At 31.9% G+C, this 57,892-nt stretch overlaps 3 protein-coding genes and 1 pseudogene across 7 annotated transcripts; all 4 read left to right on the top strand.

Annotated features, from left to right (window-relative positions):
- Nucleotides 1-516: 516 nt before the first annotated feature.
- On the top strand, nucleotides 517-4,192 carry LOC105799703 (heat stress transcription factor A-3). Of its 2 annotated transcripts, XR_001135650.2 has the most exons (3): nucleotides 517-1,338; nucleotides 2,083-3,764; nucleotides 3,898-4,192. XR_001135650.2 is itself a non-coding variant. In XM_012630387.2 (2 exons), exons 1-2 carry the CDS (start codon nucleotides 1,012-1,014, stop codon nucleotides 3,202-3,204), a joined length of 1,449 nt encoding a protein of 482 aa, XP_012485841.1. In that variant the 5' UTR covers nucleotides 517-1,011; the 3' UTR covers nucleotides 3,205-4,192. The 2 variants fall into 2 exon arrangements, 1 of the variants encoding a protein (XP_012485841.1); XM_012630387.2 differs by having other exon boundaries at nucleotides 2,083-4,192.
- Nucleotides 4,193-6,581: 2,389 nt separating this feature from the next.
- Nucleotides 6,582-12,974, top strand: LOC105799702 (chromatin structure-remodeling complex protein BSH). 4 transcript variants are annotated; one of them, XR_008188865.1, is made up of 14 exons: nucleotides 6,582-6,718; nucleotides 7,035-7,114; nucleotides 7,213-7,301; nucleotides 7,593-7,687; nucleotides 7,816-7,887; nucleotides 7,990-8,037; nucleotides 8,186-8,269; nucleotides 8,429-8,467; nucleotides 8,557-8,639; nucleotides 8,836-8,898; nucleotides 10,812-10,907; nucleotides 12,135-12,214; nucleotides 12,343-12,401; nucleotides 12,622-12,974. XR_008188865.1 is itself a non-coding variant. In XM_052621119.1 (13 exons), the coding sequence occupies exons 2-12, from the start codon at nucleotides 7,065-7,067 to the stop codon at nucleotides 12,166-12,168; spliced, it is 753 nt and encodes a 250-aa protein (XP_052477079.1). In that variant the 5' UTR covers nucleotides 6,582-6,718; nucleotides 7,035-7,064; the 3' UTR covers nucleotides 12,169-12,214; nucleotides 12,622-12,974. The 4 variants fall into 4 exon arrangements, 2 of the variants coding, with proteins under 2 accessions (XP_052477079.1, XP_052477080.1); XR_008188864.1 differs by having other exon boundaries at nucleotides 12,313-12,401; XM_052621119.1 differs by lacking the exon at nucleotides 12,343-12,401.
- A 12,184-nt stretch (nucleotides 12,975-25,158) lies between these two features.
- On the top strand, nucleotides 25,159-27,058 carry LOC105799701 (PAN domain-containing protein At5g03700). Its single transcript, XM_012630378.2, has one exon. It carries the CDS (start codon nucleotides 25,240-25,242, stop codon nucleotides 26,818-26,820), a length of 1,581 nt encoding a protein of 526 aa, XP_012485832.1. The 5' UTR covers nucleotides 25,159-25,239; the 3' UTR covers nucleotides 26,821-27,058.
- A 2,637-nt stretch (nucleotides 27,059-29,695) lies between these two features.
- Nucleotides 29,696-31,251, top strand: LOC105797952 (uncharacterized; annotated as a pseudogene).
- Nucleotides 31,252-57,892: the final 26,641 nt, after the last annotated feature.

The following is a 57,892-nucleotide window of genomic DNA, read 5'->3' as shown; positions in this document are numbered from 1 at the left end:
GGTTTCGACCATTTGTTACACGGTACCTAAAATATAATTTTTTATACCTAATATAACATGTATTGTATAAAATACAAGTGAAAAAAACATACATAGGGTTGACCATTACATTGTTGGTACAAAAAATTATTTTTTAAATCTTTGTTCTAATTATCAAGTAATTATTGAAAATTTTTTAAATAGCCTGCAGATTGTTTTGATGAAATATGTTGTCTCCCTTTTAAAATTAAACAGTTGCTGACTGCTGGTTTCATAAAATACAACAAAGGGGATTTATTTCTCTCTTCTTAGATCTTTCTTTCAACCCATAGGGTTAGGAACAGAAATGAAGTCTATAAAATAGAAAATTCATAAAAACATTCAAGAAAAGAATCACGTGCACAATAAATACTGAAATACTAATAAAAAATATGATTGGTCCAAAATCTGAACGACAAGACATGTCCCCAGTTGTTGCAGTTCCAAACGAAAAATCCACTCGTTTCATTGGCCTGTTGGACTTAGCTTCGTCTCCAAGTATTTTGACCATCCAGAAAATCAACAATCTAGTTCAAATCATCAACGCCAGCCCAAACCCAGTTCAGAAACAAAATTATCTTCCCTAACAGTGGACCCCATTTGCTTCGTCCCGACCAGTTAACCAACCACACAGATTTTTTTTTTTTAATCCTTCAAACAAAACCCAGACGAAGTAATTCCCTGGAAACAACCCAAACTTTGGTCGGCACTTCTTTTCTTTCTGATTTTTTTTTTAATTTCTTTTTCTCCATAACAAATGGGTTATAAAACTTCCACGTACAAATCACCAACAGTTAACTTTACCCTGGCCGTTGAACCTCCAGTTTCACTCACCGCCTTCAAAGATTTTTTTTCCTTTGGAGCAACAGTTTGTCGGCTTAAACCCTTCAAAACCCCCCTTCCACCCCATTTTTTTTTTCATTTTTATCGAACCTTGGAATTGAAACCCAGGATCTCTTTCCAAAACCTTCTTCATTATCTTAAAAAAACGAAATGAATCCAGACGAAGAAAAACGCTCTCCGAATTCCCTTCCAAACCTACCCCAAACGTCGACCTTCCCTTCCTCATTAATGGAACTGGAAACGTTTTCAAGTGGCGTGCCTCAGCCTTTGGAAATTCTTCATGGGAACCCAGTGCCGCCATTTTTGTCGAAAACGTTCGATTTGGTGGAGGACACGTCGTTGGATCCGATCATCTCTTGGGGTCCGACGGGACAGAGCTTCGTGGTTTGGGACCCGGTCGAATTCTCTAAGTTCATACTTCCTCGGAATTTCAAGCACAACAATTTCTCCAGCTTTGTTCGTCAGCTCAATACTTATGTGGGTATTATTGCAATAGTACAGCCTACATAAAAAAAATATCGCTGATGGCATTTGGTTTTGTAACTTTTGTTTCTCTTTCTTTCTTTCTTTGATTGTTTGTTTGTTTGCTTGTTTTTGTTTTCTGTATTTATTTTTTCAAGGCTTAATCTGTAAACTGGAACCTGTAATTGTAGAAGCCCGATTTGTACACATTGGTTGTAATATTCTAATTATCGAACTTTTGTACAAAGATTTTGTAATCGGAGAAAAGGGTTAATTGTATTTCCTATGTTGAATTTGTATGTACAAATCTTATGGTTTTGTCGTATTTTGTTCCTTTGAGCTTGTGTAAAGCTAATGTATTTATTAGTGTTGTGATCAAATGTAAGACTTATCTGTAAACTTGGATGTATGTTGCATAAGTGAATTGTTATTTGTGCAAATTATTAAAAGGTTTGGTTAAGCTTCTTCGAGGTCAGCTTCATTTGCTGAATCACTGCTGGACTTGGGAGTTCCATCCTAAAGCAGGTAGAAATTTGGGTTCTAGTGGAATCTTTGTTATTTTGCTACTGTCTTTTTCTAACTCTTTCTTAATTTCTCTCTCTTTCTTTTAGAAAGTTGATGTTATGAAGATGATCTATATAGTGCAACTTGGCTCCTTCTGAAAAATCCTATGTGAATCATACCCTTTGATGTTTTTGTTTTCGTGAACAATCCCGTTTCCCCCATTTATTCTTGAATCATCTTGTGTACTGTTTTCAGGGATTTCGCAAAATCGATACTGATAAGTGGGAATTTGCAAACGAGGCTTTTCAGCGAGGGAAGAGGCATCTTTTGAAGAATATTCAGAGGCGTAAGTCGCCTCAATCGCAACAGGTTGGTAACTATTTTGGATCTTCTACTGAAGCAGGGAGGTCTGGAGTGGAAGGTGAAATAGAAAGGTTAAGGAAGGAGAAGAGCATGTTAATGCAGGAAGTAGTGGAACTGCAGCAGGAGCAGCAGGGTACGGCTCGGCATGTCGAAGTAGTGAATCAGAGGCTTCAATCAGCTGAACAAAGGCAGAAGCAAATGGTTTCTTTCTTAGCCAAGTTATTCCAGAATCCGGCTTTCTTGGCACGCCTTAGACAAAAAAAGGAACAGGGAGAAATCGGTTCTTCGAGGATGCGGAGGAAGTTTGTAAAGCACCAGCTGGTTGAATTGATAGATTCAGAAACACCTGCTGAAGGCCAGATTGTGAAGTACTCCAAACTTGATTGGAGAGACATTGCTATATCCCCTTCAGCCCCAGATATAATTCCGACTTCTGTTGAAAAATCTCCAGATTATCTACCCAAGGGTGTAGCAGAAATCGATTTAGGTTCTGAAGGCTTTCCATTTCCAGTTGATGATGAAGTAGTTGTATCTGATGAGTTGGCGACTGCACATGGATTTCTTGGAACCCCAGAGCTGGTAGGAGAAGGTACATCAGGCATGGGAATCCAAGATCTGAAAGGGAAGAATGTAATCGGTTCGGAACAAGTGGTTAATCCAGGGTATTTTATATCTTCCCCAGAGGATTTAGTGAAGCAGAAAAGCACCCCATATTTCTCATCTCCTATCAGTGAGAGCGTTTCTAAACAAGATGCATGGAGCATGGATTTTGATGCTACTGTTGGTATGCCTAGTTCTAGGAACGAGTTATGGGGTAATCTTGAAACCTATGACATTCCCGAGTTGGGGGTAACTGGTGAGTTATCTGATGTCTGGGATCTGGGATTTTTGCAAGCAGCAGAAGATTCAGGTGCTGATAAATGGCCGACTGAGGGATATCCTTTCGACAATCCCCATACTGAGAATCAAGGTGGCCAGTCAGAAGCTAATAGGTCTAAGAAAATGGATCCATAAGGGTTCATTTGCTTCGGCAGATGATGATACCCTTGTGGATCATAGTTAATCTTCATTTACTAGGATGAATGATTGATTGGACAATTGATTTATGAGCATACTAATAGAGTGCCGTTTTTCTTTATCTAATATTATGTCATTACAGGTTTCTGTTCCTTTCTATTGGTAATTTCAATTATAAGCAAACCCTTGTGAACTGAAAATTTCTGTTGCTGTCCTATATGATGGGTTTCACTTGAAATTGCAGGTTTTACACTCACCGGTGTGTGTTGAGTTATGAAATTGCAGGTTGAGTTGAAGTATTATACATCCATTCAACTTGTTGCCATATTCTTAGCAGTTGGCATGCGACATCCAGTCAGAGAACGACATTGATTGACAACATAATCAGTGCAGGGTTTACCGCATCTGTTGGCATATATGTTCTTGTAAACTCATTTTAAATAGCTTGTTATTTGATTGCAGACCAAAGTTAGATAGATGTCGAAATTCTAATCTGAAGATACTTGGACAATTCGGCACAGAACTCACCTTGTTATCCAGACTTCATTCTTCCTAAAGTAAAAAATTCAGCATACACGTCTCGAACACATCTATATGATATTCCCAAAAATAACACCGCGAATTCAGCAGCCTCAGGAAGTAGTGTAGTTCTTATAGAAATTTGATGAATGGCCGTTTTGCTGTATGCAGGTGCATTTGTGACTTGGTGTTAAAACCCTCGTAGCATATCTCCTATCGATGCAGGTTGGCGGAGCAGCAACAAACAACGTCAAGAGGGGTTAACCGATTACGAAGGATCTCCAACAAAATTGGTGATTTCAGCAATTTTTTCTGCCTCTATAGATATCTTGCACGTTATGTAGGAAGTAAAAGAGTGTTGGTCTGGTCTTAAGGCCAATCATACCTTTCATCAATCATTATAGCCATGTCTCTTCCGCTGTACCATGAATTTTGAGATAATTTCATTTGAATTTTTCATAACTAATATCCAGAGGCATATGTATATGTTCGACTATATTTCTTTCTGGTTCGATGTCAATATGTATTGCACCAGTTAAGTGATCTTTCCCTAACTTGGATAACAAATTTTACACTTGTTGACATGCTAAACTTCTTATACCAGCTTTTCCCTTCTTCCAATTTTTATGTTTTCAAGAGTGACATTATTCAAATATATATATATATATATATAAAATAAACTTTATTTTTTTTAACAAATCATGATAAAATTATTTTAGTTTTTTTTTTCTCATTAGGGAAATTAACATTTCATGAAGTAACTCTTAGTTTACTTGTTTAAACGTTTTTCCTAATGAAAATTGGTTTAATGACAAATTTAGCCACTAATGTTTGTATATTTTGTCAAAATGACCCTAATTGTATTTTTGAGCATTTTGACCATCAACCTTTGTTCCTGTTTTCAAACTGCTTTTTCTAACAGATTTAATGAAAATACCGTTAAAAAAATTAATGGGGATGATGTCATGTGTGGAATATTTTTAATAAGATATAATTTATTACTTAGATAACCCAATAAGATAATTTACATGTGAAAAATGATAAAATAAATAAATAATACATTAAATTTTAAAAAATAACTCTTAATTTAAATAAAATAAACGTAATTATCTTAAAAATTAACTTAGTAAAAAACTTCTATAAACAAATGTATGAAAGGTTGAAACCTTTTGAAAGAAAAGGAAATTTGAAACCTTGAATTTATTTATTAAATTTGTTAGAAAAAGCAGATTGAAAAAGAACAAAGGTTGATGGTAAATAAATTTGAAACCTTGAATTTATTAAATTTGTTATTATATTAACCAACCAAACAAAGTTGAAATGTAAATAAATTAACGACAAGACCTTTTTACAAAAAGGTAAACTAACTAGTTAGTCATCCAACTTTTAAGGCGTTTCTATTTTGGTTACTCAAAATGAAATCTTTATAATTTCGTCATCTAACTTTTAAAGTACTTTCATTTTAGTCACCCAAACGTTAAATTTTTAACGTTAGTGAACTAGACAAGCCACATTATATTTACATTTTTATTGTGGTCACCCAACTTAAGTTGCTTGAAAAAAACGACATAAACTAAAATAATGAATTAAAAAATTTCAAATTATACATGTTTACCCCTTCAAAAAAATTAATTTTATGTTTTTATTATTGAAATTTTAAATTTCAAAACATTAATATCAATTAAATAAATTATCAAAAAATTTATCTATCAATCAATTTGGTACTGTAATATTAAGACTAACTAAATTAATTAATTAATTAATTAATTCTCCTTTTAATTAATTAATTGCTTTCGTTAATGATTATTTGCAAACATCAAATAAAATTAAAAAAAAAAACCAAAAAAGTCTCCACTCGACTCAGGGCAATTTACCAATAAAAGCCATTTTTTTTCAAAAATTACCGAAATAGGCCCATTTTTTAATTATTTACTGGAATTATCATTTTTCCGGGAAATTGCGTTCACGTCAGCGCGATGTCAGGGTACGTGTCAGGAAAGTGATTTCGGCCCGCACGTGAACAATACCCAACGGTCAAAAAAATAAAACACCGAGCCCATTTCGATAAATTTTAAAAATATAGGGCTTTTTTGGTATTTTGAAAAAATAAATTTTGAATCTTTTTGTACTTGTATTTATTTTTTTAATCAATTAACTCTTCAATATTACATCAATAGCAACAAGTACAAAAAAGATTCAAAATTGTTACCAACAAGATTTGAACCAAGGTTCTAAGGGAAAAGAATAAATATCTTAACCAACTAAGCTAAACTAATTAATTAATATATTATAGAAATACTGTTATTATCTTAATTATATTACTTACGTTCTAACGATTTATCGGACCTATTCCATACACGTGTCAAATCAGAAAAAATAATACAACAATTCTGTAAAAAAAATCTGGTGTTTACTTCAAATAAATAAGGAAAATAATGATTTGAATGTTTCAAAATTTAAATTTAAACCGAAAAAATCGAAATTTAGGGGTAAAAAAGGATCTTTTTCGACGAAAACTGCGGCAAACCGCCTTCGGCATTTGTCAGCGCGTAGATCTCAAAAAGTTATTCTAAATAAAAAAAAATCGTCTCAATCGGACAACCGAGCGAAAAATTATGGCCTTTCAAAGTTTTCCAAGCTAAAAAACATAGACTATTCATCCATGTCAGCAAATTGCGTCCTCGTAGGCGCGATTTGTGTCTACGTAAGCAAAGCACACTGACGTGGACGCGATGTTCTGACACGTCCCCTGACATCGCGCTGACGTGGACGCGATTTCGGGGAAAATGGCCCATTCCGATAAATAATAAAATACTGGACCAATTTCGGTAAATTTTTAAAAAATAGGGTTTTTTGGTAATTTGCCCCTCCACTCACTCCAATAGAATACCACAAATTTCTCCACCGGCCACCACCATCATCGTTCCATAGGCACTCTATTTTTGCAGCTTCGAGTTCTTTTAGGTGATTTTCTGTTGGAGCTGTTTGGTAGGTGAGAAAATACGCTGAAACTGCTACATCCTCTGCCTTTGTTGTATTTTGTTTGTGTGTATGTAAATAGCATGAAGTCGGGGCTCTGTTGGTTTCTTAGTTCACTTTATCTGATCGTTCGAGGTTCCTTTCTCTCTATACGTCTCCAATTTTCGAGATCTGTGGATTTATTTTCTACATGGTTTCGCAGCATTTTTCTGTTGTTGCTGGTTTTTTTTATTCAACCATTAAGAGAAAGTTTGACAGATTTTGGGTGAATGCAATCGTTTAGAGTCTCAGAATCTTTAATATATCTGTTTATGGTGGTTGAAAATTAGGGAGGGAAAGTTTGTGTTACGTGAGTCAATATGAAATCGCCGGCGTCAGCTTCATGGAAAGCCCCTCTAAAGTTCAGGATGTAAGCTCCTCATTCTTAAATCTTCTTTTTATTTAGGATTTGTGTCATTTTTTTAGGATTAAAAGCTTGATTATCTAATTTTGATCCAAAAATTGAAGGCCGACAGCTGAAAATTTAATACCCATTAGGCTTGACATAGAAGTCGATGGACAGAGCTATAAAGATGCTTTCACTTGGAACCCTTATGGTATGCATTCACCTTATTAAATATGTTTCTCATGAAATCAAGAAATTTCGGGGATTTTTTTTTTTGACCAATATGAATTTGAAATTTTGGATTTTAGATCTCTTTTGTTATATGATCTTATATTAAATTTCAAATTTGTAAATATTTGATTACATTTTCTTGTGTTTGATTGCACGATTATACTATTTCTGGAATTCAGATTTATTATTTAAAAATTGGAGTTCTTTAACGCTACCTTAGTGTAATTTGCTAATCACACATATTCTTTTGTTTGTATATTTGTTCTAAAAGATCCGGATTCAGAGGTGGTGATGTTTGCAAAAAGGACTGTAAAAGACTTGAAGCTTTCCCCTGGTTTCCTTCCGCAAATTGTTCAATCCATTCAGGTCATCTTAACTGTTTTCTTTTCTCTCATTTCAATGTTCAACAAAAAGAAAAGAAATTGACACTTTTAAAGCTGATTTTTAGTTGTACTTATCATTCTCCTATTCTTCACTTTGCATGTTATCTTCAGTCACAGCTTGCCACCTTTCGATCATATGAAGGTCAAGACATGTATGTTGGTGACAAGATCATTCCAATTAAGGTGTCTTTCATAAATAAAGTACTAACAACATTTATATAAATATCACCATTTTCCTTTAATGATTTTCTAACACCTACTTATCCATCACATGGACTTCATCAGCTTGATCTTCAAGTCAATCATACAGTTATCAGGGATCGGTTTTTATGGGTAAGAAATGGAAAATGAATTTGTATAATATCATTATCATATGCATGTTCTTGTGTTTTCTCATGCTTGCTCATCATTTATCTTTTTATGAGCTATGCAATTATTTCTCAATGAGATGCTTGAATGCTGTTATCTTTATTTTTTATAGGACTTGAACAACTTTGATAGTGATCCTGAAGAATTTGCTAGAACTCTCTGCAAAGATTTAGGCATTGAAGACCCTGAAGTTGAGGTAAGCAATTCGTTTTAGAAGCATACTTGTAAAACATTCATTTTACCTGAACATGATGAGAAACTGATAACAGTACAGTATTTCTCTTTGAAGCCTGTTTCATTTTGTTTCTGTGCCTTTAAAACATATCTTCTTATATGATTTCTTTACTCTATGCAGCCTGCAATTGCCTTTGCAATCAGAGAGCAACTTTATGAGGTAGTTATCATGTGTTTCTACTTAATCTTAGCCATTGATGCATATATGGCATGGTTGTTATTATATCGCTGTAATGTTGTGTTTTTTAGATTGCAATTCAAAATGTAACTACAGCAAGGGAGAACAGAATAAGCAAAAAGGGTCGTCGGGCTGCTGAACATTTCACTCCCAGGTTTTTGTGTTGTTTCCTTCTAATATGGTCAGAAATAGGAGGGATTTTTTTTCTTATCCGAATGGTTTGGTACTTCAGCTTTTTTCACCTCCTGCCACCCCCCAATTCTTTTCTGGGTACATTGATTTTGTCCAAGCATGACAGACCTCAATGTTCTATGTATTGATGACATTGCTTTCTGTTTTCCCTCTCACAGTAAAGCTAGTGGTGCTGCACTGGACTTGATGAAGTTATTCAGTTTCGGATCAAGTGTTGTCCGGTACGCTCCATGTAAATCTCATGCTGAATAATTTTCCCTATTGAGCCTTGAAAAATTGTTATGGTCAATTTAGAAACTTGTATTTTATGGGTTGGGATTTGGATTTCAAAATCCAAATGCTTTGTTCGGAAATGGTTTTATTTAGGTTTGGGTCAAATTTAAAAGGTCCATCTAAGATTTCAAAATACTTAATTGTATCAAGTACATTTAAAAGACACAAGCAGGACTATTTACTTGTTTCCATAAATCCAAATGCTTTGTTCGGAAATGGTTTTATTTAGGTTTGGGTCAAATTTAAAAGGTCCATCTAAGATTTCAAAATACTTATTGTATCAAGTACATTTAAAAGACACAAGCAGGACTCTTTACTTGTTTCCATATTAGAATTTAGAAAACATCACAAATTTAAGATTAGTTGAAATATTGATTGAACTTAAGTATAGATTCATTAAAACTGAGAACTTCTAATTCATAAATTTTAAATCAAAAGAATCGAAGTTTATAAAGTTTAAATCCATATCCATATTCAATTTTAGGCTGCCAAACCCAAAGTTATGCTGTCATAATTTGTAAATTGCTCGACAGCTCCATGTCTAAGTGAAATTATGCTGTGACTCAGGCCGACCATTTAACGGATAGGAAAAGATTGGTTTGAAAATAAATGTAGAACTTTGATCCAAAATTATCTTGATTCAATGGAACATCACTTTTTCTCAACTTCATCTCTCTACTGAGTTGTACACTCATGCTTACGCATTGCATTTCCTTTAAGGTTCTTGAAATCATTAAAAGATTTAAAAGACATCCACCTTGTCAAAACTGTCAAACTAAGTCCTCCATTATATATCATATCTCCTAGGGATAAAGCATTTCAATTAAATCCTTGGCAGAAGACACTAGTTAATGGGTGTACAGTAGATATAGCTAGTTATCGCTGCAAATCTCGAGACATTATTTCAGTGAGGGATTAACAAAAATCTAGAACTCTGATTTTAAATTATCTTGGTTCATCCACCCATGAGGAATTACCAAAACATTTGACCCTTCACCCATTACAATAAAAAGGATTAGTCAATCAAATAATAGATAGGACATGGGTTGGTTTGAAAATACATGAATTGCTTTTCGTAAAATATTATTCTCGTCAGACTTGATTTGACTAAATTAGCAAAAAACAAGGGTTTTGCCCCCTTTTCACTTGAGTTAAGGTTAAGTAAATGAAGTAATGGATTTGATTTGGAGATTTTTTTTTCTTATTTATCTATGATAGAGCCATCGGGAGAATTTCATTCTTTGTGCACTATTTTTTGTATTCCATATTAAAAAGGAATTGGAATACATAACCTATACAAAAGAAAGGCTAACTAGAGGCTAAACTAAAAAATGGTATCTTAAGCAATTGCAATAATTGGCTTCATTGATATTCCTGGTCTAGTAGATGCTATCACGCATACAATTATCCTCAATTTGATGGAATTGTTTTATCTAAAAGAGGATCTTCTATAATTTTGCATGTGAAGTGTTATTTCTTGGTTTTGTCCAGTGGATAATAACTTGATTATTTTTAGAAACAACACTAGTAAGAAGCCTTATTGATAAGAGAGATAGAGCTAATTCTCAACCAAATCATTGAAATCTTTTGTCAGTTTGACAGCATTGATGTAGCTTCACTTTGTGTAAATGGTTTAGTGGTTTTGGTGTCCCTTTTCCTGCACTTGTTAAGTTTTCCCATTTAATATTACTGCATATTTCTAACTAGCAATTATTACATTTTCATGTTGCTTTTAATTTATGTGCTCTGTATGTTTACACCCATTTTGCTTGGTCACTAATTTGTTTGCTCTGTTACTTCGTTAGAAAACTTCAAAAGAAGAAAATACTTATGGTTTGCCTTTTGCTTTCTGTTGCATCAGGAAAAGAAAGGAGTGGGATTATTATAAACCCGTTCTTGACCTTTTATCTAATGAGGACGTACATGCTCTCGAAGCCAAAGAAGAAAGGAGTGGCTGGTAAATAGACATAATACGTAAAAATGCATTTCTATTTCTTTCTTTTCTTTTTCTGCTCAACAGTATGTTAGATGTTACGAGAATAAATTATATTAGGCAGTTTATGCTGTTTATAAACGATAACATTTTCAAGAACTATTAGCTGTTAGCATAAAATTTAATGGCGTCGGCCAAGTACTAGTTAATGGTTTCCAAGTTAATGTACTAGTTAGGTCCGAAAAAAGTTTACTCACGAGTTAGGTACAAGTTGCCAAGTTCAAACTTCAAAGGCTAAAGTATATGTTAACGTTTTTTTTTTTAGAATTTTTAGGACATGTGTCAATGTTCTTTTGTCTGCCAACATGAAATTTGACAGCGTTAGCTAGGTACCTAAAAGAATACCAACTTGGTTAACGGTTTCCACGTTTAGGTACTAGTTAGGTGCAAGGTACCAATTAGGTACAAATTGCCAAGTTCAGGGGCTAAAATATACATTAACCCTTTTATAAAAATATAAAAATACAAAGAGGCCCTTAAAATAATAGAACTTTGTAAGAATAATGGGTTTTTGGTGATTTCTTGATTCAGTTTGACTTCAATACCAACTCAGTTAAAGATTTTATTATAACTAGATTATGGTGCGCACGCGCGCGCACACACACACACACACGATGTGTGTGAAAAAAATCATTTCACAAAAGATCATTGTATCTTGAGTTCAAATCCTATTATATGTATATTTTTCTAGATTTTATATAAAAATATCTATAAAAAGACAGATTAAAAAGAACCCCTCATAGCATGTTTCTTATTTTGTAAAATGATCAAGTATTTGGTAAATTTCTTAATTGAGTTGAGATCAGATTGGTGGGTGATACTAATTCAGTCAGCCCCTATAAGCCTCTTTTTAATCGTTATTGTGGTTTGGGCCATAAAACGAGATCCATGCTAATATGGTTCAAAATTCAAATCCTGTGTGAATTGGATTTATGAGCTCAAAAGAGGCTAACAACGAAAATTAGGGTTCTTCTGGATATGGCCTAGCCTAGGTTTAGGGTGGGTTTGGATGGGCATTGAGTGCGGTGCGTTTAGCTTACTTTTTGTCTCACGTTACAGTATCACTACAGTATCTAATCTCACCGCCACCACTGTTTTTACACTAACCGCAAGTAAACGTACCGCCCATTCAAACTTACCTTTAGTGTCTCAAAATCTTTAATATATCTGTTTATGGTGGTTGAAAATTAGGGAGGGAAAGTTAGTGTTACGTGAATCAATATGAAACCGCCAGCGTCAGCTTCATGGAAAGCCCCTCTAAAGTTCAGGATGTAAGCTCCTCATTCTTAAATCTTCTTTTTATTTAGGATTTGTGTCATTTTGTTAGGATTAAAAGCTTGATTATCTAATTTTGATCCAAAAATTGAAGGCCGACTGCTGAAAATTTAATACCCATTAGGCTTGACATAGAAGTCGATGGACAGCGCTATAAAGATGCTTTCACTTGGAACCCTTATGGTATGCATCTCTCATGAAATCAAGAAATTTCGGGGACTTTTTTTGGCCAATATGAATTTGAAATTTTGGATTTTAGATCTCTTTTGTTATATGATTTTATATTAAATTTCAAATTCGTAAATATTTGATTACATTTTCATGTGTTTGATTAAAAATTTGAGTTCTTAAACGCTACCTTAGTGTAATGTGCTAATTGGACATATTCTTGTGTTTCTAAAAGATCCGGATTCAGAGGTGGTGATGTTTGCAAAAAAGGACTGTAAAAGACTCGAAGCTTGCCAAAGAACAACTATCCTATACATCAACCTCCTTTGGTATTCTCTGCCTTTGTTGGGCTCTGTTGGTTTCTTCGTTCACTTTATCTGATCGTTCGAGGTTCCTTTCTCTCTGTATGTCTCCAATTTTCGAGATCTGTGGATATATTTTCTATATGGTTTCCGCGGCATTTGTCTGTTGTTGCTGGTTTTTTTAATTCAACCATGAATAGAAACTTTGACAGATTTTGGGTGAATGTAATCGTTGAAAAGAAGAAAAAAGAACCAGCGCTGTTTAATAAAATATTAGCATTTGCAACTTCTCTTTTGTAAAAAAAAAAAATTAAAAATTTTGAAATTTGCTTTTTATTTTGTTTTTTAAATCTGAGTTTGTAAAATCATATGTATTTGCATATACTTTGAGGTATAATTTATAAAGTAAAACATTTGTAATAGTTTATATGATTTTTAAAATTTCCTTGGCAATTTGTTAAATCTAATTGATTTCCAAAATATAAATAAATACATTCATACGAATGAAAAAGTTTATATACTTAAGGGTTGTTAGTGGGATGCTTAAAAATTTTAATGTGGGTTAGGTCGGTCGTAGGTTTAGAATCTATAATACTGAAATCGAGCTTAGAAGACAAGTCTATTGGCTCAGCATATGACAGCTCTATAATTAGCTCTATAATAAATCTAAAAGATTTTAGTAAATTATAAAAACTTTATAAAACAATAAAGCATATTTAAATTTTATGAAAATATATAAAAATTCTAAAAAAATTATAAGAAAAGAATAAAAACTTATTAAAAATATTAAAATTGATATAAAATTATAAAAAATTATAAAAACATGAACTAGATCGAATCAATCGGTTGGACTAATTAGACAAAATCGACAAGGGTACTAATCCGAATGATAGAAGGTTGCGCGCGGACCAAGATCGAGTTGTCAAGTCACGGAAACTCCTATGAACACGCTAAACGCTTGGATCTGAAACGAAACAGAAAATTAAGCTTAGAATCAATTAGATCTGAAATGAAAATACCCAAAACAATAAAGGATCAGCCAAGAATAAAAAACACTTATGAATAACTATTCTTGGAAGCCAAGAACACGGAATTGAATTCAAGATAGGTTCCAAACAGCCAAATCTGAAAAGAAGAACACAAAACAGCAAGTTAATTTCAAAAAACTCAACAGATCACGAAATCGTTAGATCTAGGGTTTGGACGGCAATAAAGAGGGTTTTGTGAAATTAAAACGTTCTTGTTGTCCAAGGTTGGTGCGAATAGATTCTTGAAGGTTGAACGAAATGGAGACGCAACAAGAGAGTTTAAACAAGTTAGATAATGAAATCGACACAAGCGTAAAATTAAAAGATTGAACAAAGAAGGAAAATAAAGATAAAGTCCTAAGAAGCCTTGAAATCGAGAAAGATTTCACAACTCCTTCAAACGGCTCTAATCTCCCTCCAATGAAGAACAATGGCAAGAAGAAGGTCAAGATGGCTCCCACAATCAAAAGATTGTTAAAACTCCTTCTAAAGAAAACTCAAGAGAAAATTCTTGGAGAACTCAAAGAGAATTTTCACTCAACAAAATAAATCTGATTTCAATGCATTCTTCAAGTGTTTTCACAAGGTGGCCGGCCAAGCCTATTAATAGGCCTTCTAACTATTTTCCTAATCTTATTAGAAAACTAAAAAAAACCTAATTATTAAATTTAGAGGGAAAAATTCGGCCAAGGCATTTAATGGGTTGCTTGGGCTGAATTTTTTCACATAGGCATTAATCATAAAGTCTAAAAATTAAACTAGGTATTTAAAGAATTAAAATTTTACAAATTGGGCCACTTTGACAATTTGGCCTGATTTTCAACTAAGTCTCATTTAACTTTCTTGATTGGGCTTGGAACATCTTATTGGGCCTTACCTTTAAGAACTTGGGCTTGTAGTCCGTTTCCTTCCGAAATTGGTTCGTTGATGCTCGTAACGGAGATCCAATGCGCCTTAGCTGTAAGATTCGGTTTCTTGGACCAAGATTTCCAAGATTTGAAATCTTGATTTTCTTGATTCTTGAAATCGCTCCAAACAGCAAAATTGGACCAAGATTCGGTTTCTTGATTTTCTTGAAAACAAGAAAGTGAATCTTGATTTTCTTTTTCCTTCGTGTACGCATCTAAGGCCTTGCTAATAAATTCTTGAATGGTTCCATTTAGTTTTGAACGCATTTGTCTGGCCCTTGACCTCGTTATTGGGCATTGTGGTAATTTGAGCCCATCACGTTCTTGAGCTTGAGTTGGGCCTTTGTGACTCGTATCACCGAAGAAAGCATTAGATTGGTTAGCCTGGGAATCGAGCGGTTGAATCAATTTTTTAATATTTTATTTAGTTAAACTGGATAAACCGATTGAACTGACAAACAGATGGTCTGACTGGTTTGATCATCAATTCAGTTCTAAAAACATTGATTAGAAGATTTCATTTTGACATATGTTAATAGTTGGATAATGAAAATTTTATAAAATTAATAAAAATAATTCAAAATTAAGTATTTTTGGTATGGTTAGATCGGTGGTCAAGCTGGTTAGGCCACTGGTTTGTTCGTTAAACCGATCAATCCAATTTAATTAAATAAAATATTAAAAAATGTATACTAAAAAATTTAAAAAAATTGGTTCAATCACTAATTCCTAGGTCAACCAATCTAATGGTTGATAAGGACGCACACGAAATAAGATTATAAGTTTGTTCAAGTCGCGAATTTGTTCTAGGGCTCTAAACAAATCAAGGAAAATTTATAGTTAGGTGCAACCTAAAATGTAAACTAATCCAAGTCATATCTAAGAATTAAAAAAGACAACAATTAAAACGTATAATTAAAAAAAGAAACAAGGAATCCAAATTAAAGATAAGAAACAATTAAACAAGAACATAACAAAATAACAAAGAAACCAAACTAGATAAATGGAAAATATGGAAAGTAGCGTGTAGAAGTCCTAAGAAACTTTAGAAACTAGATAAATTCATAACCCCCTTCAAACGACTTTAATTTTCCTTCCAAGAAAGAAAACTCGATAAGAAAAAGCTTGAAGATAACCCCCACAATCTAAGAAGAAAACTCAAGAGAAATTTTTGAAAATAAAAACTCAAAGAGAATTTTATTAACTCAAAGAAAGAATTTGCTAAACGAATTTGATGAATTTTATACAATGAAGAGGCCTTTATATAAGCTAGTTAAGTACATAAAACTCTCAGGTCAACTGAAACTCTAATTAATCTAAACAAATAGTTTTAAACTAAACTTTCTTGTTGCCACAAAACTCGTAAACAATATATCTAAAATTCTGAATAAATAAATAATGAAATAATAAGACCTAATAAAAACAATCTTGGGCTTATATATAATAAAATTAAGCCTAAAAATCGGACCCAATATGATTTAAACTCGAATTAAAAGCTTGAAACTCATAATTTTAGTAATAATCCCGTCCAAAAATTTTACTTGCACGCCTTCACTAAAACGATCATATCTTGAGTTTCAAAACTCGAAATCGAGTGATTGAAAGTCCAGTGCGAAGCTAAGAGACAAATATCTGATCGATGTGAGACATATTGACCTGAAAATACCTAGATGCCTTCAAAAAATGCACCACAAGTCAACTAATTATAACATGGCTAGGATTGTAGGCTTGATTGGAGTCTTTGAATTGTAACGCCTAAACTTGTTAACATCTTCTACTTGCACTTGTCATCATAGATTGAGAATTTAAGTCCATAAACAAAATTGGTCCCTTCTAATTCATCCTCTCTCCGTATTGAACTTCGAAGTTCATCGTCTTGAATCTTCAACTTTTTTTCTCAAAATTTCTTCGTGATAAATCTTGAACAAATAAGTTAAATTTTGACTTTAACAGCTTGTATTTGGATCTCGTGATTGAGTCTTGAGGGAAATTAAATCAATCATGTCCATGGGTTTGAGATTGGGCCTTGACACTTGTAGCAATGGCATTCTCCGGATTGGCACCTTTCCATTTTGGTCTAACTGGTTCGACCGACCGATCCGGTCCAATTCAAGCTTTTATGATTTTTTATAATTTTTATAAGTTTATATAAATTTTAATATGTTTAATAATTGTTAATAATTTTTTTATTATTTTTGTAAAATTTTAAATAATTTTTTTTATAATTTATTAAAATTTATTACATTCATTAGATTTTGTAATATTTATAAGTTTTATTAATTTTATAAATTTTATAAGTTTTTAGCGATCAATATGATGAATGACAAAAACTATTAATGGAGGAGTTTAATTAATTTTTTTATTAAGGATAAGGACTTAATTCAACATAAATTTGACTTAATTTATTTTTAGCTGTTTTACATATAAACCGGAAAAATAAATTGAAGATCTCTTTCTTTATCTTTCAACGTTTATCAAGACCTAAATAAGTAGTTTTAAAGATTGGCATTTAAGTGTAACTTCGCAATAATTAAATAAAAGAAATTGGTGGTAAAATGATTTTAATAATTATTTGGTATTTGAGCTTAAACCCTAGTAGTCCAAGAATTAACTTCTTTTTAACCATTTATATCATATATGACTTTTACTTGGGAGGGTTGATTTTGATTTTGGGAATAACTTTTAAACCTTTTTCATTTTAAATGTTTATTATTATGCCCTTCCCTACATTAATGTTTATATCTTAATCCTTAATTTAGTTTTAATTTAATCCCTTTCTCTAATTTAAATTGTTTTATTGTTGAATTTCATTTGTAGTTACTTTTATTTATATTTTGCATGGTTCATAACGAATATATAATTACTTATTTATTGTTTTATTTAGAATATTGATATATCATTGAATTATATGATTATTCGACTAATTGGTTGAATTATATATTTAACCGCACAACCACAAATTTTGATTGAATTAAATTATGTATAAATATAAACCTAAAGTCATATTCAATTGTTCTTATTTAGTCACTTTCAAATTTAAATAGCACAAAGAGTATATTGCTCTTAACGCTACAATATAATACCTTTTGTGTATTTATACTTAATTATAAATACTGATATTTATATAAACTTTTGAAGTAAGTTGAACCCAAATAGATAAGCAAAAGGATTTTGGGACCTCTTCTTTGGAGGGGAAGACATCAATGTTTTCAATGGAGACAAAGGATATGAGAGGAAAAAAGTGGTTTCCACTTTCCTGTGCAAAATCTTGGAATAGAAGAGGAACATGGCTTAAACATGAAAGGTCAAAAGTCAAAGCCATTGGAAAATTTGTTTTGTGGGTTTAAACTAAAGAGTCATATGCAGTATGGGGGTAACTACAGCCATATTTAGTAATTTGGTCTTTCATTAATTCCAAATGTCAACCAACATGATGGTTTGGTTTCTATAAATGGCCAGGAAAATTGGTTATTTGCCCAACAACCTTCTCCTATTGTCAAACTTGTCGTCCTTCAAAGCCAAATGAGTTGAGGTTTCTTGATTTCCCCACTCAAAAGTCAGTCACCATTCAGGTTTTTGTATTTATTGCTAGGAAATGGGGATGCATGTGAATTACCCAAATTTTTATATATAAGCGAAAGCTTTGATAATTGATACAACAGTTGGGGATAGCAGAAAATGAAAAGCAATGGGTGGTTGAGAGGCAAAAAGAGCTTGATTCTTTTGACGTTGTGAATTTCAGTTTAAAATTTATTGAGGCGACAGCCTTATTCCAACCAACCATTTTCCTTATCTAATTATTTTATATGATATATATTTAATTGTTTGTTCAATTCGTTGTGAACTCCTGCGTTTATCAAACTTCAAATCTGTTTCATTCATCACTATGAGGCTATTTGAAGGGATTCTAGATTAAGGATGACAGTGAGCTTGAAAAAAAAAAAAGAGTAAACTATGGGGCCAGAACTTGTACTATGAGAAGTTCTTCGATGCTTAATTTGGTGAGGAGATGATGGTAAGATTTAGGAGAATATTTGATTAGGATAAAGATGATAGAAAGAGTTCATGCTTCAGATTGAGTTTCTCTTTCACCTTATGTATTGGGTGTTGGAAATGATTTATTGTAACAATGGGAGTTTAAAAATTTTCTAAATTGAGTCAATTTGTAATATTTATAGGATTAAACTTTTACCGAAATATACCTTTGCTTTGTGTGAGACGAATTTGAATCGTTCTCAGCTTTCAACCAAATGACCTTCTCCGCTATCCTAGTACCTCAAATTGCACACTAGATATTTTTATTAAACCAATTTGTTCGAAAAATACAAGTATATAAAATAAATATACTACACTCAGAGCACTAAATTCAACATTGGGCTGTTGGCTCCTCCTAATGTAATGCTTTAAGAGATTCGTGGGGGTCAATACTCAATTAGGATAAAGATAACAAAGTGAGTTCATACTTGAGTTTGAGTCTCTTTTACCTTGTATATTGGGTCGTTGGCTCCTCCTAAGGTTTGCACGGACTAGCACGTGGTGTAAATGTCTTTATCTTGCCATTGTTGTGTTTCCAACCTTCTTATTGGCCATGTCACCTGATCTCTGTTAAAGGTCATGTTTGGGCTTGATAACTTCATTCTATCTTATTGCCTTGTCCTACCTGTCGAGTTGTCAAAGCTTGAGTTGTAAGATATATACTTATCTTAAGCTTGAAGTATTAATTCCCAATTGTTTTAACAATATGCCTCTCTTTAAATTCGAGATAGATTATAAAGTGACTTGATGTGGACTTAATAATGCAAATAGAAAAGTTTCATAGACCAAAAAGATAGCTGAAAGATAAAAATGTATTATTTAATAGGACGATAGGATGTCTTCTAAAAAGGTAAAATATGTTTTTTGACAAGGATTAGACTCTACATATGAACCGAGTCTAATTTAAAGAAATTAGATTACTTAGACTTTATATCTTTTGAGGGATTGGTTATGTATCCCCTAAGGATTGATGGATTATCCCTGAGGAATTAAGATTTCTTGTTAAGGGATTAATATTTACTTTTTTAGAGATAAATTCTACCAATTAAGTGAGAGCAAGATATACGAAAGTCGTTGAGAATCTTGAGGAATTGATCTTGTATTCTTTGAAGGATTGAGTTTAAGACGATAGTATGGTTTGAGCAGGAACAATGTAAGGATATCAATTAGTAGGAGAATGGAAAGTGATGGGGCAGAAGTAGGAAAATCAAAAGTTTGAGATAATTACATTGAATTGAAGGAAAAAGGAGGAAGGATTATAAGTGGAAATTTACCAAAATAAAGCATGAATCATTCATGGTATTTTAGATAAAGTTGAAAGGTAGAATGGTAATTATTTAATTTAGATAATTATGAAAGATGTCATGATTAAGGACTAAATTGTGTAAATTTGTGATTGGTGGGTAATTTGGTAATTATCATATTTAATAATTAAATTAGATGGATATTTTGGTGGATGTGTAGAAAAGATGAAGAAACATCTTTCATCTTCCATAATTCCCACGCCACCTTCAACAAACCATAATCTCAACCTTTTCTTTTACTACAATTAGGTCCTTTCATCATTTCTAAGCCTTTCCAAGCTTAATTCTTTAAATTTCTTTGATGATTTCTTAGTAAAATCAACAAAGAAACCTATTAGTCACCTTAGTTTCATGAAAAGAGAATCAATAGTTATCTTGGAGGAGAGAGAAAATAAGAATTTGGTTTTGATATCAAGTGATTAAGGTAAGAATAATAAGTTCCTACATGAAATTCATGTAAATTTTATTGAAATATCATAGATATTTTACTTAATTGTGGTTTTACATATAAATGTTATATGTTTTGATATAAAATGAAGAAAACAAGAAGAAGGGTGAAGATCAAATTGGAGACAAAGGAATAGAAGTGGTCAAAGAGTGAAAAGAAAGGAAATCATATCATCCAAGCTTTGGTTATAAGTACTTCAAGAATTTTACCTTGTTGTGACTTATATTGATACACAAATTATGTTGAATAGTTAGTTTAATTATGTTTGTGTTAGTATTATGAGTAGGAATTGATATTGATTATAAATAAAATGGATTAGATTTCATCCACGTGAAATTGAAATGGTATGTTGTAGTGGTAAAAAGGATTAAATTGTAAAATAAACAAAATATAACATGAAGTCTTAAATGTTGAAAAAGATCATAAAAGAAGAGTGTTTAAGCATTAATAATATGAATATTGAATGATTAGTGAAACTACAAGTTATGTTGAATTTATGGATATATGGATCAAATTGTAGAAAGGTGAAAAGTTTGTCTTATTTCTCTCTAGTTGAATAAATGTTATGGACTAATTGTGTTAAGCCCATGCAGATGAGATGAGTTGAATAAAAGTTTGTCTTATTTCTCTCTGTTCTGATATGCACTATGGTGTTGTTTTGTTCTAATAAGCACTACGATTTTGTTCTGTTTTGGCTAAGCACATTTGTACTATTCTGTTTTGATAATGCACTTCAGTGCACCTCTATATATGTTTTGTATATCCTAAGTGTTCTGTTCAATCTACAATGGGCTACAAATTGCAATATGATAAAAAAAAACGGTTAACGTGATATGGTAAGTGGCGATAAGTTCCAAGAAATGAATACTTGTTCATTAGGGTCAAGAAGCGAAATGATATATATTTACATGTTTATATATATGTAACAACCCGTTTTCAGTGAAATCGGAGCAATGGTTTCGGAACCACAAATTTGAGTTTACAAGAAATTTATTTTAATATTATTTTATAGTCTATAGTATGATAGAAATATCGTATGAAAATTTTGTTTAGAAATTTCACTGTTTACATGTCTAGCTCGATAAAAGGACCAAATTGCACAAAATGCAAAAGTTGAATACTAGTAATTAAAGGTATCAAATAGCTATGGAATTCAAAATTTGAGGTCCTTATATGACAAATAGACCAATTAGTGGAATTAGTAGATAAGTATGATCATCAATGGAAAATTCAATAAAGAAAATGATGAAATTGGAAAGTAAAAGATAAAAGATGATAAATAATAAAATAAAACAAAATATCATCATTTTATCATCTTTCCTAAAATTAAAGATATGGAAACCCTAGCTATGGTGTTGAGTTCTAGCAAACTTATTTGGGTTAATTAGGTATGTATTCTTGTCTCGTTTTAATAATTTTCATGTTTCGATATCGTAATAGTTTAATCTAGCTATCTTGGGGATTTATTTACAAATTTATCAAAGTACTAGAGTTTTGCATGGATGAATATAGTTGAATTATGAAGCTTTATGGTAGAAAATGAAAGGTTGTTGATAGATAAACAAATTTTGTAAAGGGAATTTTGATAAAATTATGATTTAGATACTAAATTGAAAAGATGTAAAATTCAAGGAAAAATTTTGAATTTTATGAAATAGATGGGCTGCTAATGTTATATGTAAAAATCGGCTAGACTTGGAATAAAGATTAAATTGTATGGATTTTATTTTCCGAGCCTAGGGATAAAATCGTAATTAATTAAAAGTACAGGGGGAAAATGGTAATTTTTCAAATATGTGAATTGGATTGAATTGAATATAAATTGATGTTAAATTCATTCATATAGATCTAGATAGATCAAATATGAAGTTAGATCGTGGAAAAGAGAAAGTAACGGATTTGTAGCTTTTGTGTACACGAACAATCGTCGAGGTAAGTTCGTGTAACTAAACTGAGAATTTATATGTATTAATTGAATTGTATGTATGTGATTGTATTATTGCCATGTATATGAAATTTAACCACATATCCGACGATGACCGACAAGTATTAAGTCTCGTTTGAACAAATGAAATTGATGGATACAGGGTTCCTGAATTGGTTGTGGTCCTGTATGTGTTGCGGACTCACCACAGCTCGCAAGAGCGTCCCGGTATTAGCTCTCATGAGCATCCCAACATTGGCTCTCTTGAGCTTCCTAATATATGACTCTCACGAGCTTCCCGTTAATAGCTCTTATGAGCATCCCGATTGGTTGTGATCCTGCATGTGTTGCGAACACACCACAACTCTTATGAGCGTCCCGATATATGGCTCTCCGGAGCTTCCCAATTAAAGGCTCTTTCATGAGCTTCCCGATTACGGTTCTCATGAGCTTCCAAATTATATGGCTCGGAAGAGCTTCCCGTTTACATGTTTGTATAAACATACATGTACATGAATTGACGGTTTACAGTTTTGTACACTTAGAGTGTACTACCCGTGTATCCATTGATATTTCAAATGATTCAACTGGCAAAGTTTCGACATAAGATAATTTGAACTCGAGACGAATTATTATGAAAATGTACTTGAAATACATGGATATGATTTGTACATGTCATATGGATACATGGTGTGGAAAGCATATGTATATGGAAATTTGATTATTATTGAGCTCATACATGTTTCTTGATATTCATATGAAATACATGACTAACATGGTTAATGAGGATATGTGTTAGGGCTTTTGACCTATTGGATTTGAATATGCCTAGAATGCTTATCTTTAATGTGATTGAATGGTAAGTTAAATTCCATGTTATACGAACTTACTAAGCATTAAATGCTTACTCTATTTTATTTTCCTGTTTTATAGTAATCTCGAAAGCTCGTTAAGTTTGGAAGTTGGTCGGAGTCACATCACACTATCTATCGGACTTTTCGGTATATATAACAAATTAATATTAGTTATAATGGCATGTATAGGCTAAATTTGGCCAATGATGACATATAATTGTTTTGGTTATAATAAGCCATTGGAATGACTTGTGATGGATACATCTTGATGTGTATATATGTATGGCCTTATTATGCATGGTATGTGTTTAAAATGGTTGAATGATGAATATCTAATAAGTGTGTTGAAGATTGATTTGAGATAGCATATTTGGTAAAATATGTATATAGGTATATTTGGTCAATTTGGATACTTGAATATATGTGGTAATATGTCATGTTTAAGACATGATTATGGCTTGTTAATATTTTATAATGTTGGTTTAGGTGAATGACAAATTGAGTGAGAAATAAGGCTTGAAAATGACCTATTTTCGTCCACATGGGCAGAGACACGAGTGTGTGTCTCAGCCATGTGTGACACACAGCTAGGTGACATGGCCATGTGTCCCCTGCATCTTTAAAATAACAAAACATAATGCTCAAAATTATTCACACGGCCTAGCACACGGGCGTGTGACTTGGCCGTGTGACCCCTGCACCTTATTAATGCAAGTCAGTATGCTCACACGGCCTAGCACACGGGCGTGTGGCTTGACCGTGTGACCTAAGTCAACAAGCTCCCATATTTGGACGCGGGCTGAGACACGGCCGTGTGTCCCTAATTCGAATGTCCACACGGCCTGAGACACGGGCGTGTCTCTCGACCGTGTGAGACACACGACCTGGCCACACAGGCGTGTGCTCCCTGCTTCTTAGAAAAATTTTTATATTTTCTGAAAATTTTTTTGAGCACCGGTTTAGTCCCGACTCGTTTCTAATGTATATTTTGGGCCTTGAGGGCTCATATAAGGGACATTATGATTGATTTTTTATATGAATGTTAAATGATATAAAATGTTTGTTATCTGATCTATAAATTTCGGTAATGCTCTTTAACCCTGTTCTGGCAACGGATATGAGTTAGGGGTGTTACAATATATATGTGTATATATATTAAGAAATTGCAATTATTATTTAAAGGTTAAAATTCTTGTAGTACTTACCAAGTTGTCACCAGTTTAATGCATTTCTTTCTAATGAGTAGGTAGGAGCTAGAATTGACGAACTAGGACAGAGGTCGTGGTTGACTCATCTCATCATATCTCCACACTTGGAAGAGAGTATGCTATATGAATATCATCTAACCTGGAACTTAAGGATAAAATTAATAAAAATTAATTAAAAATTAAAAAAGCTTAAAACAACGTGAAATAAAAAATATAAATGTATTCGGAATAGGAATTGAACATAGAATTCAAGAATAAAATTATTAACACAAATGTGAACAGGAAGAATCGAACCCAATACTCAAAGATAAAAGCACTAACATTTAACCATCTAACAAAAAAACTAATATATTAAAAAAGTCAAAAAACACATCCTGTAGCACGCGTTTTCAGCAAAAAACGCTTCTTGCAAGATGCGTTTTTTTGTTTCTCTCTAAAAAATCAACCTATTTCTTTAAATATTAAAAAAAAATACATTTTCCTAAATATTTTTTAAAATCAAATTTTTTTTTTCAAATTTAGCCATAATAGCTTAATATAAAATAACTTATTTAAAATTTTAATATATTTAATAATTCATCGTATGAGAATAGGAGCATTAATGTGAAGATCAACTTGCAGCTTGCAAACAGCACATACTAGACTTCGACCAAACTAAGAGCCATTTTATTTTTACTTTCGGTGGATTTGATTTCTTTATTATTACTACTGTGTGCTCAGATCATTTATTTAAAGAATTTGAAGACATATGAATTAAGAAAAACATTTCCTCAAAAAGATAAAAAAATTTGCTCATAATGCTTGTTGACTCTACTCTATAGTAACTATAAAAATGCCCTTTCATGACCGCTTTCCTCCCAAATTTCCAGTCACTCTCTCTTTCTCTTCCTTTTTCGTTCAAAATGGAAAGATCATTCAACTTGGTGACTCGTCCAATTTCGGCTCAGCTGCTTTTTCTACTCATCACTTCATTTCTGATATGGCCATGCACCGAAGCCGCCGCCGCCTCCGCCGCCGAAGAGCTTCTCAAAGGCTTTGAAGCCACCCCAAATCCCTCAATCCCCTTTTTCCAACCTCTTCTTAACGATTCCTCGAGCAAGTTCTCTTTCGGTTTCCTCCGAGTCAACTCAACCCAACTCGCTCTGGCTGTCCTCCACGTACCTTCAAGTGAACCCCTATGGCTCGCCAACCCCACTACCTTATCTCGCTGGTCAGACCGCACGAAAGTATTCTTCAATGGCAGTCTGGTGATTTCAGATCCTCGGACAAGGATGTTTTGGTCAACTGAAACACAAGGTGACAAACTTGTCCTCCTCAATAACTCCAATCTTCAGATACAAAAAGGCCTCGACAACAGTAACAACGTCAACGTCCCAACTGTTTTATGGCAAAGTTTTGATTTTCCCACTAATACCCTTGTCGAAACTCAAAATTTTACTTCTACCATGACCCTTCTTTCTTCAAATGGCCTGTATTCGATGCGTTTAGGTAACGATTTCATCGGATTATATGCTAAATTTGATTCCGGTTCCGACCAAATTTATTGGAAGCACAAAGCTTTACAAGCCAAAGCTCAGATTATTGAAGGTAATGGACCGATTCACGTCCAAGTTGACCCGGACGGGTGGTTGGGAATGTACCAAAATGGAACAACCCCAGTCGATATTGAATCTTTTAACAGCTTCCAACGATCCCTTGATGGACTCCTTATGGTCCGGTTAGAACCGGACGGGAACCTCAAAGCCTATTATTGGTCCGGGTCAAGTTGGGTTTTGGATTATGTAGCTATTCGTGAAACTTGCGATTTACCTAGTCCATGCGGTTCGTTCGGTTTGTGTACTCCCGGGTCGGGTTGTTCTTGTTTGGACAACAGCACGGAGTTGTCATCCGGTGAGTGTTCCAGTTCAGGCCCGTATTCGAATGACATGTGTTCCGACCCGAAAACTCAGAAGAACGACATTAAAGTTTTGAGAAGAGGAGGGGTGGAGGTGCCGTTTAAGGAGTGGATGAGGTATGAAACGACACCGTCTTTGGAAGAATGTGAAAACGCATGTGGAAACAACTGTAGTTGTTACGGGGCGGTTTATAATAATGCATCCGGGTTTTGCTACATCTTGGATTACCCGATCCAAACCCTGTTGGGAACGAGAGATGATAGCAAAGTGGGGTACTTTAAAATCAAGGAAGGAGCAAATAAGAAAAAAATAAATTCGGGTTTAGGGGTGGGAGTTGGTCTGTTAGGTGGAGCTGTGTTATGTTTGATAGGGGCAGTCGGGTTTGGCAGCTACAAGATTTGGAGGAATAAGAAAAGAGTGAGCCGGATGTTGGAAGAGGAAACGGGTGGGGTAATGTCCGGCCCGTATAAGGATCTCGGATCGGCTAGCTTTAGGTCCATCGAGATGTGTAGTAGTGGTCACCGATAACACCGGAGATTTTATTTTATTTTATTTTTATTTTTAGCATGTAATTTTATATTCCAATTTTTTCTAAAATAATGTGAGAATGAGGTAAGCAATGACATAGGAGTAGTTTTGACTAAAAACTTTAAGGCTCGTCATTAACTTTGGTTAGCCTAGTTGTAGGGGATGTGGGGACCACCTGTTCTTTTGTATAATAATTATATATATTCCAATGGAAGATCAACTAACCACCTTTTGTCTACTTCTACTGTGCTTTTTTTCCCTCCAACTTTACCCCCCCCCCAAATCTCATTTTACTTTTAAATTTAATTTTTCATCTCTTCTAATTTTTAAATTTATGTTTTTTAACTAAATCACTCCAAAGTAAATAGAAAAATTAATGTTTTTAATTTTGTTGACATGTCATAAACATGTCAACATTTAATTATTTTTAAATTTTATAATTTATTTATGAATTTTTAAATTTTAAAAGTTTAATTAAATGTTTACTGTCATTCATGTGTATTCACATCAGAAAAGTTAAAAACGATAATCTTTTCATTTATTTTGAGAGTTTAAGGGTTAAAAATAAAAAAATAAATGAAAAATTAAAACGACATATTTTTATAAAGTTAAAGGACCAAATGAGTTATTATGCCTATTTTTTATCTAGTGGAGAGGATAATGGATCCTTCACGTGTGATCATGTGGGCCATACTTGAATTTGGATGTATTTGTCGACCTTTATTTATGCATACAATGATAGAAATATATAAATTATTTTATATAATTATTTAAAAACTTTACAAAAAATCAAGAATTGTGAAGTTTCTTTATACTATTATAAAAAATAAAAAAATAGAAAAACATACACGGCAGCTTTCTAATCGAATTTCTTAATTCTATTATCAATGTACGTGATAATTATTATATAGTTTTACATATCCATCCAATCCATGGATTATTTAAAATTTATTAGGATTATATAAATATTTATATTATTTTTACATTAAAAATAGTTTAAATAAAATTAAGATTTTTATTTTAATAATATGGGGAATGAAATGAAACAAAAAAATTGATAATCTTTTATTTTTAAAATTTAAACTTTGATACTAATTAAAGAAATTATAGAAAGTGTGTCTTCATAAAATTATTTTTAGGATATAATAATGGAGATAATTAATACATATTATTTTGAGTATATTTAAATTTAATAAATTTAAATTTTATTGATTAAAATAAAATATTTTATGATACATAAAACACATAAAAATTTAAAAACAAAAATCAATTAATAAAATATAATTCAAAATGAAAATGGTTAAAAATAATAAATAAATGATATTTTTATATTTTAAAATTAGGTAGTGTATTTATTAGATAAATAAAAATATTTTAAAATTAAAAATAAATTTGGTTACATAGATTTGATAATTTTTAGAAATATACATTTGATAAAGTTAACAAATTATTGTTAAAATAATTTTTTTTTTTGAAAATTTTGGCTTTTTTTATTTTGGGTTTTGAAAATACAAATGAAAAAATGTAATATTTTATATGTATATATCTCTACCTCGATTTGGGCATGTAGCATGACGAGAATCACCCTCGGATGATCCTCCAACTTGCACCTGCGTGCTTCATCCTTCATCAGACTACACAATAAATAGCAGACCCTCCATTAGGCTATCAACTTTTTAGCGGTATGCACTTATTACCCTCTAAGTTACTCTTTATTTTGATTAGATAAAAAGAGTGAGTTACTGTTTTGCTTAATTTAATGTGGTTTAATTCTACAAATTTTTTTCATTAACCTTTCCATCATTTCAAGACGGTTGGCAAGTTAAAAATGGGAAACTTTCCTACTTTGTTCTTCATTCTTCCTATTCATAAAAACTATATTTCCTCCTCTATTATCATTCATATTTTTATCTGAACTTATGTTGACGGGGAGGGGATTAGGCAGTCCGGATTTTAATTCAAGGCTTAATTTCAATCAAAGCTTCAAATTAACAAAAGTATATTACCACTGAACCAGTTGCTCGATCGACAAACTTTTTATTTTGAATGTAAAAGTTGCATGCCGACCAATATTAGGATTATTTCTGTTCTTGTAACTTGGTAAAGGAGGAAGGCAAGAAACCATGGGTCCGATGGTTTAATGTTGTAGGCCGGTTACCTATGGACTTGAAGCTTCTTCTTTGGGTTTGAGAAACTTGTTATTTGAGACCCACTAATGGCTCAGAAGGATACCTCTACTCCATGTCCAGTATTTCATAAATCAGAGAATCTCTCTCCCCACATTCTGCCCTTGTTTTCATCTTTTGTTGAATAATTATAAATTCCAACCTTTTACTTAACAAAAAATTGAAAATTTAGTTCTTTTACTTTAATTTATTAGAAAATCCTCAAACTTCATGAAAGCTTAAGAAACTAGTCTCATTGCATAATATTGTCAAATCTTACTGTTAAATTTATGTCTTGAAATAAACAATTAAGTAATTTATATGCAAGGAATTAATAAAATTCAGTTGTACTCAATAAATTTATATGCAATAAGTTGGAAAAATTAGTGGCTCAAGATCATGTGTTTACAGATAATTGGATGGAATTCTCAATTTTTATAAAGTACAAGGACTAAAATTTGACAAATTAAAGTACAAGAACATACATTTTCATCTTTTGTAAAAATATAGTATAAAATCTAAAATTAAACCTAATTTAGAGTCACTTCCATAATTTTGTGATTGTAACAACCGAAGATATATAATTAAGAATCCAAATAAGTATTTGCGTTAATTATTAATCACTAATAATACTATAAACAATTGGTGTTGGAGTCCTCAAATAAGTAGATTGTGAAAGTTCTGTTTGGTAATTGCATTGTAATATTAATATGGAGGCTTTTGTTAATCCAAGTTTCAACTTCCAAAATATGAATTCTATCATTAGTTCGATGATCTTCTTCAACTTCCTTCCTTGCTAAGGAAATTGGTCCAATTTATCATCACTTCTTCCACTTATCCACACCATCTCTCTGGTATCCCATTTCCTCCTTCCCCTTGTTTTCCATTTTCATATTTTTAGATATTTTCAATGATGATCGTAACCGAGTCATCTAGCATTGATCTTGGGTTTTAGAAGAGAAAAGAATTGAAATTGATGAGAACGAGAGGCTGAGCTCGTATCAGTATGTTGGCAGAACAGGGTCGGTGATTCCAACGGCTTCGTTGCCGGGTACGGATGTTAGCATCGAAGAGATTCGATCAGCCACTTCTTTTTCTACTCCTTACCCGCCATCCATTCATGCTCCTTTGATCAGCTCCCCTGAGCCCCTTCCTAATGGTATCTCCAATATAAGCCACTTCTTTTAGTACATGGTTATTTAGTGTTTCAGTCTCTTTCGTTCAATGGTTTTATAACTTTTTTGGTTCATAGTTGGGAATTTTTTGAGTGGCTTTAAATTTTTAATTTTGGTCTTTTTAGTGGATGAAAGAAAATTAATTCCATAATTAAGCATTGAAATTGAGTTGTCAATGTAGATTTTAAGTTATGCACTCTTACCGTTGACTGGTTTTATTGTATGTCTTAGAGCAGGCTATTCCTCACCAAAGTCCTTATGCAACAGATTATGGCACATACTCCAATGATTTTCAGAGGTATGGCTCGATGAAAGTCGGGACTCCCTTTCGTTAATTTGCGGTGTTTTCATATGTTCTTGAATTAGGAGCTAAGACAAATATAGTAGCAACATTTTATACTAGTAATATAAAGTGTCTCTAAATCTCGGTCTCACCTATTTTCGAACAGATTAGAATGTCTCCTCTAAGTGTGAATTATCAATGTGAATTCTTAAGCATAAGGTATTAGCATGTATTGATTAAAATGTGTCATCTAAGTGTAGGCAACTATTGGATGAGGTAGAGATAAGAGAGTTGCTCATCGATCATATCGGTTATCAATGTTGTTGGGGGAGTTGCCCTGCTCGTACCTGGAAGATTCATGCTGTTGAGGATTGCAATGTTTAAGTGGGAACTCTTGGAACTTTCTTAAAAGAAAGGGAAGTGATAAGAGAAACAAAGCCTATATTTATTATCCAAGATAGTTGGTTACTGGTTCCAACATATGACTAATATGGTTGAGCTAATAGTTCACAACTATGCATTCTTTCAAGGAACCATATTTACGTGTAATTATCCTTCCTAATTTTCTATTTGGGTGTTCTAAGTTTGAAACTTTTGCCTAATGATCCCCATATTGAACTTTGTAAACATTAGTTTAATATTTGGTTCTTGTTAATTTCTTTTCTTCCAAACATATATTGTTGAGGTATGAGTTCTTTACATGATCCATTTTTTTCGTTGATGATTGATTATATCTCTGTAAATGCACAAAATGTGATGGAAGGGAAAGATACCTTGTGCAACTTGTGGATCTCGTGGCTTACTCAAATGCGAGACATGCAATGGAAGCAGTTCTCTATTGACTCACTAAATTGCCATTGTTAAATAGTAAGCATGCTTATCTATGTTGGAAGTATAGTTATATGCCTGCACTACCTCTAAGATACTATTGTTGGAAATATTTTCCAAGTCTAATTTAGATGATCAAGGAAGCTCAATTTGGAGGGATATTTTAATGTTATGGTCTGTGAAATCAAGATGTATGTATATGTTACATTTATGTCTGATGAATTGCATTTGCTTTCTATAAATAGGATCTTGAATTATTTGATATGAAGACACTATTAACTCGAAAAGTGAGTGTGACAGTGGAGCAACATCGGTTCCAGATGAGATTTTCATTAGATCCTAGTTATGCAACACTCAGGCATACCAATGCACCCCGGCCTATTTTGTCGACTCTTCATTAATTAATGTTTTGAATACGTTGTACGTAGTGATTTCAAGGATATTTTTTTACTGGAGGCACTTTATTAATGTACTAAAAGATGATATTGATATTGCTGAGTATCTTCCCATTAAGTACTCAAAACTAAAGCCCCTGGGACTGTTTCCTAATCTAAGGTATTAAATGGATTGAAATTTGGTGTTAAATGTATGGTGATATTCCATTTAGTTTATTGTTTTTGGAAAGGTGTCTTAGATGGCTTCATTTACTACAGGAGGGAAGTGTTGTTACTAAAGTGACACAAGGTGATCAAGATAACGCATACAGATTCAAGGCTTACTAATAATGACCTTTCAAACTTCATTCAAAGGCTAAGGTGCCGAGCCAATTACGAGGCTCTCCAGTATGCAAAAGAGATTGATAGACTAAAGAGCAATAATGATCAATATATTGCTTAATAATTGATTACTATTATATATTTAATTTGATGTATTTACTTATAAATAAATCATTGCAAAATATGCAAAAATAGTATAAAATATAAATTTAATAGATATAAAATGAATTCAATTAAATAATGAAAAGACAATAAATTCTCAAATGTATGTTTATTTCATTTAAAACAATTTTATGAAATATTTTAAAAAATTGACAAACAACAGAATTTTTTATACAAATTTATTTAAACACCAGAAAATATTAGATTTTTCAGAAAAATAAATTATTTTCCAAAATTATTTTTCAAAAACCATTTTCAATCAAACAAACCCGCTTCAGGTAACCACCAATTTAATTCCTGCTAATACTTAAATTTTAATATTCATTGCTCTATGTCTAACATGAAAATGTTACTAAAAGATGACAAAACTCTTTTATAAAACCAAAAATAAATTAATAAACATTGAAACCATTAAATGTTGCAAAAGTTATACTAATATCATTCAATTGCAAAAAATTTAAAAATAAAACAAATATTTTAAGAATTAATAAGAAATTACCAACATCATTCTTTTAGAGTTAATCCTATTATGTAAGCTATTATTCATAAAATTTATTTTTATATGAATTTCTTTTAACCTAGGACAAATGAAGAAAAAAAAATCATAAAATTGCAATAAGAAAACAACTTTTACTTAAAAAAAAGAACGGCCCAAGATAAGGCCCAAACAAGGTGTCCAAATTTGAGCACTCGTGGCATTCTTTTTATTGATGGTCTCCCTAAAATAATTTCTACTTCGCTGTAAAGAGGTAATATGCATGTGTATAGATATATTTCATATAAGTTGAATGTGCATATGTATAGATAAATAGTACGTATGCATGTACATAATGATATTCATATAACATGTATATATGTATGTTGAGGTACTGTCATGTATACGTAGTAACTCAAAATTGCCACCCAATGCATAAACCCAAACAAAAACAAAATAATAATAAAAAAACCTAAATTACAGACCCAAACTAATATAAAACTCTAAAAGCCCAAAGCCCAAAACCTTAAAAATTCAAAAAACCCTAGCCACCCTAAAGCTTCCAGCCGCCGCTCCTTGCCACGTCAGCAGGCACTTCTCCCGAATACACCCACTCCCCCAGGTTTGCCGCTCTGCCATCATTTCACCGAAATGGCGGCACACCTTCCCATCGTCATTGATCGCCATGGGTACCTCTGCAAAGGAGAAAGAAAAACACAGAAACAAAAAGAAAAGAAAAACGAAATACTGTAATGGCTATAAAAGCCAAACTATTGTAAGATTCAAAACTCATCGAATAAGATACAGAAAAAACAAGTTTTAAAAAAAAAGTAGCATTTTTATTTCTTTTATTTTCGAAGCAAAAAAAAAAAAGAAAAGAGGAAAGAAATCTTACTTGCAAAACGCAGTCGTCGTTGTCGTCGTGAGTCCCTTTCCTCCGACTGGAGAAGCCTTGGAACCCCTTAGGGTTCTGTCGAAGGCCTCGTCGGAAAAGGGAGAAACCTTTCGGTTTTTTTTCCTTCGGCCGAGCATCGTTTAAGTTTCTAGGGATTTAAACCCTAAATCTATTTTCTATTCGAAAAGAGGGTCTAAATAGGTTTATTGGGGGGTTTTCCGGCCATCGGAGACGGCAATCGCCGATGACCGGTGGTCGCGGCGGAGCTACAGCGGCTCCCTGGCCGACCTAAGGAAAACTTCAGAGAGAAAAAAAAAAAGAGAATGGGATTTAAAAAAAAAAATGAGGCAAATGGATTTTTTAAACATTTTTTTACTTAAATAGCCCTATAAAATGGCATCGTTTTGGGCTTAACTTTCAGATGCCAAAATGGCGTCGTTTCAAGCCGACCCGATGATCCGACCCGAATTCCTTTAGGACCCTTGTGTTTTTAAAGGGAGGGTCTAATTTCTGCTTTGGCCCTTCCGATTTTTTACAATTTTTCAATTTCGTCCTACAACTTAGTATTTTTGCTTTTATTTTTGCCCTTTTGTTTTGTTTTTTGTGCAATTTAGTCCCTCGACCACTGTGGACCCATTAAGGGAAGGGCACGTGTAAATGTGGGTGGGATAATTTCCTTTTGAGTTCCTGTATATTTTATCATATTTTAATTTAATCCTTTTATGTCCTTTTCTTTATGATTTAAACTTTTAATTTTTTTATACTTTCAATTTAGCCTTTTATTTCTTTTTTTTTCTTTATTCACCCACTTATTTTTTTTTTGCAATACATACCTTAAATGTTGTTCAAATTTCAATTTAACCCTCATTCATTTAATTTTGCCTCTTTATTTATTATATCCTTTATTTTAAGATTTAAAATTTATGTTATTTATATCTCTTTCTTATGCCTTTTTATTTTATCGTCATCATTATTATTATTTATATCCATGATTATCACTATTATTACTATAAATTGATGTTTTTTTACTATCATTATAGTTGTATTATTATTACTCACTAGCATGGTATTTTATTTTATCTTTTATTTATTTATTTATTTACCTATCATTTTAATATCATCATTTCATTTTAATATCATCATTTCATTTTTACCCGCTACTATGTTACCTTATTTTGCTAATCACCATGCCATCATGTTAAAATTTATTTATCCGATTCTACACTATGCCTAAATAAATTAAATATATATCGTTTAAAAATTTACCTTCGTTTTATCTAACGTATAGAAGATACTAAAAATCTAGGCAATGTTCATTATTTTTGGAATTCGAGGAGTTATGCTCCTAACTTACAGAGTGTGACATCTTCCTAAAACCGAAGTAACCGGATATCCTATTTAAAATAACGAAAAGCAAGATTTAGGTAACGATCAAATAACGATTATCCTGGTTTTCGAGAATTAGAGGCATAGTGTCCTAACTCATGGTGCATGATCCTTTTTCTCGATTAACTCAAAATAAGGCCTTTTCCATTAAATTTAATTTAGTTAAGTAATATCTTAATCAAATAACATTATACAAAGAGGGATCGCGTTTTAAATTCTCTTCAAATTTTTAGTTCTCGACACTAAGACATAAAGTAATCAACTAGGCACTAATTTTGGGTGTCACGAGGGTGCTAATCTTTCCTCATATGTAACCGACTCCCGAAACCATTTCTTAGATTTTGTAGACCGAAAATCATCGTTTTAGTAAATCTAACATTTTATTAAAATGATCAAATTACGAATTGGTCCGATCACACTTTATAAAAAGAGATTGGTGGCGACTCCAGTTTTTTGTTTTAAATAAAAGTCGATCTCAAAAAAAAAGGTTTCGACAAGATATATGTATATGCGTTAGCATGTACGTATTTGAGGATTGTACTATATGTAAGTGTATTCTATTATGTGATAATGCAAATATGTATAGTTGTATGTATGCATGCAATAAAATTTTCATGGATTTACATTTTTATGATGCTAAATTAATTGTATAATGATATTATGCATTTACGAAATTTTTGTAGTAATTTTAATTGATTTTGAAAATATAAAATAACATTTTCTAAATTAATGTAATTCATAATTCATTTACAAAGAGATTTTATTGATCACAATTAAAAACAGAATGTGTTCAAAATTGAGTGTAAAAGCTCCTATTTTTCGTCCATTTGAGAGATATAGGAAAATACTAAATGACTATATTATATATATATATATATATATATATATATATATATATATATATATATATATATAGTTCAAAGAAAAGAGATAGCTTTTCTTAATTATTTTAAGAGACTGTGATTAAATATTTGAGACTTGTGACAGCACTACCAATTTTAAGCGTAATGAAGAGGGTTAAAACTTCTTTGTAAGCGACTCCCAAATCTAAATTTAGCTTACTCTAATTATCAAAGTCACACCCCAAAAAATGATCACTCTAAATAAATAAATATATATATATATATATATATATATATATAAATCACTCAAATTAAGTTTTTAGCTTTTAAATTAATGGAAAATTTTCATTTCTGTTCCTTTTAAAAATACAAGTAATGTAATTTAAGCATTTTAATGGAAAATTTTTAACTTTAGTCTTTCCAAAATTTTATAATTTTATCTCGACCCCCTTAAATAAAATTTCTGGCTTTACCCCTAGGGGCAACTAGCTAGGTGAGATGGTACAAATTTGTGTGCTTCAAATTCAACATCCCTCCTCTTTCATATATCTTTGGGTTGGCAATGTTTGGTAGCTTGCTAACAAAGGATAGATTAATTTCATGGGAAATGGATGTACGTAGATGAAGGATGTTTAGTTTGTAGGAGGGGAGGAGAATCTCACGACTACATGAGATTAATTTATGTTGGATTCGAAGGCTGCAAACTGGGAACAAAAGGTACAATGGGCTCTTAGGTGCTTTGGTACGGTGAACAATGATCTCAGCAATACATAAAAACTTAACTTTAAGGGGGTGTTTGGTTCAACGGATGTAACTTTATGACTTGTAATGTTACATCCTGGAATGAGATTACAGTATTTTAATTTCAACATTCCAACCATCCCGTAATCTTACATTACATCCATTCTATAATATAGAGTGTAATCTCATTATGGCCCATTCCTTAGGTAATCTTGGATTATGGGCGTATTATTAAATTTTGGACTAATTTGTCATTTGTTTTTATATATTATTATTCTAATCAATTTAGTCTTTTTTCTTAAATAAATTTTAAGACTAATTAAAAAGAAAAATATGTTTTTTTCTTAATAATGAACTAGTAGATTTCATACATTACAATTATAATTATTATATTGTATTTAATAATTTATTGATTAATATATTAATATGGGTATAACTATAATTATGATTGGTATTGCAATCACTTTTCTTTAAATTATTATAATAATAATTTATAAATTTATTTCAACACAATATATTTACTTATTAATATATAAAATGTAATAATTTATCATAATTTTATGGAATATTTGAGACAAAAAATATTAAAGGAACTAAACTTGTTAAAATAAATAAATTATATAATAATGACAATTGAGTAACATGTGCTTCTAGGTAATCTTACATTTTGTCAATCAAACAATTGAACCTTGCATTTTAGCCAAATGAACCAAATAAAATAATCTAACATTCTACCTATAATCTTAGGTTCTTGTAATCCTATTCCTGTTCGCATTCTAAAATTTTGCAAACTAGACAACCCTAATACCCTAATGTTTATTTGATTGTATGATGTTTGCATGTAACACTGAATATATGTAGCAGCATGTTGCTTTTCTTTGAATGAATTATAAACATACACAAATTAGCACAGCTAAAACATCATCTTTTAAACTTGTGCTCTCTTAGCTGTTTGATTACCATGCGGTATCACAAACTAATCCCCATTTGATGCCAACGTCTTGTGGTCTTTAATTTTTGAAGAAATCAATTACATATATTTAAAAAAAAGGTAAAAAGAAGCAGAAATGCGAATCAACAGGTGTTGTGTCGTTTTAGGATTTACTTGTTTCCTCATCCTTCACAACAACCTGACCTGTTTCGACAGTTCTGATCTTAAACCGCTGGAGCTTGGGCGTTGATCCCTCCACTTCTCCCTGAATTCCCAACCTCAATATAATTGGATCTGACCCTCCCTTGGAACCTTTTTGCCCTATGCTAATTCCGCCTTTATTTGTTCTTATCAAACCAACTTGGCTGCAGTTATTGGTGGCCGACACCAAAACTGATGAGCTTTGATGATTTCTCATGGAAATGTTTTCGCTCACTTCTTTAATAATAAGAACAAGTTTTGAATGCTGCTTTTTTTTGTGTGTGTGTGGGTGGGTGGGTGGGTTGTGGTCTTCTTCTGCTATTTTTGTGGTTTGTGATCTGTTGAAGGAAGCTGAGGAATGAGGATGCTGCCGGGCTTTCATATTTATAGCGGTAGCTGACACAGATTTGAATAAATCAAAATTCAAACTTTTATCAAAATTTACCATTTTTAAGGTTAGCAATGGTTGCGATATTGATAACACATACATTAAGTTTGAAAAGTAAGAGGCTTACTCGTTTTCTAAAAAACCTGAAACGGTCCTAGTTTGCTAGCTGTTGCGGTAGTGCAGCCACTTGTTAATCATATGACTGCATCATGTCTGCGTTGACCCCTTGGATTACATGGTAGATGTAAGACCATACACTCCATCGTCTCATTGAATTTATTAAGAATTATTCCACGAATGGTATATTGATTTATTTTGGAAAAGAAATGGTCAGCCAATAATTATTTGGCACGATGTTTTTGTAGCCTATTGGCGACTCCGAAAAGAAGAGCATTTCGGCTCCTTTGTTGTTGAAGTAAAACGTGTTTATATTAATATAATATAATTGGATATATATTAGTTTGGATTTGTTGATACCATCCGTACATACGGACTACTAAAATTGGTACTAACAAATTAACAACTACATTCATTTGAATTTGGTGAATGTTTTGTTCCGTATCCATTTTGAAGTCGCCCCGTCGGCTATAGATATGGGTGTGATTAGGAGATGCGCATAATCTTTCTCACTTTAATTTAAAAAATTCAATTCAATTTTAAAATTTTAAATTAAACCATTTAAGTTAAATTGTTTAATTAATATTTGAATTGTATAAATGATGTTATTCAAATACTTTAAATAATTCAAATAATTACGGTTAAAAATGTTACAAGTCTCTTCATTCTTCCTATATTTGGAATTTAATTCTTCACTTATTTTCATAAATTTAGTTCATCTCCTTTTATTTTCATTTGCCTCGATTTAATAAAATTTTGTTGATAAAACAAAACTCATCATCTCAATAATAATTAACTACAAGTTGGATTCTAATAAGAATTTTCTAGGAAACCCACCAAGTAATGTCTATGCTATATTCTCGTATAAGCTTATTATCTACTTTCTTTTTTTTTTTTTTGGTTGCTCAAGATATCTATTGGAGTGAGCCAAATAACTAACCCTTTGCGTTCGTTAAGCCCATTAAGAGGGTAGGCACTAGCCACAAGTTTTAAAGTTACTCTATACCCAGAACAAGGATCGAACTCCAACCACTGATTAAGGTAAACTTATTATCTTCTTATTGAAAGTGTGCCACAGAAGCATTCTGGTCAAAGAGTTGGCAAGTAGATTCTGAGAAGTAACAACCAGATCTCGCCTTTGTGATGGATAAATTGAGTCCTGGAGCATTTATTTATAAACTATGATTTTGCCCATCACCTTGTTTAGAGGATCATTATCATTGAGAACAAGTTTTTAGCTTAGATTCAATCTCAAATCAGAACTTTTAGTAGTGGCAAAGAAGCGATTTGAAAATGAAGAGATAGGGAGCTTCTACACTTTGTTACTTGTACTTTTTGGAGAATTTGTAACAGCCAGTTTTTAGTGAAATTGGAACAGTGGTTTCGGAACCACAAATCTGAGTCTGAAAGAAAATTTATTTTAATATTATTTTATGGTCTACCGTATGATAGGAATATTGTATAAAAATTTCGTTAAAAAAATTTTACTGATTACATGATTAATTGATAAAATGACCAAATTGCATAAAATGAAAAAGTTGAATTCTTGTAGCTAAAAGGATCAAATAGCTATGGAATTCAAAATTGGAGGTCCTTATATGGCAAATAGACCATTAAGAGGAGTTAGTAGATAAGCATGATGATTCATCCATGGAAAATTAAATAAAGAAAATGACTAAATTGGAAAGTGAAAATAATAAAAGATGATAAATGATTAAATAAAAAAATGTCATATTTTTCATCATCTTTCCCAAATTATTTTACTTGGAAACCCTAGTTAGAAGATCTTGAAGGTAGCAAGCTTATTTGGCTCAATTAGGTGAGTATTCAAGTTCCGTTTTTAGTAATTTTTATATTTTCGAGATCGTAATAGCTTATCTAGCTATCTCGAGGATTAATTTGCAAAGTTATCAAAGTATTAAAGTTTTTCCATGGATGAGTATGAATGAATTATGAAGTTTTATGGTAGAAAATGAAAGGTTGTTGATAGATAAACAACTTTTGTAAAGAGAATTTTGATGAAATTATGATTTATGAACTAAATTGAAAAGATGTAAAATTCATGGAAAAATTCTAAATTTTATGAAATACATGGACTGTAACGGCCTATTTTTAGTGAAATCAGAACAGTGGTTTCGGGACCACAAATATAAAGTTGAAAATTTTATTTTAATATTATTTTGTGGTCTATATCATGATAATATGGTGGTATAAAAATTTCGTTAAGAAATTTTACCGTTTGAATGCTCAATTTGTGAAAAAGGACTAAATCGCGTAAAGTGTTAAAGCTGTGTTCTATTTGCCGAAGGTGTTAAATAGCTATAGAAATTTAAAGTGGAGGTCCTTATGTGGTAATTAGACCATTAAAGGTGATAGTAGATGTGCATGGCTAGGTAATTGAGTAATTTTTAAAGTTAGGTAAGGGTAAAAAGGTAATTAGGTAAATAAAGGCTAAATTAATAAAAGAAAAGATGTCATCTTCCTCCCTTATTCATGCTTATACCGAAATTCACCATTAAAAGAGAAGATAAATTTTGTTCAAGCCTTTTTCCTTGAATGTAAGTGATTTCTTGTCCCGTTTTTGTTGATTTTTATGTTTTCGGGACCATTGTAGCTTAATCTAGCTAAATTGAGGACTAATTTGCAAAAATATTGAATATTTTGATATTTTCCATTGATGAATATAATAGGGTTTTGATATTTAATGGAAGAAAATGAATCTTTGTTGTTAGTTAAACAACTTTTGTTAAGAGATTTGTAATGAAATTGTCAAATAGTGGCTAAATTGATAAATGTGAAAATTGTGTGTTAAATGTGTGAAATTATGGAATATATGAGCTACTTTAAGCACCTATAAAATTCGGCTAGGCTTGGGTGTAGAGAAATTTGCATGAATTTCATTTTACGAGCCTAGGGACTAAATTGTAAAGAAGTCAAATGTATAGGGGAAAAATGGTAATTTTTCCATAATATTAATTTTGGATTAAATTGAATGGTTGAGAATTAAATTAGTTAAATTTGATTATTTAGATCAAGAAAAACCACGTTCGGAATTAGATTGAGGCAAAGATAAAGTGGTAGATTGATCGGTCAATTTAATCCGTACAAATTCGACGTAAGTTTGCATGTTAATAAGCACTAAATTATATGTGTTTTAAAATTTTTATTATTATAATTGTGAAGATACAACTCCACGAAAATGTTCGATGAAGTATCGACGACGTAGATATCCCGGTTGAACCTTAGGAATAGATAGGATACAAATGATATGTCATTAGGGGTTACGTATTTTGGGTGCTGGTATCGTACGTCCTACCGGTGGCTGAGTTTCTGGCATGTGTTGTGGTTACTTTACAGCTGGTGTAAGCAGCACCGTGTAGCTACGTCTTGACTGACAACTTGTGTGAGCAGACCCAGTGATAGCTCGAGAGTGAGCATCTATATAAGATATGAGACAAAGGTGGTTTTGACCACGTATTGGCACTTAGTGTGTGAGATATCCGAGTATCCGATAGTATTCCAAATGGTTCAACGGGCACAGATGATGATACGAGGTTATAAGAGTTGATACTAACCAGTACAGGTATTCATGTGAAATACGAAAAGTAATTCATAGTTGATGTGTTCATACATGACTAACATAATTGTGATTATGTGTTAGGCTTTGGGCCAATTGGAATTTACCTATGTTTTAATTATGCTTATCTAAATTGTGGATGAATGGTAAGTTGTATTTATTAGTTATATGAACTTTCTAAGCTTAATTGCTTACTCTATTTTAATTTCTGTGTTTTATACTGATTCGAAAGCTCGCTCGGTTTGAAAGTTGTCAGAGATCGTGTCGCACTATCAAACTCTAATTTTGGTATTTTGGACTTTGTATGACTTGGTTAAATGGCACGTATAGGTGTTTTGGCTAATGTAGCCTATATGTTTTGTAGTGTTTTGGCCATTTATTTTGGCTTCAATATGGTATGTGTTTGGTTATGTAAACATGTATAAATGACCTTATGGTATGTGATGTATAGTTTCTTGGTTAATGCCCTGTTTGTGTATTGGTATTATGGGTATCAAATGGTTGAATTTGAGGTGTGGCAAGCATGATAAGTTAGGCACAATGTTTCACATATGAGTTTGACCATTTAGGTATATTTTGGAAGTGTGATTGGTGTAATGCCCAATTTTGACCCGTGCCCACACAATAAAATAAATCAAATTTTAAAAAAAAAGTCCAATGAAATAGCAGTCCATTTACAAATTTCAGCTAGCCCAAAGTTACCACCCAACCCGTTTTAACAAAAACACCCACCAAACCTAATTAACCCATTAGCCTAAAAAAAACCTTTAGCCCACTGAGCCCAAAACGCAAAACAGGAGCAAGGAACCCTAGCAACTTTCGGCTCCCAGCGCCGCAGCAACCATACCACGCCTCCACACGCTGCGCCATGTCCACCCTCCGTACGGCCGTACCTGCAACAAACAAAAATGGACAACACAGCAGCAAAGCAACAACAATAGGCCAACAAAAGCAGAAAAGGAAAAACGGAAAAAGAAATAACAGATCGATTTTTATTATTTATTTATTTTTGTAATTTTGGCTATAAAGGGCCAGTGCAAACACTGTAAACGGATCTTCTTCCTTTTTTACAGAGATCGAATACAAAAAGAAAAAAAATATTCAAAGAAATAAAAAAGGTGAATAGATTTTGTTTTTCCTTTCTTCTTTTTCTGTTTCTCACTCATTTATGTTCCTTATTCAATACAATAATAAGAGAGTAGAAAGCAAAGAAATTACCGGTAACTGGATCCTCGGTCACTCCGTCGTAATCGAAATTGGGCGAAGGTTCGGAGATCGGCCGAATAGTCATCGTACGGAGTAGTGATAGAGGATGGGAAACGGGAAACGACGCTCTCCCTTCCCTTTGCAATTTTAGATGAAAACCTTTAGATTTAGGTTCTTTTTTGTTTTAAACGTTTTCAAAAATGGCACCGTTTAAAGCCTAGACCCGATGACCCGACCCGATTCAAGAAGGAGGATCCGCGTGTTTTATACTGATGGTTTATTTGCGCACTGAGTCCTCCTGTTTTCTCAATTTGTTTTGATCTAATCCCTTTCAGTTCTTTTAATTTTGGCCATATATACGTCCAAAACGACGTTGTTTTCAATGATCTGACCTGGCTTCCTAGATTGGTGCGCTTAATTGTTGCATTAGTCCCTTTAATTTCAAACAAATTTAAAATCGGTGCTCTTTTATTTTATTTATTTTTTCAAAATTCGCTCCACATTTTCAATGTTATTTCGTTTTGGCCCATACTGTTGCAATGCGTTTTGAGGAATAGGGAATATTGCCTATTTGGTCCCTATGAAATACGCACATTCCATTTCAGTTCTTTAATTTTATTTTATTTTCTGATTTCCCTTATGATTTTGGTTTGGAATCTGATTTAATCCATAATTTAAGTTATTCATTTTCTAAAATTTTATTTTGATTTTGTTGTCTTTAGTATATATTTAGTTATAAACCTAGCATTATTTGAATATTCAAGTTTTAATATTGTTTTAAAATTTATCATTAGAACTATTTAAAATATAATATACTATTATTTTAAACTAATATTATCTAAACGCATTACATACATAGTTATTTTAATTATAACTTTAAATGTATTTATGAATTTCTACTTAGGTTTTATAATTAATATTTCTTTTTATATTTATTTAATATAGTTTGTACATTCTATAACTTTATAATATTTTTCAAACTTTCTTTTCTTATCCATCCAAATATAAAAGTTATGTGTTGATACTTTCATGTATGTAATTTTAGTAACTTATTTTGAAATATACATTTGTATATATGTTTTAAATCTTATATATAAATTATTTCTTTTAAAATACTCCCTTATATACTTTACTTACTTCAATTTTTGTACATATATTACCACACATATACTATTATAATTTTTTTTATTTTGTATGTTTCGTTTATTCAAATTAGCATATATATTATTTTAAGTTTCTTTTCGTACAATACTTATTTTGAAATTCATTTTATATTATTATATCATATAGTATTCATTTTAACCTCTTTTTGGTATATTTCAAGATTCATTTTTCTTTAGTTGGAAGCTTGTTATATTTTATTTATGTTATTTCGCTTACGCTTCTTTTAAAATTGACTATTAATTCATTTAGTTGTTGAATATTGATATTTGTGCTTGCATGATGTGTGCTTGATATTATTGCCCGCATATGTATTATATAATTTATTCGTATTTATTGGTTATTGATGATTATTAGTATACTTTAGCCTATTAATTATTGTTTCGTGTTGTACATTAACATCCCATCGCATTTTTTTAAATATTCAGTTTCATTAAAGCACTAAAATCATTTTTACAATTTTCAAAATGGCCTAGCGTTTATAATTCTCGAGAGAGTTGTGCCCTAACTTACTGGGTTCTGATTTTTCTCGACGAATTTAGATAGCTATGTGTTTATTTAAGTAAAACCATACAATTTTAAAACTAAGTATTTAGGATTTCAAAATGTCGGATCCTAACTTACTGGATGTGACATTCTGTTATCCTAATTTTAAAATAAAGACAATGTTTGATGTTTAAGAACTTCGAGGAATCGAAACCTAACTTACTAGTTTTTGATTTCTCGTTTGACTTAGATGACCAAACAACCTTCTCAAAATGCATGAATTTTAAAATTTAACAATTAAAAAGACATACTTAATTTCGAGGATTGAATTGTTGCACTCTAACTCACTGAGTGTGGCAATTTATTTCTTCGAAATGAATGTATCTTATTATCCAACTTGGTTTATTCAAATTTAAACTTTAAAAGGATCGTATTTTTAAAATATTTTTAAATTTTTGACATTAAGACATTAAACAATCAATTCAGTACCAATTTTGGGCGTCACGAGGGTGCTACCCTTTCCTCGTGCGTAACCGACTCCCGAACCTGTTTTCTCAAAATTCGTAGACCTAAAATTATTTTCAAGGTAATCTGATCACACCTCAATAAAAGATCGGTGGTGACTCTAATTTTCGTTTTCAAGTCGACAACTAAACTAATATTTTTGTCTTTTCAAAAAAAATGGTTGCGACAATTGGTATGTTTTAAAGTCGTCAATGAATGTGTTGATGGATATCATGTTGTATGTGTGAATATTACATGTTATAAACTTGATATTAGTTGGTTTTGAATGCTTATTTATGCCATGGTTGTATGTGCATTGTTGAGCTTAGGTTGGTACCACATTGGGTGGGATATATGGCTTGGAAAATAGCCTATTTTTTGTCTACACGGGCTGAGACACGGACGTGTGTCTCAGCCGTATGTGACACACAGTCAGGTGACACGACCGTGTGTCCCCTGATACTTCTATAGAAATCAAGTCAGTAGCTTCACATGGCCTAGCACACGGGCATGTGAGGCCATTTCGAAGGGTACACGGCCTGGTACATAGGCGTGTGGTCTGGCCGTGTGACCCGAGTTAGTGAGTTACACGGGGTAGGACACGGGTTGGGACACAGTTGTGTATCCCCATTTCGAATGCCTACAAGGCCTGAGACACGAGCGTGTCACTTGGCCGTGTGAGGCACACGGCTTGGCCACACGTGCGTGTGTCCCCTGCACTTTGAAAATTTTCCATGTTTTTTTAAAAATTTCTTAAGTACTCGGTTTAGTCCCGAACCACTTTTAATGACTATTTAGGGCCTTAAGGGCTCGTATTAGGGACTATATGAATGAATTTGAATGGCTTTTGTTTGGAATGAGAAGTGAATATGAAATGTATAATTGTTTGAGTTATAAGTCCGGTAATGCTTTGTAACACTGTTCAGGCGTCGGATACCGGTTAGGGGTATTACATGGACTGCTAATGTTACATGTAAAAATCAGCTAGGCTTGGAATTAGGATTAAATTGCATGAATTTCATTTTTTGAGCCTAAGGATAAAATTAGAATTAATTAAAAGCATAGGGGCAAAATGGTAATTTTGCCTAAGATATGAATTGGATTAAATTGAATGTAAATAGTATTAAATTGATGTTAAAATTCATTCGTATAGATCCGGATAGATCAAATATAAAGCTAGATCGAGGAAAAAAAAGGTTAGATTAGTAGATTTTGCATACACGAGCATTGTCAAGGTAAGTTCGTGTAACTAAATTTTGTATATTTATATGTTTGAATTGAAAGTTGTATATGTGCATTGTGAAATTGCTATTTATATGAAATTGATTACATATCTGATAAAGCCCTATAAATGTTCTGTTTGAATAGATGAAATTTCGATGGATACAGGGTTCCCGAATTAGTTGTGGTCATGCATATTTTACAGACACACCACAGCTTAAAAGAGCGTCCCGTTAATAGCCCTCTCGAGCTTCCTGTTATATGGTTCCTGTGAGCTTCCCATTAATAGCTCTTCGAAGCATCCCGATCGATTGTGATCCGGCGTGTGTTGTGGATACACCACAGCTCTTATGAGTGTCCCATTATATGGCTCTTCTCGAGCTTCTCGATTAAAGGCTCTTTGTGAGCTTCTTGATTAATGGCTCTCCGGAGCTTCTCGATATGGCTCGCTTGAACTTCTAGATATATGGCTATCCGAAGCTTCCTGATTAATAGCTCTTCGGAGTTACCCGTTAGTGGCTCGAATGAGCTTCCTGGATATGGCTCTTTTGAGCTTCTCGTTATACAGCTCGGATAAGCTTTCCGTTATACAACTTACATTAGCTTCCTATTATATGGCTCGAGGGAGAGCAACTCGTTTATGTACTCGTATGAGCATTCCCAAATATGAATTGACAGTTTACAATTTTGCACACTTCATATGTACTACCCTTGTATCCATTGATATTTTAAATGACTCAATGGGTAAATTTCCTATATGAGATGATACGAATTTAAGATGAATTACTATGAGAAATACTTGAAATACAAAGATATGATATGTACATGTTCATGAACACTTGAAGTGATAAATACATGTATGTGGAAATTGAATATTGATGAGTTTATTCATGTTTCTTGGTATTTATGTTAATTACATAACTAACATGCTTGATGAGGATATGTGTTTAGGCAATTAGCCAAATTGGTTTGAGCTTGTTTATTTGCTTTCCTTAAATATAAATGAATGGTAAGTTAGTTTCCCATTATACGAACTTACTAAGCTTTAAAGCTTACTCTGTTTATTTCTTCTGTTTTATAGTATTCAAAAACTCGTAAAGGTTGGAAGCTGGTCGGAGCTACATTAAACTATCCTTCAGCTTGTTTCGGTATAAATAGCAAAATTTATTTTGGGTATAATGGCATGTATAGGCTAAGTTTGGCCAAATGATGGTATGTACGTGTTTGGTTGTGATTTGCCATTGGTATGGCTTATGTTTGGTACATTTTGATATATATATATATATATATAAGTATATGGCCTTATCATGGTTGATATGTGATTTGATATAATTGATTGATGGTTAACTAATAGGCAAATTGTAACATGGCTTGAGTTGGTACAAATATGAATATATATATGTAAGTAATCAAATTATTAAGCATGAATACTTGATTATATAAGATGAAATGTTATGCATAATACTTGGTTTTGGTTTGATTCAAATGTTTTATATTGGTTTGGGAATGTGTTTAAGTGTTATTGCAGGTGGATGACAAGTTTGAGTGAGAAATATGGCTAGGAAATGGTCTTATTTTGTCCACATAGGCAGAGACATGGGCGTGTGTCTTAGCCGTGTGTCACATGGGCGTGTGATATGGCCATGTGTCCTTTGCATCTTAAAAATTTCAAAACAGAATGCTCAAAATTGATCACACGGCCTAGCACACGGGCGTGTGGCTTGGCCGTGTGACCTAAGTCAGAGAGTTACATAGGTACTAACACGGGCTAAGACACGATCGTGTGCCCTATTTCGAATGCCCACACGGCCTAATACACGGGCGTGTCTCTTGACCGTGTGAACCACACGGCCTGACTACACGGGCGTGTGTCCCCTGTACTTTGGGAAATTTTTAAAATTTTACGAAAAATTCTCTAAGTACCCGATTTAGTCTTGACTTGTTTTTAATACATATTTTGGGCCTCGATGGCTCATATAAGGGACAATATGATTGATATTGAAATGTTTCTTATATGAATGCTAAGAGATATAAAATGTCTGATACTTGTCCTATAAATTTCGGTAATGCTTCGTAACCTTATTCTGGCGACGGATATGGGTTAGGGGTGTTACAGAATTTGAAAAAGTAAGCAATGAAATAATTTTTAAAGGCTTAATGTAACATTTGGTACTCAAGTTTGATACTTTTTTTTTCTAATGTCGTACTTGTGTTATTCTGATCTAGTTAGGTACCTGTATTTGACAAAATTGTATATTTTGGTACCCAAAAATAATGGTTTTAACTTTTTATGCTTAATTTGGGGTTTAAGGTTGGATTGATGAAAGTTAATTGCTACTATTATTAAGTTTGATTTTTTTATGATTTTGTTAATAGAATAAATTTAGTGTTAAATTGTGAATTTATTTACTTTGTCAAATACAGTTTGATGGATGTGAGTTAATCCAGATTTTAGGATTGATTTGATGAAAGCCAATTGCTAATATTATTAGCTTATTGTGAATCTTCATCAAACAAGTTACATGGAACCAAAGAAGAAAAAGGTTTGAACGTCATTAGGACTGTGTCTCGTGCGATCATAAACGGATGAGGTGTAGGCTGCTTTGGAGGGTCGAGCATTGTAAGGGATAACTATAATAATATGATCATGATATGTAGCAGACTTCAAGCCAAGTCACAATTTCTTCTTGTTCATCTAATCTCGATTTATATGTGTGAGCAAGGAATTCAAGGAGAAGAAATGGAGCAATATTGTTGAAGGAAAAGGAAGGGCGAAGTGAAAAATTATCCCAATATTCTATGATAGCGAGACAAGACAAGAAACAAAGGAGTGGAGGGGAAAAGGTGCTGATATGGATTTCTTCTTTAATTGGCCGTAATCATATTTGATGTTTGTCTGGTTATGGAATTGATTTATGTAATAAAATAAAAAGTCAATTCAATAATAATTTATGGTTAATTTTACTATTTAGGAGGAAAGCTAGTTAAAAAGGGATTTCTTGTGTCACCGTTTTTCTTTTCTTAATTAAAACGTTTTATATGTATTGACTTTGTTGAGAGTCTAATTAAATTTAGTTTATTTTTGAAGGAAGGATAAAGTTAGCAAACTAAAATTTCTTGCTTATCTTAATACATTATTAACTAAGATACATTTAAAATTCAAGTTCAAGTCTATGTTTCTTTCCCTCAAAAAAGTCTAATGTTTTTTAAAGCCTCTCTAGGCCCTTGAGGATGAGGGTCAATTCACCCTGCATCATCTGTAATGGAAAACTCTAATAAGACAATTTATTTTTATATTTTCATTAAATTAATCTGTATATTTAGATTGACTGAATAAAAAAATCCAAATTTTTTATGATATTCAAAAACATTGGATGATACTTGTAATGTGGGTAGAGAGTCAACATGTGTCAATGATGAGATGATCACAGAGTTGCATGATTTAAATCTTCAGTTCATACTTGATTTTGGGTTTTAATATTGAATCATTCTTTTCCATCCTCGATCAAAACTATACAATCATAAATAAATATAAAAGGAAGAAGACACATGTCATGTCCATGAGTTTTTCCTCATAATAACATTGGTAAAATTTTAATTTTGATTTCTATTATGTTGACATTTAAAATTTAATCTTTTTAGTCATTATAAGATAATGATTAAATTGTAATTATGCTTATATTTGAGATTTAATCTTTTTAGCCATTATAAAATAATGATCAAATCCAATTTTAATCCTCTACTATGTTGTTATTAAAATTTTAATCTTTATATATAAGTTTACTATAATTTAGCCCTCCACTTTTATAGTTAGAAATGATAATTAATGATAACATGTTATTACCATATAATTAAATATTTTCTCCCATAATATAATATAAAAAGCAGCATGAAGAGCTAGCAAATTAATAAAGTTTACTTTGTTAGCAATTTTACAAATAAACCAAAATAGATAAGTGAAATAGTACTCACTTAAACTATATTATTACATCTATGTAAACATACTTAACCTAAAATATTATTTCAAAATTTAGGAGTTCATCCTATTACTTTTTCCATTTAATAAAAAATTATATTCTTTTAATTTAATCTTTGGTAACTTAACTTTTGCTTTCTTAAATTTATACTGGAAATAATTTATCAAAAGTGTTAGGTATAATGGTAAGATACATTACGCTCCTAAGGAGAGAACGTAAGTTTGAACATTGTTGATATTGTTACGAGAGACGCTTCTTAATCTCAAACGTTGATTGTAAAATGAAAATAATATACCAAAAGAATAGAAATAATTATTATTTTTGTTTTAACTCTTTAAATAATTAATCCAATGCAAAGTGTAAGTTGACTACTATATTAATATATATAGTTGTATTTAATTTTTATACAAACAATTATAATTATGCTTAATCAGGAAGAGTTTCTATCAACTAATAAGAAGTTGCTTGTGGTCTAATTGAATATATTAGTATTTGTTGAGTTAAATGGTTTTATGATTGATTATATAAGTTTATTTGTGATTTTATAATTTGCTAAACTATTGAATGTGAATCTAAGTATGCTTATATTTGTGGCATACTATGAATATGAAATTATAATGAAATGATTGATTGATATGTGAATTATGTATATTGATATTACGAATGTTTTATTAATGGTTTCAGATAGAATTATGACTATAGTTGACACGCTATAGGATTCGTTATACAGAGTTATTTAGCGTCGATCGCATATTATATCGGGCTTACTGATGAGTGTTGGGCACATATTATTTCGGTAATATACTGATAAGTGTTAATACTTCGGACGTACTAATAAGCACTGGGATTGGAACTTTATGTGATTATAGCTACTAAGAGCCCACGATTGGTTTATTCTCTATTATTATATTGTAAACAATTTATTATATAATTGTTTTGATGGGATTATTATAGATTTTCTACGTTAGCAAGTCTCAAACGAAAATTTATTTAAGGGAGAGATTTGTATAAATTTTTGTACTGAGAGTTTTTAGCACTTACTTACTCAAGTTAGGGAACTTTTTTTAGAGTGCAAATTATTAGTAAAACATATTGTGTTGTGGTTTTACTTGTTGAATTCATAAGGGTGAATTTAGTGGTGAGAGTATTATTCTTCAAGATTTGAAAATGAGGAGAATCATTACACGGTGTGTGATAGGTTAGATTCAGTTGTTGTAATTGTTGAAGAGAGTGAATATTTCTCACTGAGCTAGACTCCGCAGACGTAAGGAAACCGAATTATGTAAACAATTCATGTATGTTCTGAGCGTTTCCAATTTCCAAATTTAGTTCCAGAAAAGTGTTTACTTTACTGTAAGTCTTTCTAAACACTTTGTTTAATCAATAGCAATATTTAATAATTTCACATGAGTTGAAAATTAATTATGTCTTAATATATTACCAAAAAATTTAATCTAAAAAATGCAACTAAATTAATTAATCTACCAAATATTATTTTATAAAGCTTAAAGTATAATTCCGTTTTAATGTTAAAATTATGGTGTATACTCAATAGTTTATTCTTATGCTATCAATCATTTACTATTATAGTGTCATAGCTCCATTAGCATGAGGATTATTGTTAATATAGGAGGACATGGGTTTGAGCGCATTAAAGCGCATTATCCTCTTATTTATGGGTTAGGAAGGGTTATTAGTAGTTCTAAGTATATTAAAAAGAGCAGATATGATCAAAATATATAATGAATTTTTTTTTTTAATCAAGACACTTTCTTTAAGTCCTTCCACACTCAAAGCTTCTTACCGTATGTTTGATGGCTATATAAAAAATGAGATTGTAATAGAATAAAATTATAATGACAGAATGAAATGGGTAATGTAATAATATTCCTAGGTTTAGGAAATAAATGTTGTAATAGTATAAGAAAATATACTTGAATGATAAATATATTCTTTAATAGATTTTTAATGTTAAAATCCAAATATTTTAATATGCTCAAATAACCCATAGCTCTTTATAAATTAATGAATTTATTATTTTATATAAATAGATTAAATTCAATATGAAAAGCAGTAATTAATTTATTTAAATTAACTGTATGTAATTGTTGTTGACCGAACATCTATAAGGGCAATAAACACTTCCAATTTTTTGGTTCTGTTATTGATTTAAAGTTTTAAAATAATAATTGGTAAACTTATTAAAAGTTGTATTTTTATAATATTGAACTGGTTCAGTTTTGAGCTATAAATATATAATGTATCCCTTTCAAAAAAAATGATGGATCAATGAAAAAAAATATATAAAGTAAATTACCACAACATTTTGCAAAAAAGAAAACTTACATTTCAAGTGTTGGTTAATATTTGAACATGCATATACTTTAACTTAGATATACAAGCTTCAGAAATTGGTTGGGCAGGTACATGACTTAGAAGGCTGGTGGGAGCAACCCTCCAAGTTGACAAAGCTTTTAAGCAAAAAAAATGCAAGAAAATGTTGCTCAGCTTGGGACATGTATGCAATACCAAGAACTTAAGACATATAACCAGAATGAGTTGGTCCTTTCCATATACATCTCAAATTCTTCATGCAATCAATGCTCAAGTATTGAAATGATTCAAGAACTTTTTCTGAAGAAACAGACCCATCAATAACGGTTTCCATCTTATTGCAATCGACCAACAAGCAAAACTTTAGCGTTATCATGTTCTCATGGCAGTCCAAGAAAAACAATAAAGAAAACTTTAAGTAGTTCACTTACTTGAAATGGGATGTTTTCACCATTCACAAAAGAGAAACATGCAACTGAGAGAGCTCAAGCTTTCTAGATGAATTGGTAAAGGATCCAGTGGTCAGCAATCTCACTCAATCCTGAACACGTATCAAAGTATATGATTCCCACTTGTCTACCATCTTAATGGTAGCATTTGCTAATTTATTCTTCCAACACTATACTCTCGAAGAAAACATCAATAAATAATATAAACATTGCTTCCAATGACATCAAGAAAATCAGATTTGGTCATATAAACAGAGCAATGGCAAAATTTTACTCGGGAAATTCTAATAGATTTTGATTTGCAGGTATTCCTGTAAAAAAATTGAATGTCAGTAATGATAATATATCGCAAAGAAAAGAGAAATAAAAAATAAAAAACACGCAGATTTTTACGTGGAAACCCTTTCGGGAAAAAATCACGGGTAGAGGAGAAGAAAATTCACTATATCGAATTCGAATGATTATTAGAGAAGTAGACTATTTCTATTTATAGGCTTGTAAAACCATATTCTAATAGGAGTGTAGTAAGATTGAAACACCTTATTCTAATCAAATATCAAATAGATGGAGTTTAATAAGGTTTAAAAAACATTATTCTAAAATAAAATAAAAGAAGTGTAGTTCAATAGGGATTTTACTTTTATTTTATTTTACCACTGTATTTTATTTAAATAAGGATTCGGGTCACTTAATTCCAACAATCTCCACCTTGACACGAATTCTCAATGAATAAGTTCTTCATCGCGAACTCTCAACGAACAAGTTCTCCACCTCTTCCATAAAACCCCTTAAGGGTTTAACTTCAACAATGAACACCAACCAAGTCTAAGCAATGCTCAAACTTGGTTATAGGAAGTGACTTAGTCATCATATCTGCGGGATTTTCATGAGTACTAATTTTGCTCACAACAATATCACCACGAGCAATAATATCACGAACAAAATGATACCGAACATCAATGTGTTTTGTTCTCTAATGAAACATTTGATCTTTTGTAAGGAAGATGGCACTCTGACTGTCACAAAATACTGTACTGATTTGAAGGTCTTCATTGAGTTCACTTGTAACACCCCTAACTCATATCCGTCGCCGGAACAGGGTTACAGAGCATTACCGGAGTTTACACATCAATATAATTAAATCATATCATTTATTATTCATATATGAAATCTAACCTATTCAATCATAATGTCCCTTATATGGGCCCTCGAGACCCAATTTATGCATTAGAAACAAGTTGGGACTAGATCGGGAACTTAGAGAATTTTTCGCGAAATTTTAAAACTTTTCTTAGGTGTAGGGGACACATGCCCGTGTGGCCAGGCCGTGTAGCTCACACGGCTAAGTGACACGCTCGTCTCCCAAGGCGTGTGGTCATTCGATGTGAGGCACACAGCCGTGTCCCAGCCCGTGTCCATACCCGTGTAACTCTTTGACTTGGGTCACACGGCCAGCCACACACTCGTGTGCTAGGCCATGTGGACAATTTAATTTTCTAAAATTAGGTGCAGGGGACACATGGCCAAACCATGCGCCCATGTGCATGGCCGTGTGTCACACACGGCTGAGACACATGCCCGTGTCTCTGGCCGTATGGACGAAAAATAGGTCATTTTCAGGCCACTTTTCTCACCCAATTTGCCTTTCACCTACAACATCATCCAAATACATTCACAAGCCAATTCATAACCCTCAAATCAATGCCAATACCAAGTTTTATGGATAACATATTATCTCATATGTGCAAGTGTTTAAACATACCAAAAACACATTTATGCTTATAAGCATACTTTATGAATTATGCTAATTCAAAACCATTCATCAATAGGTTTGTATACTTCCCATCATCTCACCATTTTATCACACATCAAACTTGATAAGGCTTTATATAATTACATCAAAATATGCCTTACACTAGCCATTCCAATGGCTAGTTACAACCAAAATATTTCATCATTATGTCTAACTTAGCTTATACATGCCATTATACCAAAAGTTAGCTTGCTTTATATACCAAGAAGTCCGAGGGATAGTGTGATGTGTCTCCGACCAAATTCCAACCTTCACGAGCTTTCGAGTGCTATAAAACAGAGAAAATAAATCAAAGTAAGCATTTAATGCTTAGTAAGTTCGTATAACTGGAAATTTACCTTACCATTCATTTCCATTAAAGTAAACATACAAAATGCATCCAAGAAATTTGGCTAATAGCCTAAACAACAAACTCCATCAAACATGTTAGTCATTGTAATTCACAAATTGTCAAGAAACATGAATGAGTTCATTGTAATACCCCGAAAATTACTACAGTAAGAAAGTAAGATAATATCCTTAATATAGTAAAATAAGGAAATAAAGTGATAAAAAGAGTAATATTGAGTTATGTCAACATTGAGAAGTATATTATGACCTATTAATTCAAGAAAAGATTAAATTGTAAAAGTGAGAAAAGTTTTTTTGCCCAAGAGTAAATACTCAAATTTTGAGGGGTTAAAGTGTAAATACGAAAAAGTTGAAGGACCAATAGTGTAAATATTTAAGGGTGGAATAATCTAGACACTAAGGAAAATTGATAAATTAGGACCAAATTGAAAAGGTAAAGAATTTTGAGGATTAAATTGTAATTTTACCAAATTAAGTGATGACTCAAGGATGGAATTTAAAAAATTTATTAAGGGCAAAATGGTCTAATAGAGAGAGAATTCTGAAAGGTAATGATGATGTTTGTGGTATTTTAATTAATTAATTAGATAAATGTTATTTAATTAATATTTTATTAAGATTTTAGTATTATTTTATTATTAAATGATTAATATAAAAGGGAGGAAAGATGATGAAAAACCATCATCTTTCCATGCAACCAACGTTAGAAGAGAAGAGAAGAAAGAAAATTTTGCTTTCTTTACAATTTGGTCCTTTCACCAAAAATTCACTATTTTCACCTAGAAATCAAAAGAATTTCCATAGCTTCCAAGAGAGAAAAATAATAAGGAGACAATGGGGAGCTAGAATGTCAAGTTAGATTCAAGAAATAGAAGCTGGAGGAGAGAGAAAATCAAGTTAAAGATTGAAATCAATAGCACAAGGTAAGAACATCAAGATTTCAATATATTTTAAAGTTTGTTATTGTTGAAAAAGCATGGAAATGATGTTATAGTAGAGTTTTCTTAAATAAAGTCTTATGTTCTTGATATATTAGTGAAGGGAAATAAGTGAAAATGATGGGAAATATTATAGAGAAAGGGAATAAGGAGTTATAAATTTAGTAATCAACATCTTGCACTAAAATAGTTTTGGACCGCAATAGTAGGTTAATTTTGAAAAATCACCATAAATTGTGGAAATCAAAATAGGGATGAAAAAAATATGGAATTAAATATTATTAAGTCTAGTTTCTCATAGAAGAAACAAGTAAGTAATGGAATTGTAAATCATGAGATATAATAAATTTTATGAGACAAGGTCGAATGAATTTGGGTTCCCTGTTCGACTTTGAAAATAATAAAAAATTGAATAAAAATGATTAGAGGCTTAAATTTATACGTTTAAAATCCTGAATGAGTCTATTTTCAATAGAAACAAACGGAAACATCATCTAAATTCTGTACAAATAGATAATTAATTTTTAGTGAAGAGGGGTCGGAACTGTCAAATAGTGAAACAGGGGAAACTTTAAAGAATAAACTGTACTTATTGGCTAAACCAAAAATTCTGAAAATATTATGGTAAGAATACATGTGAGTCTAGTTTCATATGAATTTATAGGATCTTAATTTTGAGTTTTGTATCCCAAGATATAAATAATTTAGTGACTATGGCTCAAGTGGACAGCTTTGAATTAATATATAAATAAATGGTGGAATTATAGATAATGTTTCATATAAGCATATTATACATTAAGGATATGGAATGGAGAGGAGGAGGAAAATAAATGATTATTCAACTAGCATGAGTTCTCATTAAAAATAACCAATTTGCATGTTTTAGGTTCAAGGACTAAATTGAATAAAAGTAATATTTTAATGGTAAATTGGTAAAATATCAAAAAGTAACCAAATTGCATGAAATGAATTGTTTTATTATTTAAATTAATAAATTGAATGAAATATTAATTTATATCAAGATTGAGTGGAAATCCGAGGAAAATAGAAAATTACCAAAATGTCCGTGAATTTTGGTATTTCTGCAATTTAGCTTGGTAAGTTCGTGTAACTTGAATTATATTCTTAGATGATTAAAATATATATATTGGATTGAGAAATTTATTTGAATTGTGAACATGAGAAATTGTGAATTGAATGAAATGGAAATGAAGCTTTGAATTACATGAGTAAATATCAGGTCTCGTAGGCCCTATTTGTTATGAATATAGTATTTCGAGGATATGTTGTAAAGAATTGTAAAAGCACGTTAATAATTTAAAAGTTTTAATTCGGATGAAATTTTGTAACTCGGTTTAATACGTATGCAAATGTTTGTCTTCTATTAATGCCTCGTACCCTATTCCGGTGTCGAATACGGGTAAGGGGCGTTACAATGTGACATCGCCAGATTCGGTCATAACGTTTAGACCGAGTTTGGGGTGTTACATTCATCATATAATAACTTTTATATTTATATACTTTTCTTATCATATTTCCATACAACATGTACATTTTCATAACAAATCATCTCAAGTTCAGTTTGGCCCATGTCGAAACTTTGCCCGTTGAATTTATTTGAAATATCGATGGGCACACATGTAGTACACCTAAAGTGTACAAAACTGTAATCCGTCAATTTATATTTAGGGATACTCATTAGAGTACATAATTAGGAAACACTCTCCCGAGCCACATAACAGGAAGCTCA

Source organism: Gossypium raimondii, chromosome 9, assembly GCF_025698545.1.
Source record: "Gossypium raimondii isolate GPD5lz chromosome 9, ASM2569854v1, whole genome shotgun sequence".
In the NCBI taxonomy this organism is placed as follows: domain Eukaryota; kingdom Viridiplantae; phylum Streptophyta; class Magnoliopsida; order Malvales; family Malvaceae; genus Gossypium; species Gossypium raimondii.
The sequence above is the reverse complement of the archived record's forward strand: the minus strand, read 5'-3'. Positions and strand labels throughout refer to the sequence as shown.

What these genes read in the sequence shown, in the direction of transcription:
- LOC105799702 (XM_052621119.1), top strand. Translation starts at nt 7,065, where the DNA reads ATGAAATCGCCGGCGTCAGCTTCATGGAAAGCCCCTCTAAAGTTCAGG. An exon ending in ACAAGATCATTCCAATTAAG is followed by an intron (nt 7,888 to 7,989) that starts GTGTCTTTCATA and finishes GGACTTCATCAG; the next exon opens with CTTGATCTTCAAGTCAATCA. An exon ending in TCAGGGATCGGTTTTTATGG is followed by an intron (nt 8,038 to 8,185) that starts GTAAGAAATGGA and finishes TATTTTTTATAG; the next exon opens with GACTTGAACAACTTTGATAG.
- LOC105799703 (XM_012630387.2), top strand. Translation starts at nt 1,012, where the DNA reads ATGAATCCAGACGAAGAAAAACGCTCTCCGAATTCCCTTCCAAACCTA. An exon ending in TTCGTCAGCTCAATACTTAT is followed by an intron (nt 1,339 to 2,082) that starts GTGGGTATTATT and finishes TACTGTTTTCAG; the next exon opens with GGATTTCGCAAAATCGATAC.
- LOC105799701 (XM_012630378.2), top strand. Translation starts at nt 25,240, where the DNA reads ATGACCGCTTTCCTCCCAAATTTCCAGTCACTCTCTCTTTCTCTTCCT.